The following is a 72,089-nucleotide window of genomic DNA, read 5'->3' on the forward strand; positions in this document are numbered from 1 at the left end:
AGGGTGAAAATAAAATCGTGCCCCTTTCTGGAAAAAAAAAAAAAGCTTCATATTCTGCTGTTTCAACTTCTTTAAAAAATTTCAAGTCTTCCAGCTTCTCTTAATGTGAATCTCCCAGGTTTCTGAACCCAAATGTCCCTAATGAAATAAATAAATAAATAAAGCTAACTAATTCATTGTTTAGCCCAGTCTCAAAACTCAAGAGTATTTTGTATGCAAAGAAAACACATCCACCATATGATGAACTTCTTCCTGTCTTCTACTGGTTTCTAGTTTGGGGAGAAACTAGAAACCTTTACCTAAATTGAGAGCGGTTAGGCTTTGAAACAATGCCCACAAGCTAAAAACGCAAACAAAAAAGAATTGGATGTTATGGGAAATGAAATCTGTAATAGAAAGTAGAATTGGCAGCCTAGAGCACAGGTGGGAAAGTTCCACTGGGATTAATTCATTTCTACCCATTCAGTGGAGTAGAGAATAGAAAGACAAAACAAAGTAAAAAGAAAACAAGAACAAAAAGAATGTCACAAAAAATCTACTATGACTGGCAAGAAATTCTTTGAAGAACCAAGCAACTTGTAGTTTCTATCTGGTGATCTATTATTACCATTCTAAGTTCTACTTCTTAGGTCTTCTATGTCTTTTGTTACCCACATTTGTTAAGCAAATACTTACTTATGTTTTTAATTGAGAACTGTACTGATATCTGAGAGTACCAAACAAGTGAGATAAATTCCCTATTCTTAAGAAGCTTGTCATTCTGAGAATTTTCTGTGTTTGTATATAATTTTCAAAATCACTTTTATTATTTCACAATGTTATTATTATGTTATTATTTTTATTTTTAAAATTATTTTGTTTATTTTTTCTTTATAGTCAAAGTGCGATACAGAGGGGTTACAGATACGTATGAAAGGTAGTGAGTACATTTATTTTTTTTCTTTGTTTTATAAAAAGTTCAGTTGTATTTTATGTTCTTATGGCGATTTTTTTAAAATACTTGCATATTTCTTGTCAAAGCGATGTACAGAGGGGTTGCAGTTTCATACATGAGGCAGTGGGTATATTTCTTGTACAATTTGTTACCTCTTCCCTCATTTCTACCCTCCTCCTCTTTCCCCTCTCCCTCCATGAGTTATTTTAATAGTACAATGTGGATTTCAATCAAATTTCTTTTCTTTATTATTTTAAGTACTTGTACAAATGAGTTGCCATTTAACAAAGCAGTTTATGAATATGATATATATAATGTCATTGTGGAAGTTAACATGTATTGTCACATATTTTATGCTATTTGATGTATTTTAAATTTCTTACATTGTGTAACTAGTTTCATGTGTAATACCTTTTTCCTCATGTGCATTATTTTTCTGGGAAAATAATCTAAAAAATAAAATGTCAGTTTAAAGTCCCTATTTAAAACAAGCAAGCTTTTGTTCCATATGTAGTGATGAGAACAGGGTTTAACATGTGCTATGTGAAAAGAGACTAAAGCAATAGGAAGAGTGTAAGATGCCTCAGTTGTAATTGAAAATATGAGGTAAAGTCTGAGCAACCACTTCCCACTATGGAGGCAAGAGTGTGTATGGTCAGAATCACCAGAGATGCACAGAAAAATATGTGACTTAAAAAATGCAGAGTCAATTTACATGGATTAGCATCCAATCATGGAGTGTGCTGAAATAAAGAGGTTCCGGGAGATACTGAGGAAAAATTTAGATTCAAGTAGTAGTTTCATTATCTTTTGGGCCATAGGATTTTAGGTATATTTCATGTACTTAATTATTCATTCAAAACATTTTTCATTGCAAATATGGTACATGTCAGCACTGACTCTAATGACATAGAAGAGAGAAGAACATTAGTGAAATTATATAATACGTAATATGATATAATACTGTTTATAGTGCCTTAAAGATTCTCCTGACAAAAGAGATTCTGGTCTCCTGACCAGAAAACGGTTCTAGTGGTTCTGCAGTTTGTAAATTGAATCCCTCAACAGTGTGGCTGTTGTCCACATCTTCATCTCTCCATGTGGTTAATGGCAGTGGCTATATGACCCAACATAACATTGTCATATAATTATCTCAGAAGATCTCTGGCCTCATGACCCACTGTCATCTGAACGTAGCTTCAGGGTGATAGTGTTAGCAGCTGGGTCCTTGTTCTGCCATACGAATTGTCCTTACTGCATTATTTAATTTTTACATCTGTTTCTTAGCTTTTCCACTTGTCCAGTTAATATACATTGCATATTACACTTTTTAAGACTAACTCAGCTTATAATTAGTTGGCCCATCAAAAGTTAAACAGAGGATGCCACTTTGATCTAAGCACTGAACTTTTTCTGAACATTGAATACTTACTTGTAAGAGATGCAAACAGAAATTACTTTTATTCACAAAATTAAATGTTCTCTAGGATCTAGTATTTTTCTGGAGTAACTAAAATCCAGACCTCAATAGTATGTGTGTAGATGTATATCCAATCAGCCTATGAGTACTTACATAAACTAAAGGAGGAGTTAATTTTCATAGGGAATGTGGGAGACAGTTAGCACTTAAATTGGATATTAAATTAAAAAGTGGAAATGCACCAGTCAAAAGGAAAAAAAAGTGAAAAAAGATATATGCTTGGAATTTGATGAGCAAGTGATTCACTGAGAAATTCGCCATCATGAAAACACACTAGATCTTTACAAAGTGGCAAAAGCCTCACATGTATTTACTTAAGAAAATCCTTGTGATGTTCATGTGAAGTAGACATTAAAATACCCAAGAGAAAGAAAAGTTAAATAGTTTATGTTGTTAGAGCTAAGAAAGATGAAAACTAAATTTGACCCAGATTTTGAACCAACTGTGCAAGGCTGCTAACCTCCTTGGATCATACATATTCCAGACTCAGGATGCAGGGTGAGATGCCTGAAGTATAAGGTGGGGATTAGAGAAGCAAAGATGGTAGGAAGAGAATGAACCTAGGCCATAAACGTCTTAATGATGTTTTAAGAACTATAAGAACTGAGGAACATAGAAACAGATGTGGAAGTTGGATGGGTATAAGCAAAAATGCAGTGAATACAAGATGGGTGATCACTGAGAAACTCTGTCATTGCCAAGTATGGATGGTCTCCAAAGAGAAATAATACATTTAATGGACTACCTCAAGGCAGATCACAACTCTAATAAAGAGAAACACTAGTCTACTTTGGTTTGTTGCTCTTGAACCATAGTGTCTATTTGCTCTTTGTTTTATGAAAAATATTAAGTATTATGTGAATTCTCCCAAGCATTAGCTATTGGCCAATCAAAAACAAATAAATATAACAATAGACCAAACAAATATTCCACTTGTGCCTAGATTGATATTGAGGCTCGTAAGCTTTAAATGTAGTTGAACTTTATGTATACTTGCTTTTTGTCAACCTGGCAAATTATATACTCATATTAGTGTTTCAGGAAAATAAACTAAGTAGTAGTAGAGGGAAAATAAGGAGAAAGGCCTGGATTGGAGGCAGTAGGAAAAACAGGGGTTTGGGTGTATAATTGATCATTAAATCTGACTGGTGGAAAGAAAGAAATAATCAAGGACAATTCAGGTCTGCCTGACTTTGGTTTGATTACAAGGAAGATAAGTATTGATAGAGATGGGAAATATAGAAGGAAGAGGCTCTTTCTACAGAGAAAGAGTTCAATTTGAGACATGTTTAAGTATATGTTAGGAAGCATTCAAATGTCTCCATCTCTTCATGGTCTTTCAACCACCAAGAATCATTTATTCACTTATTTTTCACTAGATACACTGATAATAATCCCTACTTTGAAAACACTAACATTTCAAGAATGGCTAAAAACTATTCTTCTAAGACTTAAGCACAAAATCAATTATCAACACACACTCATAGCAATAGAATTGCAAACAGGAATGTGTTTAGAGAACCTGCCTATTGTTACTTTCCTTTAAATGTAATCTCCTGTGTCTTTTGTAGAGATGGAGACTTGTCTTCACATTCATTGGCAACAAACCTACCAAAAGGAAATAGTACATGATAAAGATAGTTATGTTTGAAAAAAATCAGCTTTGTTACTTGTTTATAAGCATGCAATTATATTTTTTGAAATTTCTACTTATTTAACAAACTTATTGGGCTTTTAGCCAGTCACTATTTGTGACCATCAAGTTTTGTTCAGTTAATACATGTGAAAGAATTTTGTAGTCAAATATAACATAGATATGTGAACATAAACTAGAGGCTAAAATTAAGTAATTTCAGTTCTTCAGAGTACCATAGATTTTGATTGACTAATTATCAGTGATAATATTATTAGGAAGGCCTACTTCCTCTGTTTTTTTTTAAATATAACAACAAATTCTAAAGAAAAATTAGAATCATATGAACTGAAAAATATCTTGAGCTTGAACTAAGTAATTACGAATGAATACCTAAGGTGAATGTAATATATATGCATACATACATATATATGCATTTAAAGACACATCTACCCATTCATACTACAATATATCTCTCTCTATGTATGTATATATATATATACATATACATATATATATATAAATTCATTCCATAGGAGAATCAGTGTACTATTTGATGGAGATAAATTCTAGCTATGTGCAGAATCTTTACAATCTGAATAGATATATAAATAATTTCAGGATAAAATAGAAAGCTGCCAATAAAGAAGAAAGAATAATAAATGTCACCAGAGGACCCCACTAGTTATAGAGTTGATAAGCGACTAATTAAGCTGTTGCTACAAAAGTTTCATCTGCTCTGTTGTTTTGTACTCTGCTGAGATATTCCTTGTTCACTGAGCCAAGCCAAATCATTAAGATTTCTCTGAATCTCCACACTTTTGCATGATAGCACAGTGGTAGCTCCTGACCAATTAATCTAGAAGATGTCATAAAGTTAATTTTGAGCAATATTAAACAGGAACCTAAAAACTAATATTCCTATCCTCACGCATAACAGTATGAAGAAAATATTTCCTGCCCCCGCCCAGGTATTTCATTATAAGGAGCTGTTTGTGGCTCATAAACTTTGTTCTTTAAACCTGCTCCTTAACATGGGAGTCCTAACAGACTTGTAGAAGCTAATTGGGAGGCTTTTCCTTCTACATTTTAAAATTCACTATATATGGCTGCCATTAAATTAACTTCCAACCAGAAGAACTACCTGGTCTACATTTATAGTCGCATCATTTATAAAACTCAGTATTCAGGATGCTTCTCCAGGGATTCATGTTTTAGGTGACTTCAAAATTTTACAAAAACTAGATAATGCCCAATGGCAAAAGACTAGGATCCTTCAATGCTATCTGGCCCTTTGGTTGTGTGCAGTACATTTATAATTTTGAATACAAAGAGTAACATATTCTGGAGTTGGCATTGTCCTAATAAAATGACAAGATGGGTTGTTTACATTCTCATGGAGAATGAAAGATATGAGATGGGTGGTATCTTAGATGGAAAGATTACTTCCAAATATTCTTTTTTTCAAAATAGGATATTTATAAGTGAAGACACAGGTCACAGAGTTGATTCTATCAAGGCCACCCTCTTCATGAATAAACAATTTCTATTTCAATGTCATGGATTCTGACTTGAAGCCTAGTGATGTCACTCTTACTCTTATTACTACTTCAGTATATATTACATTACTTCAACAAATATAAAAATGTTACCTCTTTGATCTCTATAGAAACATAGTGGGCCAGGACTCCCCAGTGAGATTAGTGAAAACGAATTTCTAAATTAACCATTCTCTTTTTTATTTATTTTTATTGTCAAACTGATGTACAGAGAGGTTACAGTTTCATACGTTAGGCCTTGGGTACATTTCTTATACTGTTTATTACCTCCTCCCTCATTCCCCCTCCGTCCTCCCCCTTTTCTTTTCCCCCCATGAGTTGTTCAGTTCATTTACACCAAACGGTTTTGCAAGTATTGCTTTTGGAGACGTTTGTCTTTTTTTACCCTGTGTCTCTCAATTTTGGTATTCCTTTCCAGTTTCCTAGTTCTAATACCAGTGTACACGTTTTCTAATGTACTCAGATAAGATACAGAGATAGTGCAGGTACAACCACAGGAAGGGGATACAAGAGGGTCATCAATAATAGAAGCTACGGTTTCACATCACATGTTGAAAGTAATTACAACAGTGATGTAACAGTCGTTTCCATAACCTGGAGTTCATTTCACTTAGCATCATCTTATGTGTTCATAAGGGTATAGCTATTGGGCTCTTGTGATCCTCTGCTGTGACTAGTCTAAACCTGTACTAATTATTCCCTATGAGGGAGACCATGGAGTCCATGTTTCTTTGGGTCTAGCTCACTTCACTTAGTATAATTTTTTCCAAGTCCTTCCATTTCCTTATGAATGGAACAATGCCATTCTTTCTGATAGAGGCATAAAATTCCATTGTGTATATGTATGACATTTTCCTGATCCACAGCTACTGTGGTTACTATTCTTATTTATTTTAAGCAAGGGACTGACTGTGGCAGAGGAAAATGAATAACTTAGTTGCCATGATGGAAAGCTTAGATCTGAACTTTGTAGGCAGATGTCCAGAACTTATTTTTGAGATAGGATTTGGGAATGGTCTCACAGAGTAAGAAAACATAGTCAACAGACTTCCCCACAAAGAGGCAAAGGAGAGGGGAAATACAATTGAGTGCAGAAACCAGAAATGGCCTTCATTCCAAGGTGGCCAAGGTAATGGATGTGGGAACAGCATGCAGAGAGAGGGTGCTTCACCCCTCTTTTTTAGATTTGTGGATTTCCAGCTAGGATTTATATGGAATTTTGTCCTGGGAAACCAGTGATTAAAGGAGGAAATGATAAGTAACCATGAACTGGGTATTGGAAGAGTTTGCAAAAGAGAAAGTAAAGTGTTGGTTTTATACATCTCACAGGACAAAACACAGAAGGCCATCCTATGACATCTTTCTGGAGTTTGAAGTGCTTTTTCTTTTGATTCTTCTGGTCTCTCCTCTGACAAACCATAATAGACAGGAGCAGTTGAATAGAAAAGAAAAGGGGTCAAAGCTACTCAAGGAGGAAAGCTTTCATTTAGGAAGAAAATGAATACATTCTTAAATTCCTAGAGTTGGACATCGTAAGGTTTTAAACTAATACTTAGGGTTTTACATGACCACAGAATTATTCATTCCCCAAAATGCAAAAGACAGTTACTGCACATCTCAATATTTTTATGTGACTGTAGTAAACATATATACTGAGATGAACTTCAGAGGGAAGAGAGATATAGATCTGCATTGTTATAGCAGTCACAGTAAATAATAGCTGTAAGTATAATCCAACAAATAAAGAAGGCAATATATGAGTAATGAGATTGAAATTCTCATTATTGGGCGGCCAGTAGCTGTTTTTGTAACTCAGAGAGATATTAACTTCATATGAATCACTTTTTTGTCCTTTGTAAGTTTAAATTGAGATGACTTAAGCCACACAGAAAAACCTGGAAGCTTTCTGGAAAGAAAGCTTTATACATGACCAAGGACTACATGTTGGTAAAAGAACAAGCGTGTTTTGAAATGAAAATGAGACTCATCTTTTGTATATGATTTTCCTTTGCACTGTTTTGACACATATATTTCCTTAGCAATGTGAATCAAGACATCAAATACATTCAGTAATGGTCAGGTATAAAATTGTTTTATGTTTATACAATAGTATCCAGAAATACCAGTTAAAAGAAATGATTAAATAGCACATATTCACGTATCTTTCTTAGATTTTGATGATAAAAAGATGAAGTAATAAGACTTTTATAGGTAAGAATCTCCCTGTGAATGTGATAAATTAAGTAATCCATATTTACTGTGTCTATCAAATAAATAAATAATGAAATGAAATGAGTGATTTTTTCACAGAAAGCTTCTCCGAACTTGTCAACAAAAGCCTGGGAAGAGACCTAAACTGCAAAGCATATGAAAGGGCAAGGGATTGAGAGATTAATTCTTACTTCATATCCTTCTGAATACTTTGAATATTGTAATAAGAATTTCCCAAGACGTGATATAAATTACTGATAAAGAGAAAAGTGGTATGTGTGAACTAAATTTGGTGGTCCGCCCATATCCACCTGTGAATACCTTATATGTTAGAAGCTAGAAACAGATAGATTGCATTATAAAGAGGAATATCTTGGGGTTGATGGTATTTGGCTTAATTTTACTTTATTGTTTTATTGGGGCTCCTTTGCTAGTGCAGAGTGTTCTACTATGGTTGCCTTCTCTGATCACTCCTCTAGCAAATACCCCATTGTCTCTGGGCAGCAATCAGAGCAGGAACAGCTGCATTCATTTGATGTTGACTTTGTCCATTTCCCTCCTTCCCCAACGTGACTTATCTTCCGTGAGTTGCGTGAGCCCAGTAGATCTTTAATTTCATTCCTTGCCCCACACCTTAGGTTATCTAAAGAGACACTATTGATGAAGAGGTTTATTCTAGAGGGATTAAGATTAGGTTAGGAGAAGATGGTGGAATATTCAACCTATCTCCTTTTATTTATGTGACCTGAAGGAAACTACAACTCCAACTGAACCACTTTTTCTGTTTTCCTTTCGTTCACCTTGAAATGAATGGCTAGTCACACCTGAGCCAGAAAATTCTGCCAGATAAAACAGAAGGACTGTTATTTAGCTAGTTCCCTGTCAGTATTTGCAAGCTCTCAATAAATATTAGTCAACACTCAATAGTATAAGATGCTGGTGTGGTTATTGTACCTAATCTTTAGGATAAAGAGGGAAACATCTATGATAATTCTTTTTTTTCTTTGAGCCACTACTAGGGCTTGAATTCAGGTCATCTCACTTTCACTTTGTTTTTTTGCTCATTATAGAGTTCCTGCTAAAGCCACACCTCCAGTCTGGCTTTTTATTGTGTGTGTGGTTAACTGGAGATAGAGTATCCCAGATTTTTCTGCCTGGGCTGGCTTCAAACCACAACCCTCCAGTCTTAGTCTCCTTTTACACATAGGATTGCAAGCATGAACTACTGATGCCTGGCGATAATTCTTATAAGTCCATTTTTCCAATCTCAGAACGGGCCAATGTGGAAACTGGTTTAGGGGGTCACTTGAAGAATTAGAAAGAAAAACAGTACCTTCTAGTAATGTGAAGGTAATAATAGAGAGAGAGAAAAATAATCAAAGTTTAGTGTTATAAGAAGGAAAAATACAGTACTAGTCACTGGGAACAGAAAGGTAAAAGAAAGAGAAAAGTTCTATGGGCAGGAGAATCCACATAGTGACATAAATTTGAGGGAAGTTACAAAGAAATAAAATAAAGGGAAATTTAAAAAAAAAGAAAAGAAAGAAGGAAAATAAGCACCCAAAGGGTGAGGATAAATGAATGAAACAGTACAAGTAATGTATCCAATGCCTAATGTATGAGACTGTTACCTCTCTGTACATCAGTTTGATAACAAAAATTTGAAAAAAAAAAGTAACTAGGTAGAAATATTGCGCTTCCACCAATGTGCTTGATCATAGATAGAAAAATATATAATCAATGTTATAGCCTTTGGAACTTAAACTAAATAGACTAGTTGGATTTTTCCATCTAGAACCCTAGAATAGTCTTGCCAAGGGTGAGTGTGCCCATTATCTGGACAGGACGCGCAGAGTTATAGACATCTGGGAAATCAAGGAATTCCAAGTGAGATGACCATGTATGTACATGATGGGGAGGAAATCAAAGATTTGATTGTATGGGATATATGGCCTCTACTTTCTTGCCCCTGCCATTGGCACCAAGAAGTATCCACGGATTGATTACTGAAGGACATGTCTTCTTTCTTTAAAGAAGAGAAATGTTCATCACAAGATGATTATGTTTTTATCTGTAAGAAAAACAGAAGTTTGCCTTTTCACAATATTAATACTTTTCTTAGAAGCTGAGTGAATCCGGCCATGTACTTGGAAGATAAGCTGTTCCTGCAGAACACAGCACACAGGAAATACCAAAGTGAGAGGGGGAAAAAAGCTTCTTCATCAGGACACCAGAATTCAAATAAATAATAATGAAAATCATAGGAGATGTGCTCTGAGAAGGGTTAAAGCACTGAGGAGAGGTAATCAAGACATCTACAGTGTCAGATGGAGAAAATATAGATAACGAAGCTATACCACAAGTCAGGGAGCGAAATGAGGACCATTTGTGTTGGTAGAATGAAAAAATATAAAAAGAAAATCAAGGCAAAAATACATATTTAAACAATGATTTACTGTGGTTAAAAAAGTAGAGACAGTGGTAGATTTTGAGAACAAAGTAGATGGCAAAAACAGGTATGAAGAAAATATCTGGGCATTAATCCATTTAAACAGAAAGACTAGAGTAATATATGGCTTAAAGGATGTTTGGGAAGGAATGAAAAGTACCACTGAGGTGATGATGGGTTTTGTATGGTGGCAGCAGTACTCCAACAATGCACAGGATGCTACCCTTGCCCTCCTTCTTTCTACAGTGGCCTGGTGTTCTGGTATCAGGACAAAAGAGAGCAGTCACCTGGCCAACACCAGCTAGGTCAATAAAGCATTTCACGGACAGCATGTATGAGATAAGTTGCTAACATATGACTGTGTTATTATCAAGTCTAGAGCTATCACTGTGGGAAGATGGAAAATAAAATCGGCAGGTGGTTGAGATGGAACTATTTGTTATGATCTTATATGTCAAACCTCTGGAATTTTTCCAAAGGGAAATAAAAAAAAGTATATGATATGAAATAAAATAAATACAAAAGTGTAAAGGAAAACAAAGAGAAGCAAAGAGAGGACACAGAGAAGAGGAGGGAAAGCTGAGAAAGGAAGAAAGTGAGAGGAAATTACTTGGGAGAGGGGAAGAGCTGGGAGAATGGAGAGAAGCTGGAAAGGAAGGGAGAGGGGGAGGGCAGGGAAAGGGAGAAGTGGGGAGGGAGAGAAGGGGAAGAAGGAAGAAGAATGGAGGAGAGGGGAGAGGAAAGGGGAAAAGAATGAAAAAGAGAAAGGCACAGCTCTATATTTTACAGCTGTGATTATTTTGGAAATAATGAAAGAAATGAGAACACTTAAAATACAAGTACACAACAAAATATATAGAAAAGTGTAATTCAGTAAGAAGGAAAGGAACACAGCCTATCCCTGCTATTACTCGAATTTCACAACTGCATTACAAAATCTATCATCATTTGCATTTGACAAATTAGAAAATCAAGAAATAGGGAGTAAGTAACTTGTCCAAGGTCACACCGTAAGTGAATAGAGCAGAAATTCAATTCCCTGTCTGACTTACTTCTAAGCTTTTATCGTACACATCATTGCTTTTCAAAACAAAGACATAAAAGTAAGAAATAAAAGGAAATACAATTATATTAAAGCTGTTTGGTTGAAGGATGGGTGTATTGTCTGTAGAGCAAAAGGCCGCATTTTTTATAAGAGGAAAAGAAAGACCTGGTGTTATGTTTTCCAGTCACTCGACAGTTATTAAAGGAATGTTCTAGAATATATATGCAGAGGTGTGTTTGACCACCTGAACACTTGGAAGACAGGCAGTGAGTTCAACATTCCTGACAACAGCATGGAACTTCAATGTGAGCCAGCAAATATTCCTATCCAAATAATACGTAATTAAAGTGGATTAAGTGTTACTTGACTTCTTTCTGGTGCTATTCAAATATATATCATTGCCACTCTCCATAATTACACAAGTAGTTATCATCACAGTGCACCGTTAGGCAGCTTTAGGTAAGACTGGCTGGCTTGTCTTCACTCTCAGACCACTCTGGGGAATTGAAAACTGGAATGTTTCTGTTCTTTGAGGAATTCTGCAAGGTTTATATTGGAACACAAGAGCTTTTTTCATTTTTCTGGTGACACAATGCTCATTCTTTGCAAGGCACACTTTTGCAAGTTCCCAAGGAGTCATTGATAGGATAAAAATGGGTTAAAGAAATATGTGCACAGAACATTTTAAAATGTGTCTTTATTTTTTAATAATTTTAGCAAATATGTAATACACAGTGCCACTTTTTTCATATCTATTTTGTAAAACAATTAGTCATACAATTGATTTCATACATGAAATATTACATAAAATATATGCATAAATTATATCATGCATTATAGGTAATCTTTCTTTATTCACTTTCTTTTTTGACAAACAAGAAATGTACTCACTGCCTTACATATGAATCTGTAACCCCTCTGTACCACACTTTGACAATAAAGAAAAAAATGATGGGTTTTCTTAAGTTTAACAACATACATTCGAAAGAGATACCTACACTAATTCACTATTAGATATTCAGCTAATCATACTGAGTAAGGGTCACTTTTTGTGGTATATGTGTATATGTGTGTGGGGTGTGTGTGTGAGAGAAAGAGAGGGAGAGACAGAGAGAGGGAAAGAGAGAACACCTTGGGGAATTAAATAGTGGTTTCTTGGTTTCCTTGCTCATAGATGGTGATCTACCACTTAAGCTAGGCCTCATGTGATTAATTGGAGAGATAAGTCTCTTGAATTTTTCAGCCTTGTCTAGCTTAGAACCTCAATCCTCAGATCTCAAATTATCATTTTGAATTGTCTGTGTTTAATAAATTAAACTTTAATGGAAACTTAGTCAATAGTTTCTACCTACCACAAACGAACTTTGGAGGCAAATGTATAATGTAAATAATCATATGTAAAAAAATCTCTAAATATTTATTTCTATTAATAATAACAATAGTATTACAGAGATTACTATATGCATTTTTAGTATATCACTTAACCAGCTTGAATAATTATGGGGTGTAAAAGCTGTAATTGTCCTACTTTTTACAAATGGAGAGCCTGAGGCAATGATAAAATTGTTTAGATAGTATCCATGTAGATTCACAATGAGTTAAAATTAGAGAAAAATGTTTTGTTCATATTGAAATAAATCTGGCACAATTGATGTTTCTTTAAATTTTTAATTTAAAATTTACTAGTGATGAATTACTGATGAACTTGAAATCATTTCATTGTGCATCTGGAGGAAATTAGGAAATATTTCTCTTTTTCTATCGAGATAAAAATCATCTGGGGAGCTCATTGTTCAGAGTTATCTTTCTCTAAAAACACCTGCCTAGATGACATTAAAATCTGCTGAGGCAAACTCTCAGGGCTGGAGCCACAGAGTATGTGTTGTGAAAAAAAAAAACTCTTTTAGGCCAAATTTGTAACCACAGCTATGACTTTTAGATTTGGATGGCAAATTAGAAAAAAATAATAATAAATTTCTGACCCTTCCATTGTTCATTTAACTTACTTTTCTAATCACTTTTTCATGAAAATTATTTATTTGACTCATGTATTCTTTTCTTTCTTCCTTCTTGTTTTTTTTTTTTCTTTTTGCCAGTCCTAGGGCTTGGGACTTGGGACCTGAGCCCTGTCCCTGACTTCTTTTTGCTCAAGGCTAGCACTCTACCACTTGAGCTACAGCACTACTTCTGGATTTTTTTCTATATATGTTTTACTGAGTAATTGAACCCAGGGCTTCATATATGTGAGACAAGCACACTGCTACTAGGCCATATTCCCAGCCCCAGCCCATATATTCTTAATATTCATCTCAGAATAGCAAGTATTCAATTTTCTCTGCTTGGCTTCCACTTTTCCCCTCCTATATCAATACCATTGATGAACAAATCCTCAGGAAATTCCATTGCCATCCTGAGCTAATGGTTTCTGTGTTTGGGTTGAATTTATATTCCTACATCTGATATCTAGAGGCTATGTCCACAACTATGGAATTGACTATTCCCCTATGGGAGATTTTAGTTTTTCCTTACAAGGTTGGGTAACCATTTTTTCTACTCAGAACCAATTTGTGTCTATATAAACACACACACACACACACACACACACACACACACACATAATTATATATCATATAACAGTTACATATTATATAACGTTAATGTAAATACATTAATATATGCAATGTATAATATACAACATAGAACACAATGTATTATATTAATGTCAAATGTAATAATACAATTATATATAACATGTTACATATATATCACATCACTCATGAATCATAAAATTATCAAGAGTGGCAGACATGCATGCCATAGGCAGACAATCGGAGAAGGCACATGTTGTGGTGAGACATTCCCCACCCCTGTAAGAATAAAGTGATGGAGGGATGGGTAGACTATCTCTCATCCTTCATGGAGCCAACATTCCACTGAGGAATGCAATGAAGTAATAAATAAACACTATTAAAAATGAGAGACTGATACATGCCATATAATTAAAAAAAGAGTTCAACAGGGCACACATATGGAGAGACAGAATGGAGTAGGAAAAACTAGAGTGGGTACAAAAGGCTTGTGGGAGAAGGTGTCTTTGTAGGTGAAACTTGAATGAAGCTACCTCAGAAATCCAGAGAACAGTATTTTAGACAGTGGGAACAGAAAGCACATAGCTCCTTAGGAATGGACATAGCTTGTGTGCGGCAGTTGGGAAGGTCTCTGTGGATAGACAGCTGTAAGTGGAGAGGGGAGTGAATGTGAGGATCAGGAAACAGGTATTTAATAATGGCTGGAACTGTAGCCCAGGGTTCTTGGATTTCATTCTGAGTGTGATAGAGCAGCTATTGAAGAGTTGTGAGCAAGGGCAGGACTCCTCTCATTTACATTTACATTCTCACTCAAGCTGGCTCTTAGAGAATGGATCAGAGCCAGGGGTTCCTGTCAGTAAAGTTTTGCAGACCAGCCAAGAAGACAGGGGCTTGTTGGCTGTCAACAGAAGAGATGTTTGGACATGGAGGGATGCTGCTTGTACATGCTTTTCTGTGAAGATAGAAGCCATTCAAGTGGGTCACAGTCTGGGTAAGAATGAGGTAGATAAACAGGAGTTATGGGTTCTGCCCAGGCTTTTGATCGGTGTCTTGCATGTTGGATGCATAGGCTGGGATGGGGAAGGTGGGTTTCAGGATGAGTCAGAGGGCCCACTTTGGACATGCTGAGTTTAAGGTACCACATAGGCCTTGAAAAAGAAACACCACCAAGATGTCTCTCTGTCTCTCTCTCTGTCTCTCTTTTTCTCTGTCTCTCTTTTTCTCCCTCTCTATCTCTCTTTCATTTCCTTTCTTCTCCCACCCTCCTTTCTCTTCTCCCTCCCTCCCTCCTTCTCTTCCTTTCCAACTTTCTCTCCCTCTCCCTTTCCCTCTTTCTTCCCTCTCCCTTCCTCTCCCTTCCCTTCTCTCTTCCTGCCTCCATCACCCTGCCCCCACTCTGTATGTGTACTCAGAGAGAAATCAGAGAAGATATGAAAACCAGGAAGGCACAAGTGTCCCGGGAATGCAAGTTTAGGATTCTAGATGAGCTCACCTAGGGGAATGTACACATAGAGAAGAGAGGGATGGTTGTGGCTTGGTGCCCAGTAGAAAACTTGTTCTGGCCTGCTTTTCAGTGATAAAAGGTGTGGTGTTTTACCAACCTTCCTGGAAGAGACAGACAGTTCTGACCTGACAGGAGAATCCTGATTTATAAAAACATATATATTACATATTTATAAGCAAATTAGAATATCAATGTTATCTGACATTGTCATCCAACCTCTGAAAAAAGGAAATGCTTTTCCTTTGTCTCAACATAAACTCAGGTGTGAATATATGAATAGCTTACATTGTAAGATTCATTTTTCTACCGTGAACTTCAGTTAATCCAGAAAGGATGACAGCTTCGCTTATAAAAACTGGTGGTATAATTGGGAAGAAAAACTGCCCTTTTGAGTAAGTGCTTTATAAAGGCAATTAAAGCAGAAAGATGTGTTTATGGGCTTTCACTCTTCAAAATGCCTATAGATCAAATTTATTAAAAATGTAATTTGGAAGAGAAGCTGGCAATAGAGCAATAAAAATAAAAATGAAACTAATTCATCTTAGAAGTATATGGTGCTTTTAGCTCTAGCCAGCCTGAAGACTTTGTTACACTCATACAAGTAGAAATTAAAAATTGCTTTTCAATGTGAAAGCATTTGTAACTAGAATGTTTATATGGCCAAATGATTGGTTTATGCTAATAGTTTAGAACACAAAGTGGATATAGTTTCTATACTTCTGAAACGTTATAGGAATAATGTTTGGGGGCAATCTAAAAAACATCACTACAGCACAGATAGAAAGTCTCCTATGACAAAAAAGAGATATGTTGCTGAAACTTAAATATATGCAGTGGTTAAAAGAAGCAATACATTTTATGTACTTAAATCAACAAAAATGATCAACTATTTCCTGTTTCACAGGCAATTTCTTGTTATTTCACTGGTTGTTGTTACAAGGAAATGTGGGAATATTCCTTAGTTTAAGCACTAGAAAATCTAGATAACATGATAATTCAAAAAAATGTTTCTTTGTATTTCTCATAAAGATATATCTAGAGGACGTAATCCTTCATTAAGAAAAACAATGTGATATTTGGTTTTATTTAGTGCACCAGTGGGTAATCTGTGGTCATATGATTTCTGATGAGATTATCAATCTCACAGTGGACTGGACTTCACTTTGGCCAATTCTTTTCCTGGTAAGGGAATGGCAGATTGTGGACAATGATTATTTTCCCTGAACTCAAAGACAAGACTTTCTAAGGTGGCAAGCTAGGCTTGGAAACATACAGCTTAGCATCTTAGGTAGAAAAAAAATGTAGATCAGGATAAATGTGGTTCAAAGCCAGCCCTAGTAAAAACACAGTTCCACCCCCTTTCAACAAAGAGATGTGCATGGTGGTGCAAGTCCGTAATCCTCCTTGTGGCAGACATAAATAGAAAGATTATAGCCCCAGGTCAACTCAGGAGCAGTATCAGGCATCCTGCCTGGAAAATAACCAAAGCCAACATGGCCTGGATTCAGGGTCTGAAGTTCAAGGCCAGGACTTTTTGTGCGTAAAGAGTACAAGCAGTGAATGGGGTATGAGGGTGGCAGGGGATCATGACTTTAAGGACCATCGTGACCTCTGATGGTGGTTCTGCTCACAGAAAGTTCTTCCACCTAGCTTTGTCTTTGCCTGCTCAGGACTGGTGCTGTTCAGAAATGTACATCCTCTCATTTCCTTTCTTGCCTCCACCCAACATTCCTAAAAGATGATACTTCACTGTCAGAGCTCAAGAGCCGGATTGTCATCTCCAGTTTATTGAGTGTGGAAAATTATTATTAATCACACATGAAGACTACGTTGATTTCAAAGAGTCTTTACAAGCTTTCTATAATAAGCTTACCTCTAGTCCTAGCCCTGAATAAAGAGATGGAGAGTTTTTATTTTTAATTGAGCAGAAATTCAATGTGTAAATATTTTTAAAATGTGTAACATTATTGTATTTATAATTTTTAACTGATGGCTCCATGCATTCATGGAGTAGGTCTTCCTGATACTGCACTAGGTCATCTAGTAAGAAGAATGTTTTAAAATCTGAGTACATTCTGTTCCTTGTAGTTGGAAAATATCACCAATCAAAAACTGAAAGATAGGGCTGGGGATATAGCCTAGTGGCAAGAGTGCCTGCCTCTGATACACGAGGCCCTAGATTCGATTCCCCAGCACCACATATACGGAAAACGGCCAGAAGCGGCGCTGTGGCTCAAGTGGCGGAGTGCTAGCCTTGAGCTGGAAGAAGCCAGGGACAGTGCTCAGGCCCTGAGTCCAAGGCCCAGGACTGGCCAAAAAAAAAAAAAAAAACTGAAAGATACCATCTACTTTTTAAAGAATTTATCAGAGGGCTGGGAAGGTGGCTCAGTAGTAGAGTGCTTCCCTAGCATACATGACCCTGGGTTAGATTCCTCAGCATCACATAAACAGAAAAGTTCTGCAGTGGTGTTGTGGCTCAAGTGGTAGAGTGGTAGCATGGTAGCCTTGAGCAAAAGAAGTTTGGAGACAGCTCCCAGGCTCTGAGTTCAAGCCTCAGGACTGGCAAAAAAATTAATTTAATTTAATTTAAAAATGTTTTAAGGAATTCATTAGTATATGTAATTAATGGTGGCAACTTTGGAAAAAATAGCAATGTTTTTGTTTGATGGCAAGGTAATGTTGGTCCAAACTATTTTTCAATTCATTTTTATTCTGCACGTAACTATGCACAGAGAGAGAAACATATACTTGTAGTTGTCCTAGTTAAATCACGGGATTATGGCCTTTCAACAAGCAATGGTGGCCTTCCCTACATAAATATTTGCTATTCGGACATAAGAATTAGAGGAATGACATCAAGGAAAGGACATTTTAAAAGCAACAAATATGCTCAAGTCACCAGTCAGCTACATATTTTTAGCTATAAAAATAAATAAAATCAGAAGGTTTTTATGGCGATCCCTGGGCAAAGAAGAAGAACTGATTTGTTTTGTGAATATATTTCATCAATGTCGATATCTAACGTGACAGTTACCTACTGCACAAACTGTATCCCTTTAGAAATGTAGTAAATCTAAAGCATTTTATGAGATTGTGTAAGCCAGAAACATGGTAGCTGGAAAGAAAAATAAGTTAAGGAGGATTCACTAGAATTTTAGAGTCTTTCTATGGTATGAACTACATCTAAGCAAAGATGTGCTAGTAATGTGTTCGTATGCCAATTTGGTCCATTCTTCTGCATGTTATTTTCTGTATATTAAGGCAGTAATGTTGATTGATATTACTTTTATTCTTGATGAACTAGAAACATCTCCAAACAGTTGTCATCTATTTCTGTTGACCTCTGTCTCTGTCTCTCTCTTTCTCTCACACACAAGAGAGAAAAGAGAGAGAAAAATGGGGGGGTTGCAAAATGGTTCAAGGAAGGGAACAAAAGGACAGAGAGAATGAAGAAAAGACAAAGGAGAGGATCAGAGTTAGGAAACTTTTTTCCATAAAGAACCAAGTGGCTCGCACCTGTAACCCTAGGTATTCATGAGGCTGAGGTCTGAGGATCTCAGTTCTAAGCCCACTCAGGCAAAAATGTCCCCAAAAGACTTTTATCTGCAAATAACCACCAAGAAAATGAAAGTGGCTCTGTGGCTCAAAGTGGTAGAGTGCTCTCCTTGACTAAAACAAGGAGCTCAGAGACAGTGCCCAGGCCCTGAGTTCATACACCACAATCGACAAAAGAAAAAATAGAACCAGTTAATAATTAACATTTCTCTGCTTGTGGTCTCAGTCACAACTGTTCAGCTATTGTTTTGCATTGAACATGAAAGTCATAAGCAACATGTGAATGAGTCAGCACTAATGTGTTCCAATAAAATATTATGGATACAAAAAATTGAATTCCATATGATTTTTATGTTTTATTATATAGGATTCTTTATCCCATCTGAAAACATATTCAAAAAAACTATGCCTGAGTTGTATGCAGTGTAGCTTCATAACTGATCTAAACCATGAGCACTGGTTTGTAATCCTTTGTACATAGATAAAAACATATTACACACCTGTGTGTAATATAATACATATGTATGTGTAATCTAACAGGCATTTTTCTTCTCAAAGAATCCCATGGTACATTCATTGTCTATCATCTTATTCTCATTTGCATTGTCTCTAGGGTAATTATGATCTCTATACAAGAAAATGAAAGTTAGTTTAGAAGAAAAGGACTTTTATAAGAAAATGTAATTTATTGCACAAATTGGAACCCAGCCAAGGTAGAGAAAAACTCACACCTACTTTACAAGAAAGACAAAGCAAGAATATGTCTCAGCTAAATGTTTCATTATAGGATAAGCAAAGATGTATAATTAGTCAAAATAAGGCCCCAGTATTTTCACAGTATTGCAAACACAGCAAAATATTAATTCCACATTATATTTTCTATGCAAACAAATTGGATTTATCTTCAAAAGAAGTGTTGCTTTCTTCACAAAAAAGCTTCCTTTTATAATGAATAAGAATTCTGCTAAAAATGAAGTTTTTCACATATGAAAAACCTTGGAAGTATAAATAGAAGGAAAATGCAACAGTTTCCCTTGAATGCATGATTTTACATATGAAACTTTTTAAATCAATGCAAAAAGTCTCTGAGTACCCAAGTAGATCAGCTTATGTAAAAGACTGAATAGATGAATGACCAGATGTTTCCTCTAAAGATTTTACTTGGCATCTTGTTCACTGTGGCAGTGTAGACAAGCAGAGTGTTTCTCCTTTCAATTCAGTAACAATTCCCAATTAGAAAGCTGGATTTGTCAAGTTGCTATTTGAGAAGAATGCTATCACTTTTGCCTCTTCTCCAAGCTTGATGTTCATATAATTACAAGTCTTCATTGTTTTGGCTAAAAAAAAAAAGAAAAGATTCAGGTATTAATTTTAAAAACCTAGCAGAATATTTATCAATACCAAATCCAGTTAGTAATGGGAGATTTTATATCTATATATATGTGTGTGTGTGTGTGTGTGTGTGTGTGTGTATATACTAGATCCCACATACATATATATGTTATATATATGCATACACAACTCCAACTCCTTTCTGGAACTTATTTATCAGCCAATAACATGTGTATAGAAGAAATTTCTGGTCTTGCACTGAAATTAGAAGTTTTAGGTCTCATCACAAAAGAAAAGCAAGATAATACAAGACACACACACACACACACACACACGAGCTCTTTTATTTTTTCTTTTATTCTTCCTTCCAACAAACAAACAGTAATATTGCATTTGATGACAGAATCACAACTCTATAACAAATCTATAAAAGAAAAGAATGTAAAATTGTTCCTAACACCTTCAGTAAAGCATTGTTCATAACTTGTGCTTTAAAAATGAACAACGCATATTTAAAATACCCATTAAAAGTGTTATCTGCCTCTTTGATGTCACAGAGTAAGTATGAAGCCATATTCACAAGAGAGATGAAAATAGAAATCAGTGAAGACAAGCCTTGCTTTGTCCTAAGCATCTTGAATACCTTAATACTTGTCTTCCTTAATAATCTCTCTGATCAATTAAGTATTATTCATTTGCAAAACAAAACATTCTGGTTTAGCTTATAAAGATGCTGAGATAATAATATAAATATGAATTAGATGAAAGAACAAAGCCAAGGGAAACTGAAAATTCTGCTGATTTATTTCTGAAATAACTGCTGATGATTGTAAGCATCTAGCATGCATTTTGTCAGATACAAGTTAGATATCATCAGAAACTCCAGGGAGAAACTCCTACTTGTGATGCTGACTCAAGCCCTCCACCCCCCAGTCCATATTGCTCTAACAGGCTTCTTATATGATTCATTGGGTTGTTTAGGCTGAGGCATTGCACCAATTTTGGTACCTCCACACTGACTAGTTTGTCCTCCAAAATAGACTTTGTATAGAATCCTGCCAGAAAATTTCACCATAGCATAACAGACATGCAAAGAGCATGTAGGGGTACAAGTACCAATTAGAAAATAAATCCTATAAATTAAGCAGGACCTAATATACTTACTGCTCAGCACTTCTAAAAGGAAACTCAGAAGCAATCTCATGTTGACCAAGAGAATATATTCATGGTCTCTGTTGACTATATTAGTAGTAATAAAAAGTCATAGTAGGGCTGGGGATATGGCCTAGTGGCAAGAGTGCTTGTCTCGTATACATGAGGCCCTGGGTTCAATTCCCCAGCACCACATATGCAGAAAATGGCCAGAAGTGGCGCTGTGGCTCAAGTGGCAGAGTGCTAGCCTTGAGCAAAAAGAAGCCAGGGACAGTGCTCAGGCCCTGAGTCCAAGCCCCAGGACTGGCCAAAAAAAAAAAAAAAAAGAAAAGAAAGAAAAGCCAAGAACTGTTTCATAATATTAAAGATATATTTCCTTTAAAAAAAAAAGTCATAGTAATTACTCATCCTACAAATCTATACTGAGCACCTGTATCACCATCAATTACATGATTCTATGGTAATTGAGTTATAAATTATGAACCTCTAAGATTTTTGTACATTGTATGCTGCCTGTTCATAGTGGGTATGGATCATGATTAAAGTACTTGACAGTTTTTGATCATGTCTTGACAATAGCTCTCTCAAATCATCCACTAATTGATTAAGAGACAATGAACATAGCTTTGTGTTTGGTGTTGGTCAAAAACTTATTGGAATGTGCGTTGTGCTTTCTCTGCAGAGGGCAGTCCATCATTATCTCAATTGATATTAATTAACTATTAATGAATAATTAATATCAGTAGTCACTGGCATTCAAGTCATTCTGGCTGACTAACTTGGATGAGCAGAAGCAGACAAAGCTGTGAAGACCTGGTCTTGTCCATGCCTGCAGTGACTGTCTATCTCTGCCCAAAGCCAAATTCTACCCACGAAGATCCCATTCTACTTGTAGAAGTGCTGGAAGGAAAGTCTGGAGCTGTGGTCAGCCACCAATTTATAAAGGGTTGGTGGAAAGTCCCCCTGCTGCCTCACCCCTCAGTTGGGGTGACTCAGAGACCATAAGATGTACTGGCTCTGAGAAAAAGTATTAGGATTATGTTGCAATCACTCACTGGAAACTTGCTTCCAAGTCACGTTTTGTTAGATTCTCCTGACTTTTATCTTCGACTCCCAAAGATCATATTCCAAATAAACCAATGACATGCTCAAATCCTTGTCTCTAAGATTGCTTTACTCATTGGGTAAAACCAAACCAAAAGCAAAGTTCTCTTAAAATATCTTGAGTTATTTTTTTTTAATGTTCAGAAAGTAAAGGATGATTGAAATGAAGTGCTGGGGAGTTTCTACTTGTTTAGCTCACCTGCCTCAAATATGTGAGTAATTAAAGTAACTAGCATGAGTTCTGATAAAGCACTTATAAATCTGTTCATATCTTATCATCTCATTATTGTGGGGCTATCTAACATCTTAGGGTTGCTTCAAGGGCAAAGCCTTCACACGTGTGTATGTGGCTTAAGCATTCTAACTTCCGAAGGTCCAGTGAAACAAGAGTAGTGTGGACTCGTGACACTGACCATTCACAATGCGCACTCACTTGTGACTAGATAGATTGAATGTTTCTGGGAATACCTGACCACTAGCATTAGGGCATACACTTTTGTAAACTACAACAATCTGAAAATAATAGTAGAAAGAAAGATGTCATCAGGAGAAAAGAAGGATCAATTCTTGCAATCCACATTAAAAGGCCCTGTCCTCTGACAGGAAGGAAGTAGGTTTGAATGCAGATGTGGACAAGCTGAGAGGGCATTCTGACCAAAAAAGGAGCCTGAATGAAAGAATGAGATGACCAAGTGCATCCAAGAGCCAGACTCATTGCTGGAGCTCAAGTGAGTGTGCCACAGAGATGACTGGCAAGAAGCAAAAGGAAAGAGTTAGGAAGAAACCAAATATGAAGACCTACATAGCTGAGACTTTTATCCTTCAAGCAATATGGAGCCAATAGAATTATAAAGGAAGGATACCCAAAGGAGTCACAACAAGACAGATGTTGCTTACAAGGAGATTTTTCAAGAGCAGTGAAAAACTACAACATAAAATCTGTGGTAATGATATGTTGGGCCATGCGATGGGTAGCATGTTTAAAGGATGTGGAGAAGAAAGCAGCCCAGTCATTTTAATGCTCTCTGCTTCATGCATGTAAGATGCAACCACCTTTATTTCTGTGTCTGTGTTAAAGCAAAGGAAGAAGGTGAGAGATGAGCCAGATGTGAAGAGAAAGAATAAATCATGTTCTTATCAGATATCCTGGAGCCTAACATGCCTTTGTCTAATTGGGTCTCTCTCTACATTACCACCCATGGCTCATGTCTCAGAACCATCTTACCTGCATTCCTAACCCAGGCAAGTATTTATGGAAAGAACAAACAAATAAACACACACACAAAAACAACTTTGATCTTCAGATAAACATCAATCTATAAGATGCATGTGGATGCTTTGAAGGCCCAATCTTATTAGAGAAATAAAGCTGCTAATACCACTTCTACTGGATGCTGTTATCTTTAGAAACTGTGTAAAAGAGAGAATACAACTATGTATATATGTATGTGTATATGTATGCATGTATAATATAGTATAAGTAATACATATTAAATACTGCAATAAATTGGCCTGTATAACTTCTATTGCCCAGTAATATTAAACTTGGGACCTGAAAAGAAATCCTTACATTTCCAAGTTCTGAACCTGTCACTAATGTTTTCATATAAGATGGCAGAATGTGCACTAGGAGTTCAATCTGATTTTGCATTTGAAACGCTGTTCATATGAGCTGCCAGAAAGTCCAGTGATCATCTATGACACACAATCAGATTCAGAATCAAACCTTCTTTCCTTTTCAAACAGCAAAACGAAATGTCTTCCCTGCCCTGAACATTGCATATGTCCAGGAAGACCTGACTAAAATAAAGTCATCACACGTGTATGGATCTCACCAGAAAAAAAAACATACAAAATGAATTTTAGCCTATGGCATTCCTTCAGGATAAATGTCTCAAGGAATACAAGTAGTTTTCAGTGGCTGTAAAAGGGAATGTGGAAAAGATATTTACACCCAGCTTCTATTTCCTCTTATCCTTCATCATCTCTCCTACTGCCAGTATAATTGTCAACCTGTCTCTTGAGTTTCATACCTTCCCCAAATGTGTTTTCCCCTCTGCCTTATCTCTTCAAAGACATCAGTCACACAGAAGATTTGTAATGAACTTGCTCTCTGCCAAGGCAAAAAAGAGAAAGAGAAAAAAAAAGTGACATCATTTTCAAAAAGGAGGAGATCAGCACTTTAATCTCAGTGAGATAGAAAGTAGAACAAAGGAAATGTCTGGCAGAGCTAAAAGGGGAGAATACTGGTTGGAATGAACTTTCTCTTTCCTTCTCCATGCCATATTCATTGTGCTTTAGAAATTGGAAATCCATTTGTTTCCCATTCTCCTCATCTCCTACTGGCCAAGCAAGGTCTTGTCTGGAAAAATCACTGAAAAGGGAGCATAGCATTATTTCTCTGTCTCCCTCTCTTTCTCTCTCCTTCTCTGTCTCTCTCTGTGTCTCTTTGTGTCTCTCTGTCTCTCTCTGTCTCTCTCTCTCTCTCCCTTTCTCTTGTGAGTGTTTTGAGACAGGTAGAACATAATGTTTCAAGGTTTAAAACAGGTATTCCAAATTTCCACTTGTATGCAACACTTTTGCATTGTTACTGTGAACTTGCTGGCATTATGAATCTGGTCAGATTGGTGTATTTAAATGATTGCCACATTAAATACAAAATTAGAAAGAGAAATGGTGATTGTGGATGAAAAAGCAATATTGTTTTTCTAAATTATGGTGGTTCCCATTAGAATAGATTGTAGACATGTGAAGTAAAGGTAATTTAGAAATAACCCAGAAAGCTTAGAGGCTGAGATACTAAAACAGCTGCTTACAATAATGTGGCCTAAGTAATCTGAAATATATATATATATATATATATATATTCACAATCCTCCTAGATAATCAATTCAAAAAGAAATGTGAGTTTCTCTCCAGTTACTTTAGAGCCATGTGCAGAAGATTATCAAACATGTACTATTTGTCAGAGAAATGTGATGAATTACCCTAGATAAAACCAGAGTAAACACTGTCTTTGTGAAGTGAACTGGTAGAGAATCAGATATGTGGAATGGGCATGAACTTCATAATCCATGAGCTCAAGCATGCCAAGAATGTAAGTTGGTTTACTTATTTTCTATTTCTTAATATCCATCTGGAATCTTAACTAATTTATTACTGTTACTATCAATAAACAATTCTAGATTGTTTTTCCTTTGTTTCTGCAACCATGTGTTGAAGTTTGTCTGTTTTGATGTGTTATAATAAAATAGCCAAGGTAGGTAATTCATCATAAATAGAAATGTCTTTGGGTCATGGATCTAAGGTTAGGAAGTCCAGATACATCTGGTAAGGGCCTTCTTGCTTTAACATGGCCTGGGCCAAAAATATCATGGAGACAGAGACAGAGACAGAGACAGACAGACAGGCAGACAGACAGAGAAACAGAGACAATGACAGAGACAGAGAGAGCTAATGAAGAAAGATGGTTGTACTCACTTGAAAAGCAAACAAACTCTTACAACAATAGTCCATTCAGGAGGGTCTAATCATTTCTGAAAGTCCCACCTCTCAACAATACCACATTGAGGATTCAATTTCCAACTCATCACTGCTGGCAAACACATTCAAAGCCGGGTGGTCCAAATGCTATGGATTTTTCAGTTTCCTAGCTTCAGACTTAGTGTCATTTATCTAACCTAGAGTCTACTCAATTTATGCAATTTATCTGTTTCATCTAATGTTATCCCAGCCAGGCATCTGATTCACTATGGTTCCACTGGGTGTCACTTCTAAACTTGAGACCTTAGCATCACGACTAGGAGGTAGCTACAGATCCCCTGGGCTAATTTCTGAGCTCCAGTTGCATTCCTTAGTTGATTGTATTACAAGGATCATCTAAAATTCTGTCTTCTCCCACTCTGTGGTGAGTGGAAAGTTAGGAGCATCATAGAACTCATCACCTTCCCTAAATTCAACAGCCACAAATTAGTCCTGCCACTTCATGCCAGCATGGCAGGAAATGGTGGAAGTTGATTCCAACAGGCTTTCACATCTCACACTCCACTCAGGAAAGGCAGGCACTTGTCTATGCATTATCTCCTTTGCTAGGTCCTAATCAGAAATGTTATATAGGAGTGGGTCTACCAGGGCATAGAGCTCTTTGCTAGATATTCCAAGTCACTACTCTATTCTCCTTGATGACTCTCCTCTTCTCTTCACAATTGTTTTTTGTCTCCTCTCTGAATGGAAGAACAAAGTTGGCTTCCAGTTTGTTACATTAAACCCATGTCATTGTGCTGTGGTTTGGTGTTGTTTCAAACCTTCAATATTTCAAGCAAAAACGAAGTATTCTTCCTCAAGAATTGTCATTACAATAAGTTTTCTTTGAGATGGATATATATTATTTTTCACATACATCTGACAAATACATACATATGTATGTACATACAAACATATGTATGTACTTGCATGTGTTTGCATACACACATAAAAGAAATGTACAGTTACCGATATGTATAAGTATGTATGTGCATATGCTAAATTAAAGAGGGGGAAGAAGTTTCTGGAAACCTCAAGGACCAATATGTGAAAGTATAATTTCAACTTCCAATAATTTTACTTCCACCAAAAATACAATAATGTGATTCTTGGTTGGTTGTCCTTTCTTCTGCAAGGAAAGAAAGAACTTGATATTTGTCTTAAGTCCAATTTTCTGGAACATTACTCCTATGTTCATATTCATATGTATGTACATATTATACATATATATTAGAATTAGAATTGTCTGTCTTCCAGTATTCAGTAGATGAAACCACACAAATGAATAAATATATGGCTGAACAGCATTCTATATATAGATTCCATTGTAGGAAAGAATTTGTGGATTCTACTGTAACTTCCCATCATGAACTTTCACTTGTAGCTACGAAAGTTAAACAGGAGTTTGTAGTAGTCACTTGAGTTAGCAGATCCTGGGCAATCAGGTCAAGTGCACACCGATGAGAGCAGACATAGACACAGCTGTTGTTGAATAGAGGAGTGAGAATAGAGAAAGACATAAAGCAGGAGGCAGTAAGTACTGAGAAGCACAAAAATTATGAGTGAAAAATAATAGTGAGAAATTGAGGTGAGAACATCAAATGTACTACTGTGTATCCTGCCTTTCTGAATATCCTTCCTTTCTTAGTTTTTTCATAACTTCTCTCAATAATTCATATCCAACAGATGATCCCTTCATTAATTTATTGTCCTGCTGTTTGTACAAGCACTCAAAATTAGAACACCTATATGTGATATTTTTAATTGTCTGTGTTCACTGATGGGTCCCTCACCCTCTATAGAACTGTAGGAATTTCAGTCTATATTTGTTGGAGAAGAAAAAGGAGGTGGGACAGAAGAGTAGATGATGAAGGGAAAAGTGGAACACAAGAAGGAGAGTAAGGAAATGATGTGTGTTCTTACTCAAGAGACCTGGCTGTACCTCTTGCTCCTCTATAACATTCTTCATTGAGTTGCCAAATATTCTCTTTACTTGAACTGAGTTACTTAGAATGTGTTTCTCATCCCTTAGCCACATGATCTCTCAAAACAGCAGGTATAATAAGTGGGCTTGACATCTGTCTTTAATCCACTTCTCCAGAACAGGAAATTCTACATGCATAAAATTATATATGAGCATATATATACATATATATACACATATATGTTATACACACGTATACATGTGGGTGTTTGTGTGTGTGTATATATATATATACATATATATATATTCCTTCAGAACTCAATAGATAAATACATGACTGAGTAAAAATAAGGCTAAACAGTAGCCTAAGGATTGAAATAAATAATTGTTTCAGGTAATTAGAAGAGAAACCTTTCTCCATCTCTTCTTGGTCTTTTGGCTAAGATCAAGTGTAAAAGAGCAACCTTTCTCCTTGTAATTCCTTTTGAAATTTACATAAAGGCTGACCATATGGTGACTATGAGCTTGTTATAAGAACATGACCAAGAATGTTCATTCAAGTCAAAGGGAAATGGTTTGAAAAACGACAGAAAGGTAAAGGACGCAATGCACCTGTAACAGGGACAAGGGTAGAGTATCTAGAGACAGAAGAGCAACTGGCCTTTCATTACTGAAGGCTATAGCTTGGAGAGCAATAGACAATCAATAATAATTCTCAAATGTCAATGCCCATGCTAAAGGCACTTTGTAAAAGTAGAGATTCTTATGCCAAAGTCCTCCACATTCAAATTTTGGAGGTGTAGGTCTTGGACCAGAAATTTGGACTATTTGTCAATAGATTATATAATACCAAGGCAGAGGACTGTGGAAATCTTGATGCACATTGAGAATTTAAAAAGCTCGACAGCCTTTTCTAGCTTGTATTTTTACGTTTCACAACTTCTATACCTTTAATGTATATAAAGTTGTTAACCACCACTCTTGATTTTCATTTGTTTCTGAATCCCATCATCCCCCAGAAATTCAGATAGGATGTAAGAGCAAATGAGCTGAGCATCAGTAGCTCATATCTGCAATTTTAGCTACTTAGGACGCTACAGCATAGGCAAGAGTGGTTCCAGGCTAATCCAGACAGAAATCTACTAGACTCCATCTCCTCAATGGCCAGCAAAATGTTAGTCTGGAAGCATTATTCAGTGACTGAGCATCAGCTGAGCTGACAATGAGGTCTTGCGCTCAAACTCAAGTACCAAAAAGATAAAGAAGAAGCATAAAGTGACTGCCACAGGTCATATACAACTGTGATGTGATCCCAGCACTCAGTAGGCTGAAGCAGGGAAATTATGACTTTGAGATGAGCCTGTGCTACATTATGAAATAATTTCTCAGAAAAAAGAAGCATGAAAGCAAAGAAGAGGATAAGATGAAAAAAATGAGGAGTTTGTGGAATTATGTTTTGTTTAGTTTTTGTTGTTGTTGTTTTTTTTTTTGGCCAGTCTTGGGGCTTGGACTCAGGGCCTGAGCACTGTCCCTGGCTTCTTTTTGCTCAAGGCTAGCACTCTGCCACTTGAGCCACAGCACCACTTCTGGCCATTTTCTGTATATGTGGTGCTGGGGAATTGAACCCAGGGCCTCATGTATATGAAGCAAGCACTCTTGCCACTAGGCCATATCCCCAGCCCATGTTTTGTGTTGACTTATAATGTATACAATGTTTTGCTCTTAGATTTGCATGGGCAAGGACTTAAATGAATTGAATTGCTTTTGGAGACTTGGAACGTTAATCTAGAGGACAATATTGTGTGTTTGCCTTCGCTTCTCTCACCAGTATGGTACATTCTCTTAGAACATGCTTTCAATTCTCCAATCTTGCCAGAAATTGTCGACTCTTAGAAGGACTGCAGGGCGTCCATGAAGACTGAGTAGTGTAATTATAAATGTAATGTACACTCAAGCCTTAATGACCACTTTACTTAAATCCCAATATGACAGATCACAACTTTAGATCTGGAATCTCATTAAGATCAAAGTAAACCTTTATAATTCCTTTTAAAAAGTTCTCTGAATCTGTTGATATCTGAATCTAGGAATAACCTGTAAGTTTATGTAGGTCCCAGATTAGCCAGTGTCTTAGATTCCTATGATTGGGCACACACAAATCCCATACCTTCTCAACCCTCTTATTTCTGCTCCACTTTCATCGAACAAGATATGCTTAGGGCTGGTAGCATGGGTCTTATGGTACTGCACCTGCATAGCAACTTCCAGGCTCTCACATCAAATCCTAGTAGCATAAACGTGCCTAATGGAGAGAAAGGAGTTAAGTCTGGCTTCAGAAGCTATTGTGTGTCTCTGAGGAAGCTGTTTGTAGCTCCAGTCTACCTGATGAAAGCTTAGTAGATTAAGTTTCTGGATAGAGTTATATAGCGTGAGATCAAATAAAGAAGTACCTCCCACTCACAGAGTTAAGAAATATATAGGCTTCTGCAAAATGTACAAAGGAAGATTCATAGACTCAGGAGTAGTTTGGTGTTCCCAAAACACAGAGTATTTCATGTAGAGACTTGAGAAGGTGGAAGACTTGGTTAAAGCCAACCCATTAATTTACTTTAAAATAATAATAAAAAACAGAATCCTGAGTGAATTCATCTTTAAATTTGTTTTATTACTCAAGATTTATAGAAAGGAGTTTGACCTAATACACATCCCTTTTTAGGTCTGACTCCTTTTTCCCCTCTCCTCTGTTTTAAACTTTCAATGATAGGTGGTCTTGGAAAGTGCTGAATTAAGACTTAGCACTCACGTCCTCTATATTTGGCTAGTTCTATAGCTCTCACAATCTCACACAGTAGCATTTTGTATTGGTCTGAAAGACTAAAGACTGGAAGAGGAGCAAAGCATAAATACACACTCAAAAACATGGATTCACACCTGTATAGAGACCTCAAGACAGACAGATAGAAACACACACACACACATACACACACACGTACACACATGGTTCTAGTATAGATCAACCTAATGTACTTTTAGAAAGTGTTGCTTTTTAACTCAACAAATGCCTTCTATATAAGTGCTGACTTTTTTCTAAGAGGACACAAAACCAAAATAGAATATATTTCATATTAAAGGGTATCTTATTTATCCAATAATATTTATGCAGCAACTAGCAATTGTCAGGCACTGTTCTAAGGTTTTGGGATGGGAAGGCAAATCTCTATGCTCTCATAGAGAGTATATTTTAAAAGGTCATATCATTTGAGACACAAAAAAGCTATTATCCATGTTCTTTTGAGAGAAAGTTGCCTAATCTCAGATATTTTCATCCAAGTTTGTGCTATTTCTAATAGAACATGCTACTTTGATTATGAAAATTTAATCAATAAACAAAGCATGAAGCAAATGTATGAATGTTAGAAAATGCTTAGTAAGGTTAGAAATAGATAAATGGTTTAGGGGAGCTATGCCTTTAGTTAACTAGTGAGTGCCAACATCCCAGGAATATTCAAGAAAGCAGCCAGGTAATAGTAATTAATTATACCATCTATAGAAAATATAAAATGTGGGTTTGGATGTACTGCCAAGTAGCTGTGATTAATTTTGTTTGGCTCTACTCTATATTAAAGTGGGATATAAGAAGGGATTTCTGTCTCCTATTAAAATTGTTCATTGGTTAATGTCCACTTAATACAAATATATTTTTAACCAAAGTAATTGGGATTATGCCTTTCATTTCCTTTAATAAACCTTCATGTTTTCCAAGAGATTTGGTTTTAAATGTTTTTCAAATATTCATCACATTAGATTTGCATCTCAAACTGACTAAGCAGCAATTTCTAATTGACTTTTCAACAAAACACAAAATTATTCCACTCCCATTTTACAGTTGGATCAGCTTGAGAGATATAGTTGGGATTTTCTAATGCATTCTGTGAATAAATGATTCAGGTACAAATATAGGCAATAAGTATTGCATATATGTATATATATTGACACATATAGATATATATTGCATACACACATATGTCCTTGCACATACTCAGTGCAATAGATACAATAGTTTTGTTTTGTTTCATTTTGATTTTTTGTCAGTCATGGGGCTTGAAGTCTGGGCCTGAATGCTGTCTCTGAGCAGTTCAGCTCAAGACTAGTGCTCTACCACTTGAGCCACAGCCTCACTTCCAGCTCTGTAGTGGTTAATTGGAGATAAGAGTCTAATAGACTTTCCTGCCTGGTCTGGCTTTGAACCACAATCCTCCAGATCTCAGCCTCCTGAGTAGCTAGTATTACAGGTATGTGCTACCCGCACCTGGCAATGTGATAGGCTTAAACTGGTATTTGATTAAATTTATTCTGCTAAGACTGACTCCTCCCAATATGGATAAATTTTGGCTCTCTTTCTCTTCCCTAACATTTTCCAAAATTGTCTATGCTTTGATTTTTATGCCTGATTCATTGCTGTGCCTACACACGCCACACTAGTATTAAGTTCTTTACTTGGTAACAAACAAAGACTTACAACCGGAATGTATTTAAGAAGAATGTTTGTGGCTGTTATAGATTAAAGATGGGTGGGGAAAGGGAGAATTCCAAAGAATTTGCAAATGAAAGTAGGAAACTAAACAGAAGAGACTCCAACCCACTAATACATCATGTGCAAACTTCATGCTCACTTACATGTAATATATTAAAATTTAAATGAAATGTGTTGTAGTTATATTGACTATATATGCATGTGTGACACATCTGGAGACATATGTGTGTGTATAGACATATAGACATATAGAGAGATTTACTTTACTTTAAAGTTCAATTTTATCATATATTAATACAGCTAAGTGTGACACTTAGTTATTCCCATTGTCTCACTCTGACTCTGTCATTCACCATCTACAACATTCCTTTGAAAATGCCCTTAAAATAGGTTTATATAGTGAATAATTTTATAAGCATTCCTTATGTGTTTCTGATCATCAGCCACATTGTATTAATTCTAAATAGAATCCTTTCATACCACCCCTTACAAACTGGAATATGTTTAAAATGGGTTTATTTTTAGGATAGTTTTTCACTGACTTTTTTACCCCACTTGTTTTAATTTCTCCTGTCACTAGGCTATCATAATTCCCTTTCTTTATTAAAAAACATGGTAAATAAGAGAATATGAGGATTGCTATAAGGCTTATTGATATCAGCTAAGGTCTAGTCAACATATAGTCTTCCTTCCTGTTCTACTTAGTATGTGTTATTCTATACCTACTGTACCTAAGCCCTACTAGCCCATCAGTATTTTAAGCATTTCTAAATCATATAGAATGAAAAGTAATAATAAAGAATGTAGTAGTGAATAGATATGCAGTATCAAGTCTAACATCACTGAAATAAATGAGCAGAGTGATTCGGAGACTTGTCTAGCGTTCTATTTGCTCATCTTTACAATATGTGTACATATGCACAAATTTGAATACATTTTCCATTGGTACTTTCTATGCTATAGGCATTTCAGAAATGACTAGAATAAAGACCTACTGAGTATATAAAGAAATCTACATGCAAATATAACCAGAGTCTTAAATTGATGACATTTCAAATGGAAAATATAAGAAAGGATTTTCCTGAGTTAGTAATGGGTTTTTTCACTGCTCTGTGTAAGGATGTCACTTAGCTAATCCAGACATGTCTAGGTGTGAATAAGCCTGAGTGTTGAAGCTGTCTCCAGTTCAGCTATACCTGTCTGAAAGGTAGAGTCCGACAGCTGAGTCATTCTCTTAATAATTGCCAACTGGTGATGACTTTCCAAAGAAACCAAACAATCTCCCTGCTGGGTCATCCTGTTTTCTATAATTTCCAAAGACGGTCACAGGGATATGCTATATTTTCCATCTGCTGCATCATCCATGTTCATGCCACAGCTAGAAAGGTGTGAGTTGTTTCTTGGAAAAGGTAGCTAGAAGGTGGAAGCAAGAACAAAGACCTAATTATTGAGCAAAAAGTGTTGAAAGGTTCCGGAAACTAACAAGCTCTCCAACAACAACATACAAAGCTCACAGGTATATCTGACCTTGTTGTCATTTAAACCTAACTCCAAGAACACGGAGAACTTCACTGTGATGGACCAAACCACACACATGGCCAGAAGCACATAAGCATTTGCTCTCATTTTCCCACACACAGCTCCTCCCCTCTGGCCTACTCATCTTTTCTTGGAGACAAATGTAGGTTCATTTTCTACAGGGTTCAGCCAAGAAAATTAGCTGCCAGAAATATGCTGGCTGATGGTCTTTCTAGCAGTGCTCGTCTGCTACTTGAGTTTGTCAGATCTGGAAAAGAAATAAAGATCCAAGGGCTCATATTTAAAGAACCAGGTTACAAAAACTATTCAAAACCACCAACCAACATTCTGTTCAAGCACTGTCCTTGTATTAATAAAATTGCTCTGTAGTGATACTTTTTATATTACAAACTACTATCTCCATCTCAGAATGCTTTATCTTTGTAATGTTGGCCAAAATACATCATTTCAATAGAGCTCTTCATCAGTATTATAAAAATATAGCTGCTCAAGGACTTCTTCTAATAGAGAATAATGCATAATTTATTTAATAATTTACTGTAGCAATGTGAATGAATGGTATCATTAGACCATAATAGCACTTAAAATAAAAATAGCAAAATAAAAAAATAGTTTCATTTAGGGTTTTATACAAACTCATGCAGATTTGAAAAATTGTTTTGCATACTGGCAGATAAAAAGAAAAGTAGGAGTTTTCTATATAACATTAAAATGTTAACAATGATTCCATACTTACTTTCAAGCTTTCAAAAAAATGGCTTACAGGGTTTTTCTGTTTCGTTGGTTTTTTATTTATTTCATTTTGCTTTGTTTTGTCTGGTCCTGGGGCCTGAAGTCAGAGCCTGGGTACTGTTCCTGAACATTTTTGCTCAAGGCTAATATTACACCACATGAGCTCTGGCTTTGTTTGTTTGTTTGTTTGTTGGTGCTTAATTGGAGTTTCACATGCTTTCTGCATAGCTAAGCTTTGAGCCATGATCCTTAAATCTCAGCCTCTTGAGTAGCTAGTATTACAAACATGAGCCAACAGTACCCAGCTTACAGTTCATTTTATGTGAGCAGTTATATTCTATGAGATCACAAACTAGCATATATCTAAGTAGAGACTCTGAAGTGTGGTTATATCTCTGCTTGGGAGTTAGGTTTCCGTTGGCAAGTGAGTTAATATATGCAATGTGAAGATAAACACGACCACTTTCTAATTTGAGTTACTGGAGTCTCATTTAATTTTTGAAGTAAGGAAGCCAGATCTGGCCAGCGCCATCTTGGCCATAGGACCTGGCATCTTGTCTTCATGGGTGTGCCTGAATTCCTAGAGGAAGGAAAGCCCCATCCCCAGGTGATGGGTGTTCTGAATCCCTGGAGAAAGAGGTGGGAACTTGACCTGTAGGTTATGAACCTGTCAGTTCAGTGCTTGAGATTGGGAGCTTTCTGTGACCCTGCCCTCTGCTCAGGTGCCAGTGTGCCATGCCACATGTCTCCATTTTCCTGTCCTGTGTCCTGGCTCCTGGCTCTTCTCCGGTCACCATGGAGTCCCACTTCAGCTCTCCATTGGAGCTGAATTGATTTGTTGGTATTGGTTTTGTTCTTACCTTCCTCTCTGGCCTGTTTCCTGGCAGTGTTAAGGGTATTTGCTGATTGTAGGCCTTTGTTACAACTGGCTGCCTGCAGACTGCTAATGCTCTCCAAGATTTGATTCTTCAAAATGTGGCTTCAGTTTCTGATTTAAAAAAAAAAATTATACTTGGTGTAATTATGGGTGTAATTGAGTTGGAGTGAAAGTCTAACATATTTTTCTTATATTTCTAACACCTTAGAAATTTCAAAGTTACCTAAATGAAGGGTTGATATGTCCTTCTAGAACCATTCTATTAAGGTGAAGACATTACAACATTATTGACCTGCCTTAAGGTACACCCCAACAAAAGTTCCACTGTCCCTAGTCCCTTTAGCTTTGGAATCCATTCCTTCTCATATAAACGTTACTAAACCTTCCCCCCAATACTAAATCAAATCAAATCATATCCATAGAAAAGACCCTGAAAGTTTCTTCTAATACAGTGCTGGATGATGAACTATTATTGAATGGAAGCCTATAAGGAAATCAGTGGAACAAGCAGGATGAGAATTTGACCTAAGATTCATATGAGGTAATTCAGTGTTATATTTTTAGGAGGCTTGAATGAGCTGAATTGAGCCTCTCTAATATTTACATATTAAAGCCCTAGCCTCATTGTGACTATATCAGGAAATAAGACCTTAATATAGGTAATAAACATTTAAAAAAATAGCTCTCTTATCCAGTAGGAATGGTATCCTTGTAAAATGGGTAACATAAAGCAAAGGTCCTGTGAAGACATAGCCACAATGGGGCTGCCAGCTAGCCAGGGAGACAGGGCCCAACCTTGTGGTACATGGATCTTGGATTTCTAGACTGCAGAAACATGAGGCACTGGGTTTCTGTGCCTGCAGCCACTAATCTATTTACATCAGAGCAGCCTAAGAAGACATGAATATGTTCTATCACAAAGATGATCTAGCATATTAAAAGAAGAGGTGGGTCCTTTTCTAAATGTTTGCTCATTTGTGAAATATGCTTGCCGGAAGCTAATAATACCAATAGCAGCAATTACTGACATTATCCCTTGTTGAGCAGGTGTTACATATATTAATTTCTTAAAGTTCTTACCTCTGTTTTACACATTAAAAAAGCGGGGGGTGGGGGGAGAAGCTAAAGCCCGTCTAAGAGACTTGTTCAAAATGTCCTCTAAGTTATAACTACTAATGTGAGCTATAAAATATCTTATTCAAATTCTCTTATTTGCTTGGCAAAAATGAAAGTGAACCTCTCTACATTTGTGTGTTGAAATGTTTTTTTAAATATATGTAAAAATTTCAACTTTCCACAATATAATGATGGTTGGGGGTGTGTGTCCTAATTTATTTTATAACATATTAGAGCCCCTCCCCCTCCAAAAAGTGATAAAAAAGCATTCCTGGGAATGAGTCATAATGTCTCATTTCCACTCACTATGTTTCTCTAAACTTAAAATAGCTTGTTTGTATTGGAAAATAATTATAGGATTATATAGTTAAAGGATTATTTTTTGGTAAATCTTTAATAAAGAAGATAATCACTTTTTCATTTATTTGCTGATCATTTTGTAGATCTCTACATTAAAGTTAAGTGCCAAATTTTTCTTTCGAATCCATGAAGGGCTTAGAGATCAACATAATTTCCAGGAAGTAGGAAAGCTACTATAATCTTATTTTTAATTTGTCAGCAAGTAAAAATCTAACTAATTTTTTTGTTTTTGTTTTGTTTTTTTCTCTGACAACTCTTGCTTGGAAGCTTGCCTTGCTTTGATTAATATTTAAACACTAGGGCTTTCAAAGCAAATTTACAAGCTGAAATTACTAAAGCTACAATAAATACAGAAACATGTTATTGCTTTATCTTCTACATGGGCTGCAAAGCACAGCCATTAGGATTAAGCAACTGATGCAAGAGGCATTTTGTTTCCAGTTTTCTTTCTTCATTGTCCATTAGAAATTCACAACATGAAAGCCACAGTAGTGTAGTATTGTGGACCAGTTGTGGAGCTAAACTCTGGAATTAAATGTTAGATCTGTCCGTACAAGCTTTGTGATATTGGCTAACATCAGTGCCTCAATCTCTTTCCATCTGTGAAATGGGGTGGTAACATAAACTCCAAAACCATACTTTACATACCATTTATGAGTTACAACAAACATGATTCAACAAAACATTGCCTGGTAAGTGCTCTTTCTGTGCTACCTAGTACTACTCGCTACTAAAATAGCATTTAAATAAAGTCATAATTTAATGTTAGTCATCTACTCACTCAACAAATATTCATTCCTTCAACAAATATGTATTAAAAGCATTCCATGGTGAGGAATCAAGAGCAAAGAGTTCAATAATTCATGGGACATCTTATCCTGGAGTTGGCATTGTCCAGGAGTGAATGAACACCAAAATTGTGATAAGACTTTATTGAGCGATCTATTAGAACATAGAATGAGGAAGTTGAAATGAGTTCAGGGAGACTTTCTGGAAGGGGTGTTGCTTAGACCTGAGATTTGCAAAGTTGGTCATTTAGAAGGAAAAGAAGAGATCACTGTGAGCAGAGAAAATGGCATGGCTAAGAAAAAGATCTGAGAAGTTTGGGAAATTAAAAATAATTGTGAACGATTTAACTTACACAGGGTGCCCTTTACCTTTTCATAATTCCTAGTTATGTGTACTAGTCTAGAGACTCATTTATCTTGGATCAGTACCTGAATTCTAACTGTAGATTGGATGGAGAAGAAAGGCAGCTGATAATACTTTTCCCCACTTGTCCATATCAAGTAAACACTTCATCAAATAACATGATCAAAACCATCTTTGTTCATATATTAACCAAGCATTACCTGCAGTGCACGAATATTGAGGCATACCAATTTCATAGGCAGCTCAAAAATTGCTAGGCAAATATTATTTCAGATAATATTACAAGGTATTTGGAATTAAAGCTGATTATATTAAATTGTTCCATTTCACATCTAAAGAATGCATATTGTCTTACTTAGAGAGATGGAAAATCAGTAACGAAATTTAACTGCAACTTCAAATAATGGCAACTATGTATGCCCTACTGTTTTGATGTATAAAGCATTCTTAAGCTTGTGGCACACAGTGACTGAATACTGGGAGAAAAATATGAGATGAGAGAAAAATTTAATCATGCCAGGTTTCTTGCAGGTCAGCAAGAATATCTCTTCAGGTGGGCCTAAAATCAACAATATTAAAATGAATAATTTACCCAGCTCTCACTATTCAGAATTCTACAGAGTATCTTTATGCCTAAGGAAAAGTAACTTGCGTCTTTGTAAACTCTACTCAAGGCTTGTAATGCCCATTGATCTGACGACAAACAGAGCATAAATTTGTTCTTTAGTAAGAAAGGAAACTAAGGTGCAGATTAAAAATGACTGAGAAGAAATTTGAACATGATTACCAAATCCATACAAACTAGAACCATTCATTGGCTTGTACGTAGCTACTTCATTGAGAAGAATGAACTAAATGAAATGCTCTTTCAAAATATTGAATCATGAGAAACAATTTGTAAGATGTTTGCTAGGCATTTTTTTTCTCACACAAAAAGATGAATTTCTCACTGGCCAGGCCTGAGGATTTACCTCATACTCCATCAATTTGTTTTTCCTCCCTTAAAGAAAAAGTTTATAGAGTTAAATCACATTTGCACCTTCTGCTGACAATTCGTATCACAAAATAGTTTGTACCTAAGGCACCAACTTCCATCCTTCAGGGGGAAATCAAATGCAATCATCACTCTACTGAGGACCAAGAATAGCAGCAAATGAGAGCTATCAGATGAGTTACATAGTCAATTGTGTTTTATCAGAAGCCAATGGTGGATAAAGGTTTGTCTCCTTCTGTAAATTGAGATACAAGGCCACACAGAGTGTGACATATCATTAAATGCCAAAATTTCAGTCAAGTACTAGTCTGAAGGACTCCGTTGTCTTTAGTGGAATCCAAGATATACATATGCATATATGTATACATATATAGAGATATAAATTCTGCCTTGGTATGTTAATACTTAATAAGGGGCAGGGGTCTAACTAGATTTTCTACAGCCTTAGTCCCAGAGAAAAGCAAAGAGGAGGAACAGTTTGGATCCAAACTGTGATGCACCATGAGAACGTTGTTGTGTTTTGTTTTGCTTTGTTCATTGGTTCAAGGATTTGTAGTTTATTGCCCTCCACGACACAACCCCGCCTCTCCTGAAAAATGTGGACCATAAAGCCTACGCTGCTCCCACAATGGAACCTTTAAACTAGGAGAGTCATTATGACGCAAGGTACCAAGGGATATAGAATAAGTCCTCATGAGGGAGCTGAGAAGAGTATTGGATATTTTTCTTTGATGTTTGTTTTTAATGAAAACTTGAACTACAGAAGAGCAATTTAGAATTCCTGGTAGAACACGCACACACACACACACACTCCCCAAATGTAGAAACGAAATGTACTTGATATTTTGAAGGACTGTAAGGAAACTTCCCTGAGAGCTCACATGTGAAGAAATAATTGCAGTTTCAAAAGGACGCCCCTATGGTACAGAAAGAGTGAAATGGGAACTTTGTCAAAATAGCTTGTGCCAACATAAAAGGGGCCACTTGCAGATAAGTGTGCATTTCTATGACTATCACATTACCTCTGAGCATACCATACAATGCCAGTATCCTCATAACCCTTAGAATGAGGAGATACCGATACAATTCTTTTCTAATGCTTTGCATGTGTTTCTTAAATAGCACTTCTTAATTAAAAAAAAAACTGAAATATATGTCTGTCTGAGGAGCCCTCATTGGGCTATAAACTCTCTGATGGAATATTTGGAAGGGATAATGCTAGCTCTTAAAACAAGTTCATTCCAACATGTGTCCAGCCCTAGATTTCACAGGATAATTTGGGAAAACCCTCAGTGTTTTGGTTGGACTTTATGTATCCATTCAGGGACTTAAATGTCTGTGCATTAACTTCTGGGAACTAACAAAGGGCCAGGTCCCTGGAATGATCATCAATGGTAAGGCATTGTGTCAAAGGCGCATAATCGGATACTCTTTCTGCCAGAGAACAGCATTTGCACTTGACAGATAGGTTTCCTTAATGAGAAAAAAGTTTATAAAGTGGTTGATTTTTCTCAATTTGGCTATTTTGTGGTCTGGGACTTCTGTCAGGAGAAGATCGTCTGTTGTAGGTTAATAAGTTGAGATAGCATGTTGTAAAATACAGAAATTGATTGCGAACATGGACTTGTAGTGAACAAAACACCATTGTCCCTTGCAAGTAGATTAACTATATAATTTATGTAACAAACCAGAAAAAATGATAGGAGATTCCTTTAAGGAATCCTGGAAGGTGACAGGTGATTGCTAAGCAGGACTCCAGATATGCTTCTTTGAGTAATATGTGTACCTTTTGACTACACAACCTAAGAACTGAGGTAGGCCAGGGCTACATGGACAAAGAGGCTGTTCTAGAACCTTGTACTCATGTATGGAGGCAGTTCCAATAATAACAGCAGTTTGTAAAGGCAAAAACAATGGTAATTTTAGCAGGAAACCTTAATTGTTTTTCCAGTAGTACACAGTTGTAGAGTCCAATACCCAAACTGATAGTATGTTTCTTACAAGGAGCCTTCACCCTGAGTTATCCATGTATTGTTTTTTCACCTTTTAACTTTTAACTGGACATGTGATCACCCCTCTCTGAGAGTTCTGAGCTATTTAAAACCCTTTAATGCATTTCCTTTTTGCTTAATGCTGCCAGAGCTCAATTTTACTGGCTACCAAGTAGATCTACAAGCATTCTAAGGAAATAAAATTAATTTTGCAGATTATGGTCACAGAACTGGAAGGAGGCCTGGGACTATCCAGAACCAGCACCTCAAAGTCTAAAGAACTTTGTACTTAGCACACCACTCAGTGTATTTATAGTAACTAATAAACATTAGTGTAATTTGCTGTTTTCATGTTATTGATGATTTGAAAAAAAAATCTGCTTTTTGTAGGGCCACCATTTAAACTGATGGTTCATTAAAATGTGCTTTTGCAGTATGCAATATAATCATTCAAATAATAGGGGCATGTTGTAACTATGAATTAAAAGCCAAGCAAAACATAAAAATATGAGAAATCCTTTTATAGTCTTTGTCTTTGGGGGAAAATGTTTTTGTCTTAAAAATATGTGCTAAAATTAAACAATGTGCTAGAAAGGGAATTCAGTAGTATAAATGAGTAAGAATCTTTTGTTTGGTTTTTTGGTTTGTGATGAGGTTTCATGATTGCTAATAGTTAACAAAAAATGGAATTCACATCACTCAAAAGAAACACTACCAGAATGGGGTTTTCTTCACCCTCTGTTCCTGAAAAACACACCTTTGGATATTTTGTTGTTGTTTGGTTGGTTAGTTGGTCGGTTGGTTAGTTGGTTTTGCTCACCCTGGGTTTGAACTCTGGGCCTGGACACTGTCCCTAAACTCCTTTTGCTCAAGGGTAGCACTATACCACTTGAACTACAGGAACACTTCCAGCTTTTTCAGTGATTGGAGATAAGAGTCGCACAGACTTTCCTGCCCAGTCTGGTGTCAAACTGTGATCCTCAGATCTTAGCCACATGAGTAGCTAGGATTACAGGCATGATCCATTTGCATTTGTCACACTCCATTGTTTTGATACATTTAGATAATTTATTATGGGCAAAGTCAATCCCTATCTTCTGTGATCTGCTATTATTCCAGAGGGATAGTTTTAATATGTCATTTATTATTGCCTACAATGCTCTTTGTTTCCTTGTCCTCTTTTTCTTAGTAAGCAGCACATGTACTGGCCACATTACAAACTCTGGTAGCCCAGGGAAGCCTGGGCAGAGAAATTCATGTTCTGGTACCTCTCCTCTTGCTTCACCTGGTTTGGCTTTACAGAATCCATTAACAGGAACGCTTTTCTCACTTTTAAAACCAAAAGGCAACTCTAAGTCTAGAACAGCTGCCCCAGCTGTATTTCCCATCTTGGCTCTTGACTCCAGGAAGTATTTGAATTCACAAAGCTGCCAAGACGTATATACACAAACTTGGGATTTGAGTTGCTTATAGAATAGCATCCATGAAAGTCTACTTGAACTTTTGGAATCCTTTAGTATCAGCAAAAACAGAGAACATATAACCATTAAGCAAATTAACCTGAAACATGTTAGGAGACCATGAAGTGGTAGTTACACATCTGGAAAAAGAGTAGAGTAAGGGACGGGGTGTTGGGGGGTGGAGGGGGTGAGCCTAAGTAAAGGAAAATACTGATCGAGCAAATCAAGGGAAAGGAAGCTTGGAAAATGTCCAGTGAGCATGGATGCCACATCATTAGCAGACATTGCTTTGTTTGCAGAAACCGACACAAGAGCCCTATCCTCGAGAACAAACCCACTGTGCTCCTGTATACATCCCTCCCACACTCAACAACACATTCACTGCACAGGAAATCCTCCCCTTGTGTTACACATGGTGCAGCCAAGCCAAAGTACCTGTGCCTTGGCACTTGGCTCATGTGCATATTCTAGAATCCAGAACTTTGACTGGGATCAGTCAGCTGGCTCCGAATCAGGATGTCTGCTGTTCATGTAGTGAGGTTTAACAACTCAAATGAGGCTGATGGAATGAAGCAGAGGGAAGTCAGTGTGTGAATTTTCCAGTCAGGATGTCTGGAGTTAATTTCACACACCTTCTTCTGTCTTTTTAATTCCTCATACATGTCTAAGCCTCAGTTTTCTTGTCTGTATATTGAGGATGTTAGTGTGCTATCTCACGTGCGGTTATGCATATTAAAGAAGTAAATGCAGATTAAAGTGCTTAGTACAACATTTGTGACAGGTATTAAATATTTGCTTTCCTGATTTTCTTCTCTGTGCACCAAGAAGTTTGAATCGCTTCCTGCTTATTTTGGTGCCCTGTGATTTGTATCTATGTTTATCTGATTTGTGGAAGGGGAATAACGAAATGTTGAGACAAATGACAAAGTTTGAACTAATGCAACTCACAACACACAATGTTTGAAATAAACTTTTAAAACTTGGGGAGGGGAGGAGGGGGGAAAGTGGAAGAAAATGAGGGGGATAACAATGTCCAACAAGAAATATACTCATTACCTTACTTATGTAGTTGTAACCCCTCTGTACATCACTCATACTGTAAAATAAAATTGGAAAAATGAGAAGGAAAGAAGTCTCTACCTCTGTCCCTTTGGTTATTTGAAACTCGACATAAGTTTTGTGCATAACCATTCTTTCTACTCAAATGGCGCTGACCCAGGAAAAACTTTTTTGTCTCTACCTTACGTTCTTTGTGGGATTAAATACAACTGGGTTTGAAAAAATACTGATGAGTAATGGAAATGTTCTAAAGATGGATTGTGATAGGGTTGCGTAGTCTGCAAATTTGCAAAAATTGCTGAATTGTACACTTAGATATGTGAATTTTATGGTACGTAAATTATATCTCAATATAAATGTAGAAAAAGACAATGATTGTTCTTGAAAGTTCTCAATATATACCATTTAGGAAGCATGAAACCATAAAGAGCCACTAAGGAAATGGAATGAGAGCAAGTGCTACATTATCCCATTTTTCCTGGAGATTCTTTGATATTCCCTTTCTCATTTTCCTTCCTTCCTTTACCCCTAGCATTTTCTCTTCACCTTACACTTCTCCCTCCCTTACTCTTTCTGCTCCTTTTCCTCTTCCTCATTTTTTTCTCCTGTTCCACTTATTCTATTCTTTCTCATCTTCCTTCTCTTCATCCTCCTCGTCCTTCCATTTATCCTCTTCCTTATTCTTTTCACTCAAGTCTTTGCTAACACCATTTCTTGGCTAATATCTAAGGTTTAAACAAATTAGACAGTAATTGCAAGGCCTATACTTTGATATTTTCTGGAAGTAAGTACCAAGACAGTACTCAAAGAAAGCATTATTAGGAATAGATTTGAGAATGAGAAATCTCCCACTGAGTAGAAGTGTTAAGTAACAAACTGTATGGGGTCAAAAGAGGCTTTGATTATAAGACAAAGCTCTTCTACAATCCTCTCAGTGCTATGATGTTAATAAAATTGCCTCAGTAAGGAAGTCAACTTCTTACCAAGAGAAGCAAAGTTAAATTTACAAAAGGTATTTATTTATAACAGCAACATTTACTGTAACATAAATGGAAATGATTCTAGAGGAGGAGAAGGAAAAGGAGAAGGAGGAAGATCAAGAGAAGGAAATATAAAACATGTTCCCTAACAAATGACAGATTCAGATCAATAATAAGCTTCTGTTTTCAATTATGTGAGTTTTACTACAAATACCAATCATAAGGAAATATTCAGTAAATCCTCTACATTTTGGCAACTTCTTGATATGTTCAAAAGAGACCTACTTCCTTCTAACAAAACTTGTACTCACAGAGTGAGTAGCAAAAATGATACCTACTGTAGGGAACTATAAGAATTGAATTATGACATGAACAGCAGTATATTGATGTGTGTGTGCTCACCCCGAAATCTTTGATGGCTGTCATGTTGATTAAGGAAATATTAAAAGATGGAGATTTGGGACTGAGCCCTTGAAATTCAAATTTGTAATCCTGGCTTTGTGGGAAGCAGAGATTGGGAAGAGCACAGTTGAATCCAGCCAAGGCAAAATATTTGTGAAACTCCAATGCATCTGTCATCCCAGATACAAGCAAGTATAAATAGGAAGATAGCAATATAAACAAACTTGGCAGAAAGTAAGACCCTATTTTAATGATGACCCCAGCAAAGAATACCAAGGCACCTGTGCACCTTTTCAATAGAGCTAGCATAAACTCTATTTAAAAAATAGACTTTCAACTTATATGAGCTTGTATTACACATTTCCTTTCTAGCAACATCAAGAAATAGGCTAGCGGGCAATCTCTGAGGTTGGTGTTGTGAAAGCATGGAATGGAAAGCTGATCTTGGGTGTTTGTGACTCCTGGGAAACAAGAGCCTTAGTGTCCAGGCTCCATCAGAAGTGCCTATTGAAAGTGGGCAAAGCCATTCAGTTATTGCTTTCGCTGAGCACCGATAAAGCAGGGCTGTCTCACCTAGACAAAGAATGACCTCTTCGGCCCTGCCGAATTGCAGAAGTGAAGGTAACAAGATGCAACCGTCCTCCCGGCTAACAGTTACCTGAAATATTGACTGCCACCTGGGATACACAATAGGTGGCAACTGCATTTGAGATGTCTTTCTCTTTGAGTGACGAGAGTAGAGCTATAAATCCAATCCCAAGAGGCATTCTGCTTTCTTTTCTCTTTATGAAATATAGCTCATCTACAGAACTGACCCTGGATTATATAAAATCAATTAGTGATAAATCTGTGGCTGTTTTTCTTTCTCTCATTGAAAGCAAGAGTGATGTTTTTTTAATTAATTTTTTGTTTTGGCTTACATTTGCCCCTCTGCTCAGCTGTTTCCTCTTGTATTTACTTCACAAAATTATTAGGTATTAAAAGTTTATTAATGTTACAAACGCCTTGAGGTACAGGAATTTCAAACCACACTATGAGCCCAAATATTTCCAAAATTCATTGACATAAAATGACTGAATAGCACAGTGTCTGGATCATGGAATCTTTATTTCATTTGATTCTTAAAATAGTTTAAAGATGGTATTCCGTAAGAGGCTTATTCAATAAGACAATTCTCATTAAAATAACTACAGGAAATTAAAGTCATAAACTGAAGAATTATATAAATATTCAGCCACTAGAGATGACACAAGCAACATTACCATCATCTGAGTTTTGAATTTGAACTTCCTGGCAGCTGAGAGAAAAACAAATTATAACTTTCCCTAAAATGTTATTGTAAAAGTGATGTACAGAGTGGTTACAGTTACATAAATTCTTACAGAGTACATTTCTTTTTGAACTGTGTCAGCTCTTCCCTCATTTTCTCTCAATTTTTCTCCCTCAGTAATAATTTTTATCTCTCAGAAATTAATATATCATTTATTTAAAAGAAATATTATCCCCTGCCATATTCTACAACAGAAGTACAATATAAATTATATAATCCCAAAATGTATACAAGTTAATGTCTGTTCAAAAATATTCATTTAAAAACTGCTGGCTACTGCTCTGAAATACAGACAGACAAATTTCAACCTATTGCTTAAATGTAGACATATGAGTTCATGAATAAGATAGATGTAACATGTAATGAAACATTAGCAAAATGAATTTGTCTCTAATGCTAATCTTATAGAAAATACAAAATGAGGCTAATTTGATTGTCTCTGGTATGAATTATTGACAATGATCAGTGCTATTACATGGAGCTGAGAGATTGAATCAGAGGCTAAAGTCCAGCTTTTTTTTTTCAGAATTTATCTTTAAGTAGCTGTACCAAGGGGTTTATTTCAAAATGTCAGTTTATGAGTACAATGCATCTTGATCATATTTATCATTTTCTATTGTTTAGCTTTACACTAGTGCATTAGGATATAACACAGAGTAAGAAGAAGAATCTATTTATAACTGATATTGTGTCTAACATACAAGTGAAGAATATATATTTCTGTGCCATTATCTTAGAAGGGCTAACTCACAGTCCAACACAATAAATACCAGGAAACAGGTCCTTGAAAGTGGGAGATTAAGAAGAAGGAGGGTAGGGCTGGGGATATAGCCTAGTGGCAAGAGTGCCTGCCTCGGATACACGAGGCCCTAGGTTCGATTCCCCAGCACCACATATGCAGAAAACGGCCAGAAGCAGCGCTGTGGCTCAAGTGGCAGAGTGCTAGCCTTGAGCGGGAAGAAGCCAGGGACAGTGCTCAGGCCCTGAGTCCAAGGCCCAGGACTGGCCAAAAAAAAAGAAGAAGGAGGGTAAACAAACGAAGAGAAGAAGAGGATACAATGAAGTAATAAAGTTCAATACATATCTTAGAAAATTAAGAAAATCGAAGGAAGGGGTAGATTTGGGAGGGATGGAGATATTGATGAAAGGGGTAGCACTGACGAAAAAATGTTGTGTTCACAAATTACTTTATCAAAAGGCAACTTTTGGTACAACTACTTAAAGATAACAAAAGGTAAAAATAAAAAATGAAGAATTATTCATAAATTTCAAGTAGTATCACTAAAATCAGAGATTTTTGTCTGTGTTTTTCTACTACTGAATCCTTGGTGCTTGACAAAGGATATGTCCCAACTTAACACTGAAAACACATTTGTTTAATTGAATTTAACTCCATTTTGTTTTCAAACCTAACTATGGTATCTCTTTTTATCAGCAATACCACAGAAGGGAAAAACCATCTTTGTCTTAAAGCTCAGCTGTTTCCAGTTGTAAACACAGTTACATTTTTCATGTGTCTGCTAATAAGGTAATGATAAAAATGTACCCCCATAAAACTGATTCATCTGATCAGAATTCTAATTTTTTTTTTTTTTTTTGCCAGTCCTGGGTCTTGGACTCAGGGCCTGAGCACTGTCCTTGGCTTCTTTGTTGCTCAAGGCCAGCACTCTGCCACTTGAGCCACAGCGCCACTTCTGGCCATTTTTTCTATATATGTGGGTGCTAGGGAATCAAACCCAGGGCTTCATGAATACGAGGCAAGCACTCTTGCCACTATGCCATCCTCCCAGCCCAGAATTCTAAATTTTTTTACCTCTTAAAATGAGTTATTGGTGGGAGAGAAATGAGGGAGGGGGTAACAAATGGGACAAGAAATGTACTCAATACCTAACATATGTTAGGTACATCACCTTGACAATAAAAGTTTTAAAAAGTTGGGGGCTGGGGATATGGCCTAGTGGCAAGAGTGCTTGCTTCTTATACATAGAAGCCCTGGGTTCAATTCCCCAGCACCACATATATAGAAAACGGCCAGAAGTGGCACTGTGACTCAAGTAGCAGAGTGCTAGCCTTGAGCAAAAAGAAGCCAGGGACAGTGCTCAGGCCCTGAGTCCAAGCCCCAGGACTGGTAAAAAAAAAAAAAAAAAAAAAAAAAAAATTAAAAAGTGTTATCAGCAGATCATACAATTTTAGCCACAATGTGATTGACATTAAGGTATTTCAGAACATTGTCAAATGTTCACAGGCCATCCATCATTCACAATAAAACCCACTATTTTCTGAGCATCCTTATTGCCAGTCTCATATGATATTCCACGTTTCACCATTAGAGTCATTAAGCTTTTTATCTCCTGAGAACAAACATTTGATCTGAAGGACTGATTGCCAGGGTTCATATATTGCCAGGTATTTGGGGGTTATACAATCATCTATTACACAGACAAACCTTGAGGTCTATTACACAGACACATTACTGCAGGCATCAGAATAGACTATGGAAATTTCTTCACAGACAAAAGAAAGTGGAAAAGAGGTAAAGATGTGAGACAGTATCAAAAGTTTAAAGACTTAGGTACAACATAACAAGGGGAACAGCAGAAAGCATAACTTATTCACATGCTTTCATAGGACCTATTTGGACCCCTAAAACTGGAAAATAATAAACATGTAGATGCAACAATATATTAATACTTTGTAAACCCATGACTCACAGAATTTGCTGGTGTGCTCACTACCAATGACAAACACAGAATCGTCAGTGCAACATTGCCTCTTTCCATTTACATTTAAGTACATTTATTGGCTATCCACTTTGAAGATATTCAAACACACACACACACACACACACACACACACACACACGCATGCACACACAGTGAAAAAAGAAAAGAGAAAACATGACGTTCGAAGTAAAATATCCCTAAAAGTCACAGTGTTGGTTCTAAGTAGGCATCCAGAGAAAAGCATCAGCATTTTTCCTGGTGGTTAAAAATAAATCAGAGACAGTGGTTGTGTGAGAAGGAAAAGTTATTTTTCACTATATATATATATATACATACATATATACATACATGTGTGTATGCATGTATGCATATATGTGTGTATGTATAAATATGTATGTATGTGTATATATATATATATATTCCATCCTGACAAGCTGAGTACCTGTTGAAATCTGGTGGGCATATTACCATTTAAATGCAAAGAATAAATGCATGCATATCTTTTAGAAGTCTGTGCTCATTCTGCTCCACACAGTAATTTTTTTCCTCCTCAGTTCCCATTGTTGAGTTGATCATTCCTGCTCTCTTGTTAGACTATTTTAAAAACAAAACTTGTCTAAGCCTACTGTATTTAAACAGCTGCAAATCAAACAGCAGCAGCAGCAGCAGCAGCAGCAGCAGCAGCAGCAGCAGCAAGAATCTTGTCTCCTGAGCAGGAAGTCTCCTGAAGATCAAAGTCCACAAATGTTATCACATTTCATATTAAATCTATACATCAGCCAAATTATAAAATTAAAAAAAATAATGTTGGAAGTTATCTATCATGAGATGTTTTCAAATTCTTCCTAAGATAATCACTCAGATAAGTACATGAGCTCACTGCACTGTTCCTGCTGTGACTGTCTTATTTGAGAATATTCTATTATTGGCAGTGTCGCCCCCCTCAGCATGTAGGCACTCACACATATAGCAATATTTCAAAGATTAAAATCCTGTAAAGCCTTCCTGGGTCATGCTTACCATCTTATTATTTTTATGGATTCAAAAATAAATTCTAAAATTAAACTTGCTTCTGTGTTTGGGTTTTGAGATGTTATGTACATCTTAATAGATGCACATCAGTTCAGAGAAAGGCGACCCAGGAGCCTCCTAGCATTAAGTATGTGTCTTGAGTTATTCACAGAAGGGGAGTACGGATTCCACAGCTAGAACAATTGTCAATCATAGCAAGTGGATTGATAGTTCATGAAAATGAGTTTATGTTGGCCAGGCACTGTGGAGCTTTGAAAACTTATACTGGCTGTTCCCAATCTTGGAAGTGAAGAGGGTGAGAAGTAGGACACGAAATATAAAAGGAACGAAGGAGAACCCTCTTGCTATGGACTTTTGCAAATCTCATACAGGCGTTGTAAGCAGAGGGAAGCACAGGACAGAAGGCTGAGAATGATATATTTGATAACTTCTTACACCTTTTCTATATTGAAGAACTGATTGAACACAAAAATCATTCAAGCCACCTCCTACTTAGGCCCTCACTGGCACCAACTTCTGATGGAGAAACAAACTGAGTTTAATAAACATTTCATACTGAAGATCAATATCTAGAAATTGGTTGGGACTTAGAACACACTATTGAAAACAAAACTTTTAACCACTTTTAGTTTCTGTAATCCTTAGGAAAGACTTTCCACTTATCTAGGTAATTAAAGAAATTTTCCAAATAGTAATCACGGTGACTGAGCCATTTTGTTGTATTTGTAATAAAAATATGTGTTAATATTTGTAATAAATTACTTGTAGAATTTGCATGAGTACAAATATTTGTATAATATTGTAATATTTATAATAAAAATGTATCTATAGTCAGATACTGATGGCTCACACCTATATTCATAGCTACTCAGGAGGCTAGATCTGAGAACTATGATTCAAAGATAGACTTTGCAGGAACTTCTGTAAGACTCTTACCTATAAGTAACCAACAGAACACTAGAAGTGGAGCTGTGGCATAAGTGGTAGAACACTAACTTCAAGCAAAAGAAGCTCAAGGACAGTACTTAGGCTCTGAGTTCAAGCCCCACAGGACCATATATCTATATATATGTGTATATATATGCACACACATACATACATGTATGCATATGTATGCACACTGTACATATATAGGGTTTAGAATCTCATATATATGTATGTATATGCATGTGTGTGAAAAATTAAACATCAATCAAAGTATATTAGCCTTTATGTGAAATAAGGACATTGACATACACACAAAGTTCTTTAGAAATATAACCTCTTTTTCTAAGTAGATTTTGATATTTCATTGATGTACACAACTAACATATTTCTTCCTGCCTCTTTTCTGGTTGCCATGACCTTAAGAATAGCAGAATCTAATAAGTGTGCTGTAGATTTTAATTTCCTATGTCTCAGAAGTAAGTGAATTTTATGTCCAGAGATGAAATATGATTAAAGCATTAGCTTGGTTTAGTGAGTCAGAACGTGTGGAGGCCTAGGAAGGATATATGCATGTATATTTGTGTAGGTGTGCTTTTGGAATATTTATAAAGACAAATGGTGACTCAAGTCTTGCATTTATCTGTGAAAGTTTGAGTGTTAACTACAATGTCCATGAAAAGAAGGCAAAATCGGTAAGCTAAAACTCAGACTTGAAATAAGGCTTCAAGTGAGGCTTGAAGCTAAGGATATGAACTCTGAGATCAATTATTTGCAGGTGCATGTAAGTGGATGTTCTCGGCTTTTCTATGTTGTATGTCTTCCATGCAGTATTTGAGCCTTGATCAGCAATGGTGCAATCTGCTTTCCTTCCTTCTTTCATCCTTGCTCCTTTTTGTTACTCAGTCCTGTTACTTTTTGTTACTCAGTCCACTGTTATCAAGCCTATCAAGATACATAACCTGTGAAAGTCATCCCAGAAGAGGCATTTCTCTACCTAGATAAATTTTTCTCAAACTTTCCTGTTAACAGGTATCTTTGGGTGATCTTATTGGACTGTACAGAAAATGAACATTTCTAAAAGTTTCCCAATCCAAAGGTCTCTGGGACCCATTCTTAGACACAAGCTCTATTTTGACCTTTTGAACCTTCCATGGTTGTATTTGAAAGTTCTAGTGTATGAATTACACTGGAACCTCAGAAAACCCAAGGGAAAATGGTAATGGATTTATCCATCAACAAAAATATCGTAATTTTTTTACTATCAAGGGAACTCAGTGTCCATCATCCTGAGAAGTGGTGAAGAAATAATTAGATAAAGGCATTAAAGGATCATGAGCCAAAACAAAGTCTTCAGATTATTAAATTATCATGAAGACCTTGACCTTAATTTGAGACTTAACAATGTTTTAATTATGAGAAACCTTTTGTTTTCCAGGTGTGTTGACCACTTCTATATGTACCACATTCTGAAGGTACAGATTATAGGACAATAATATGCCATTAACATCTTGCCTGATGACACTTCCCAGGTGCTGCTGGGTTCAATTATCTTGGTGCTAAACTACCCTCTAATTGGGTGTGAAACACTTATCAGAGTTAATTGGACTGCACACCACTATATGGGCTTGAAATAATTAAGAGTGTTTTTATTTCTCAACTGGCCTAGAAAAAAATGTATATGTATTTCAAGTTTCATTCCTTAGGGAATTTTCAAACTCATGAGATCAGCTGTATATGAATTTATGTAAATTCCTAACCCTAAAAACTGATTTGAGACCACAAACCTCTTATCATAACCTACATACTTTGATCTACAAAAATATAGCTGTTTTATGAGGAGCATATGCCCTTTCATTCTTGAAAAACCAAAAATATTATGCAAATGTCTGTTTTTTAAATTATATTGTATTCATCATTTGAATTTACAAGTCATCTGAAGTTACTTTTGGGGGGAGCTGAACTTCACAAGAAATATTTGATTATCAAGTCCAAATGCATTACAGAATAATGATTATATCATGTATGAGCAGTAATGAGATAGTTGGAAAATAAAAAAAACTTGCATTCAACACAAATTTTACAAAGCAGAATAAAACATGGAAGCATAAGGAGAACTAGGAAATTTATCTTTATAGACAAATGGGAACATGATCCTTGATGTTATTTGTGTGTGGATTGTTAATAAAACTGAATACATAGAAGTTGCAGAATGGAATCATGTTAACTGAAGGATTGGGGGAGGAAGGGAATAGGGAGTTTCTGTTCAAAAGATACAATGTTTCTGCAAGAAAAGCATAAATAAATTTTGAGACCATTACATAGAAGATAATGGTCAATAAAATGTATATATCTCAGAGTAACTATGAGAATGAATTTCCAATGTTTCACCATAAAAAAGTGATGAATAAAGTGATGTATATATGAATTAGCTTAATTTAACCATTTGATATTTACATGTGTATTAAAATATCAGATTGGTTCCAGATATGGGGGCTTATTTCTGTAATCACAAGTACTTAAAAAGGCAAAATCAGGAGCACCACAGTTTCCCGGAAAGGGCAGTGGGGAATTAGTGGAAGTGGCACTGTGGCTCAGTGGTAAAGAACTAGCCTTGAGCTAAAGAGCTCAGGGACAGTGCCCAGACCCAGAGTTCAAGCCCCACAATCGACAAAAAAAAAAAAAAATGATGTTACTGAAATCTCATCTCATTAAGCAATCTGGGTGTTGTGGCATCTGAGAATTCCAGCTAAGTGAGAGGCCAGCTAAGTAAGAGAGTCACAGCTCAAATAAACAACAAATGCTGACAATGATGAGGCCAATGAGGCCAAAGGGAACTCTAATACACTGTTGATGGGAATTTAAGCTTGTTTAACCCCTCTGGAAATCAGTATGAGGTTCCTCAAAAAAAAAAAAAAAAACTAATCAGTTTCCCTAGGATCCAGTAATCTCATTTCTGGGCATTCATCCAATAGAGCACAAACAAGATTAGAGTAAAGCCATCACCACAAGTATATCCATTGCAGCACTACTCACTGTAGCCAATACATGGCATCAGCCCAGTTTCCCTCAATGGATGAAGGGATCAAGAAAAGGTGGTATATATATATTCATCAGTTAGAATGATAGTGTACCACTTGTAAGGCAATGGAAAGACTTGGAAAGAAAACCTATTAAGTGAAGTAAGTCAGACCTAGAGAGATAAGGGTTGCATGGATTCCTTCATTACAAGTAGATAGACTATGATACCTATAAATCCAAAAGTAGACAAGTTGAGCAGTATGCAAGTGGTTAAAAATGAATGAAATGAAGTATAATAGACTCTATGGAAAACTCAAATTGTATAATCTTTTAGAAAGAATAGGTCAAAAAACAAGAGCAGCACCAGAAAATGGGTACATTCAAGACTGGGTTAGTAGACAAATGACAGGGGAAGGGTGTAAGCAGAATGTACTCAGGAATTCACTGAATATACCATAAAATTATGAAAAGTAAAGGAAGGGTTGGGTTAAAGGGGGTGAGAATGTTGAAGGGGATGTTACTTTTCAAGATACATTATATTCATGAACTGCTTTGTTACATGGAACTTCTTTTGTACAAATAGATAAAGAAAATTTTTAAAAAATTAGAAGGAACACAATACATGGCCAGCTTGGGATAAAAGTATCAACCTTGTCCAAAACATAACAGAAGCGAAAAAGGGTGAGTCTGGCTCTGGCTCAGTTTAGAATGCCTATCAATGGTGAGGCCTTGAATTCAAACTTCTATAATACCAAAAGTGGCACTGTATCCTAAAAATGTATATGATTATGATTTGCCAATTAAGCATAAGGTTGCTTTTTAATACCAAAAATAAATAAAAGGCATGATGTTTATGGAATGCTTTTTGAGCCCTGTAATCTGTAATAAATACCTGTATATGTATATTATATTCTTCAAAGTATAAATTCAGTACTTAGAAAATTTGAAGAGGTGTTTGTTGTTTTGCTTTTGGTTTTTGGGTTTGTTTTCCTCCTTTATCCCTGCTTTCTATTTCTGTATCTTTTGTCATATATGTAAGGTTTTTACGCAGGAGGGAGCACAGAAACAGTGGGACAAAGGGTGAACAAATTCAGCACTGATATTCACTAAACACTATGCTGAAAATGAATTGTACAACTTATGGTGGGGAAGCAGGAGGGGAAATATACTGGAAGAATATGAAAGATGACACTATTCAAAATGAAATGTACTCATTACTTGACTTACGTAACTGTAATCCCTCTATATATCATCTTTAAAATAAAATAACTAAATATTTTAAATAGAAAATGAGAAGTTAACAAGGGCTAATATTCTTCTGAAAGAGTGTAGATTCAAGTAGGGGATAAACTAGAATATTAGCAGCTTGTTTCCCAAGGCCTCCATTCCTTATCCTGAATCTGTGGTTGTGTTGACTTTCTCATTGTTGGATTATGTTTTGGCCTTAGTGGAAATGACTCATGATGTCTTCAAGGACTTTCCTCATGTAACTGGCTGACTCCTCCATGCTATCATCCCTTCTCCTAACACACCTTACCTCCCCAGGCTTCATCCATCATCAGCCGCTCTCCTCACTGCACCTACTGGTAATGAACCCAGGCAATTTTAGAGCCATAGTTCGTATTGCTTTGAGCCAACACTCTGCTATTACTCATCCTTAGCATGGCAAGACATAGCAAATAGTAAATCATGATAACTCAGCTCAGAATCTGTTGTTACACTCTGCAGCTGCTAGAAAATGAAGATCATAATGTATCTCATCTTTTGGGGCCAGTGAAATCACTTCAAGGGGTCAGAACTTTTTCATAAAGATTTCTGTAACTGTTCACATTTTCCAGGAATGAAATGAATAAAGTTTTGACTACTACTTAAAAAAAAATGTCTACCAGCATGAGTATTTGATTTCCAGGTGTTTTCCTACATTATTTCAATGACCAGTTTATTTGACAGAGGCAAAATTAAAAATTTGAAGATAACAAATGTTCATTATTTAAAATAAGATAAAATATTGGATACTTATCATTACTAAAATATCTGGAATATTCTCATTAGGAACTGAGACTATTCCAAAAAGAATGTCCTATTGACTTAATGCCTATACAGCATCAGCAAGAGTTAATATTCCTAAATTCATCTAGTTTCATGTAGAAAATAAAGTATGTAGGAGATTTCCTGTTTCTTGCTGTTCTTGAAAATCTAAGGAGATCTTATTTCACTTGGATCCTTTATAAGATAAGTAGAGTTAAAAGGGGACCTTACCATGATATCTTCTTCAACTTAAAGGTATAAGAGCCTGGCATTGGTGGCTGGCACCTGTAATTCTAGCTACAGAAGAGGCTGAGATCTGAGAACTGCAGTTCAGTTCAAAGCCAGCCCAGGCATAAAATTCCCCGTGAGACTCTTAGTTCCAATGAACTATGCAAAAAACAACAACAAAAAAAAAAAACTAAATAAAAGCCGGAAGTGATACTGTGTGACAACTGGTAGAGCATTTGCCTTGAGCACAAAGAGGCTCAAGTACAGCACCTATGCCCTGAGTTCAAGCCCTATGAATGGCAAAAAAAAGAAAGGAAGGAAGGAAGGAAGGAAGAAAGAAAGAAAGAAAGAAAGAAAGAAAGAAAGAAAGAAAGAAAGAAAGAAAGAAAGAAAGTTAGAAAGAAAGAAAGAAAGAAAGAAAGAAAGAAAGAAAGAAAGAAAGAAAGAAAGAAGAAAGAAAGAAAGAAAGAAAGAAAGAAAGAAAGAAAGAAAGAAAGAAAGAAAGAAAGAAAGAAAGAAAGAAAGAGGGAAGGAGGGAGGGAGGGAAGGAAGGAAGGAAGGAAGGAAGGAAGGAAGGAAGGAAGGAAGGAAGGAAGGAAGGAGAGGGAAGGAAGGAGAGAGGAAAGGAAGGGAGGGAGGAAAGGGAGGGAGGGAGGAAGAAACGAGAGACAGTGAAAGGTATACAAGTGAACTTGTATGATGAAAACACTAGTTCTACTACTTAAATTAATTTTAACCATCTTAATCTACCAAGAATAGGGGACAAAGTCACACGATCATTATTATAATTACGTATGTACATGAGTGTACGTGTGTGTGCCCAGGAGTGTGTGCTTGCATATTGGGTCTTGAACTGAGAGCCTCATCTTTCCCTTTTTACTCCAAGATGGCAATCCTCAACAATTCCCTCTACATCGTTTTACATTTTAATTGGAGATGAGAGTCTCATGGGCTTTCTGCTTGGGCTGGCTTCAAACTGTGATCCTCAGCTTCTTGAATAACTATGATTATAGGCTTGGCCTACTAGCACTGGGCCTTCAGTCACTTTCCCATAGCAAAATGTGTTGCATTTTATTCATTTTGTACTGTACCCAAAACTTTTGGACATTTCTAAGATCTGGCGAAATCATATAACATACTGTATTCTTTTTTTTTTTTTTTTTTTTTTTTTTTTTTTTGGCCAGTCCTGGGCCTTGGACTCAGGGCCTGAGCACTGTCCCTGGCTTCTTCCCGCTCAAGGCTAGCACTCCGCCACTTGAGCCACAGCGCCGCTTCTGGCCGTTTTCTGTATATGTGGTGCTGGGGAATCGAACCTAGGGCCTCGTGTATCCGAGGCAGGCACTCTTGCCACTAGGCTATATCCCCAGCCCCATACTGTATTCTTAACAAAGTCAATATAAGTAGTTAATAACTTACAGCTTCTCTTTATGCTAATGCTACTATATGTCTTTCAAATTTCAGTGCCTTCAACAAGCACTTATTTAGCATCTTCTGTATTCCAGGTATTAGTGACACAAGACTATGGAAAGATTTATTTTGTGTCATGGTTTCAGATGTTTCAGACGATGGTTGCATCTCTCTCCATCACTGTACACCTGAAACAACTGAACAATATGGTGCTCATTCTACTAATCATGATTCTTTCATTGAATGGTATTTGAGTGAAAACTGAAAAGTTCTTTTATTCAATGATGAGTAACATTTCCTTTTCAGCCAGAAGACAACCTATATAAAACCCTGTGGCAGAAGGAAATATGTCACATTAAGAAGATAGAGTAGCTAGAATACAGAAAATGAGGGAGCTGTGCCTTAATGTGCTGATCTCATATTGCTCAACCCTCTGTTCCATCTGGCCTTTTCCTAACCAACTCCAGCCCACCCCTAGAAACCACAGTTACTTCTAAAAAGACAGGTACCAAGTCTTCTATGAGATGGAGGCTTATAGCCAGTCACTACATTATGGTACAGCCCGTTTGGACTGTAACAGGAATCCTGTTGTTCTTCGATCCTAACTCAGTCTCTCTACCTCAGGATCCACAAATGTGCTGTGACACATACTTTGAATGGCGCTGACTGCATAGGACTTTATTAAAGGACCTTATTTTTCTAGAATGATAACGCTAAATGAAGTTCGGAGGAACAAAACAGATCTACATTATTCCAAATTCAGTGCTAAAGCAGATTTCATGGTTGTTGGCCTCTGATGTCTTCCACAAGGCTAATAATAGCTTAAAAATGAAGACACACATCTATCTAGAAAACTTTCATAAGGCCTAATTTAAAATAGCAGGCAAATTAGCACAGCTGTTATTTAAATTGTCTTCCATTTTTACAGTGGAAATGAATAATAAGATTCACAAAATATATTACTTTATATTTTGGCAGAAATCTATGTGTTATAATCCTTTTAAGTATGCAATTACACAACATTGGCTTGAGGGGTGTGTGCTTCACATGGGTAGTAGAATAATATGACCTTTGTAAGTTTAAAATAAAAGATTTTGAGGTTTTTTTTTTTTAAAATAACAAGCATTGGTTTATTGGAGCTCTTTGTAGGCTCCAATTATACAATATGAACAAAAAATTTTAAATATATATTAAAGGAATAGCATAGTTCAGGGAGACAGAAATGTGCTACATCAAAGCAACAATGGATAATTGAGTGCATGACTGACTAGATAGCAATGGAAGTAGATTCACCATTCTAAGAGTTTAGTCTGGAGTAGACACTAATATTGATGATGTGCTTTGGCTGTTACTGACATAGCAGTGTAGGTCATTGCTTGTAACCCTCCAGGGCAGGGATATGGGGAGTGGGAGAGATTTTGCCTGTCTAATGCTAAGGGGATATAGAGAACTTCTATAACTTCCAGCCAACTTTCATTTGACTCTAAAGCTGCCCTAAAATGTAATTCAGCCTTTTCAAAAGTAAAATGACGGGCTGGGGATATGGCCTAGTGGCAAGAGTGCCTGCTTCATATACATGAGGCCCTGGGTTCGATTCCCCAGCACCACATATACAGAAAATGGCCAGAAGTGGCGCTGTGGCTCAAGTGGCAGAGTGCTAGCCTTGAGCAAAAAGAAGCCAGGGACAGTGCTCAGGCCCTGAGTCCAAGCCCCAGGACTGGCCAAAAAAAAAAAAAAAAAAAGTAAAATGACAACAACAACATGAACAACAATAATACCACTACTACTAACTATAATCTGGCCAAGTAATTTAAACTATTAGGATGATCACAATTACTTTGTCACAGTTTACGTTTGGGACTCAGGAATGCTTATCTGCCGCTCATTTCTATGTCAATGTTGCTACTGAACAGTAACTGTATTGTTCAGGAATGTTGGTACTGAGGTTGCTTTTCTTGTGCCTTCCATAGTGACCCTTGCATTCCGAGCTGTGTATGAGGCATTTCTGCACACCTTTCAATTTAATACCACCCAAGAAACTTATGAGATAAGTCCTATTTTTTCTTCCTACTTACAGGAGGGGAGGTGGGGGAAGTTGAAGTTGAGTTAGAGAAGTAGACTAAATGCTTCAATGTCACATAAATAGTTACTGCCAGGTGGGGGGACAGAGAGGGGTGGCATTGGGGGGAGTAACAATAGTTTCTGTGTGCATCTTCATAATTAACTCTTCCGCATGGCATTTTATTATGGGTGAATAAATGAGAATACTTGAAGAAGAAAACAAGTGCTTCTTTACCTAAATAGGCTTTGTTCTCCTGAAAAATGGAATGTGAGAACAGTGGATGTATAGAGGTTTGTGAATAAACATTGAAAAGCTACCTGAGTCACTAGGTCATGCAAGAAGTTCAAGTTGTGTGAAGAAAGAATTGAATATGTCTGTTCGTTTCTCTGCTGCCATCAAGGACCTAAGCAAATTCCTCTACCAGGTGAGTTTAAGCAGTATCTAATTTCAAGCCAAGGAATCAGAAGCAGAAAATCTCCAAGCACAGAGAATCATATAAAAAAGACACAGAGATGTGTGTGTGTGTGCGTACATAGCCAAAGCAGTTTTATCTATCAGCTCTCTGATTAATAGAATTATAATCCATTTCAGAGGGTCCTTACTAAAGTCTCCTTCACAGATATATCACTTTTCTGTGAGTTGATAAAAATGGTACAGGGCGAGGGGGAAGGTTTCACTAGTATCTTCTAAGAGTTTGCAATCCAAAGAGAAAAAAAGAAATATTAAATAATAAGATTGATACAAATTAAGCTTTCAAATGTTTTGAATATTTCAGTGGCATTAACAGGAAAATTGACAGGGAGCATGTTATAGGGGGAAAAAACATAGTAAAGTCTTCCCTACTTCCTAAACAGCAGGGTCACATTTCATATTTGATCAAAAGAAATCAGCTTACCTCAGGCACCGGTGGCCACCTGTAATTCTAGCTACTCACAAGGATGAAATCTGAGGCTCACAGTTCAAAGCCAGCCCAGGCAGGAATGTCTGTGAGACTCTTAGCTCCAAGAAACTACTCAGAAAAGGCTGGAAGTATCACTGTAGCTCAAAGTGGTAGAGCACTAGTCTTGAGTAGAGAGAGGGTCAAGGACAGAGCCCAGACCTTGAGTTCAAGCCCCAGGACTGCCAAAAAAAAAAAAAAAGAAGAAGAAGAAGAAGAAAGGAAGGAAGGGAAGGAATGAGGGAGGGAGGAAGGGAGGGAGGGAGGGAGGGAGGGAGGAAGGGAGGGAGGGAGGGAGGGAGGGAGGGAGGAAGGAAGGAAGGAAGGAAGGAAGGAAGGAAGGAAGGAAGGAAGGAAGGAAGGAAGGAAGGAAGGAAGGAAGGGAGGGAGGGAGGAAAAAAAGAAAAGAAAGGAAAAGAAAATTTTAAAAAACGCTTCTGTGATTTCTGCTCTTGTGAGGAGAGACTGCGAAGTATGAAGAAAAATAAATCAAATTTCTATTCTTTCTCCTTATGCCCATTTTCGCTCATCTTTTTTGTTTGTTCTGACATCCTCAAATGAATATTATTCAATCCCATCTAGGAGCAGCTTTCATTTATCAAAATCAGTTTGTTTAAGACACTGTTGTCTTATGTTTGCTACCCAGGTGTCTACTTTCTCAAGGTAACAAAAAGGCTCACAAGGATTCTTATCTCCAACTGATAAACACAAGCCAAACAGCGCCAGGCCTATCTAGGCTACCACAAGACCTGTCTGACTAATTGCCTTGATAGATCATTCTCCTGATGCCCAATGTTGTTATTGCACCCAGCATAGCTGAGATAGGACACGGTTAACCCCTGACCTTCCAGCTGCTCTGACCAAGCTGCCCAGGAACTAACCATTGCTCATCACCACTTCCTCACTGTGGCAGCCAGAAACAGATCCATTTCTAAGCAAATAGCAAAGGCTCTGACCTGGTCATGAGTCACACATCTGTCTACCACTTCCAAGATTCCCCTGTATGCATATATTTGTACAGCTTGTCAGAGTTTCTGACAAAGAAGATAGTGATTTTTGTGTTTCATAAGATTCAGGCTAACTGTGGAAACAGTAATTTCATAAATATAAAATGTCATAAATGACTCCTTATGTATCATACAAATCAACCATCTCATGTCACCCTCTTTTAAGCTAACTTTGCCAACCATGAAATTATAAAAAAAAATCAGAAGCTCCAGATAAATAAAGATATCCCACATCATTTATTATAGGTATATATCTAATTATTCTGTACCTTAAGGCATGATTTGTAATTACTACAGGCTAAATATGGTTGCTAAAAGCAGAAGTGAGAAACAAATATATTTTATCTGGGATAAGTCATCTTTCTCTTATTGAATGTTTCTCACATATTATTCTCAAGACTTGCACTGATCTGGTTTTAACAGATACTGCCAACACATGGTAATTCAACTGTGACAGTTCTGGTTCAGTATTTCTAGGAGAAAAACTTTTTTTTTTCCATATTACATAACACTACAGAAACATTAAACAGGGATAATACAGCAGAAAGTTGGTGGTTCTTATAACCATTTGTGTTAATAAAATTATGTTGTTTTTATGAAAAGGCAGAGTATAAACAGAGAAGTAGAAATATATCATCACTATGGAGTTCACTGGAATTCCTGCTCATTTTTGCTCAATATCTCAAACTTAAGTAGACATGAAATATTACAGTCTACAACACTTGAGGAAAAGATGCAGTTTCATTTCACATTTCAGTTTCCATAAAATCATTTAACCTAAAATCAAAGCCTGTGGCTTAATTACAAAACAGCTTTGATGTTTAACCCAGTCTTTAGACCTTTAATAATTCTCACCAGAAACGGAAGTATGTATGAGTTGTGAAATCAATTCCTGAAGGCTAATGCTGTTATCAATCATTAATACCCACCCCGCATATAATTTCTTGATATTTTCCTCTGCCTATTAGGAAAGCAAGATTGCATTGCTTGAAATATTGAATGGAATAAAGATAATATTGTAGATTTCTGAGAACAAAATCAAGACAAAAAACAATCAATGCTATTTGTGTATTTGCATGTGCTTTGAAGGAGTACATAATACAGAAAAAGTTCTTAAAGTCAGAAGTATAGACCTAAGTGCGGACCCTTAAGTCTATAGTGGAATAGCTTATATTCCAAACGGATCAAAAATATAAATTATGTATTAACACATCTGTTTTACAAAAAGATATAAAGAAATTTAGTTAAAGTTTTGGAAGTAATAACATATTTACTATGAAAGCAGAGTGGGGAGAATATCAAACAATAGAATTGAAACTAAAGAGAATTCTTTCATCAATAAAGAGGAATAATGATTTGTTTGTTTGGTTTTTTTGTTTTGTTTTGCTTTGTTTTTGGCCAGTCCTGGGGCTTGGACTCAGGGCCTGAGCACTGTCCCTGGCTTCTTTTTGCTCAAGGCTAGCACTCTGCCACTTGAGCCACAGCGCCACTTCTGGCCATTTTCTGTATATGTGGTGCTAGGGAATTGAACCCAGGGCCTCATGTATAGGAGGCAAGCACTCTTGCCACTAGGCCATATCCCCAGCCCAGGAATAATGGTTTTTATCTTATAAAATTACTTATAAGGATTAAATGAGATAATGCAAGTAAATTGCTTAGCCTAGCAGAAAAGGTAGAGAATAATTGTGATTTCAATACTATACAAATAATATTCATATAAGTTAACAATGAATGTGAAATGATTCTGAGATGTTTGGGAATGTTAGGGTTCTCATGCTCCAACAGATTAATATCCTTTCACAACTATGAATTCATGATAGCAAAAATTTCTTTGCCAAATTTCCCTTCCTTTATTTCTTATCTATATCTCCAGCAGTGGCAGATAGTCAAGTTAATGTCAACATAACAACTCATGTTAGGACAAACTCCAGAATGTTAGGTTCACAAGAAAAATCTTCTTTCTTATTTTTATGATTTATATAAGTAAAACCTAAAGTGTATCACATCTCCAAACATTTGGATCTGATCATTCAGAATATTAGGCAAATCATTTACTTGAGTTTTAATAAATCCAAAAAAACTTAGATAACTATGTATAAAACTTAACTGAAAAATATGGGGAAAACTGAACCTGGATTTTTTTATACAGCTGGTACCTAATACCTATCTGTCTACTGCAATATTTTTAAATGATGGTTTCCTTCAGCTAAGTGATTCTTGTTACCCTGATTATTTGTCTACAAATCTATTATGGGGAAAAGACAAATATACTTTAGGGGGGGAAAACACTTTTTTTTTCCTGTACTAAATAACCCTCGGTCACTATTTTGCTCAATGGCAATTGTACCCCTGAGTGAAAAGGTGTAACATACCATTATTGATATTGTCCTTTTAGACATACTTCTCATTTTTAAAAAGTAAGTAATTTGATTTTATTATGTATTAAAAACAACCTGTGAGATGAATGTTGTAAATCTGAAGGCAGAAAAGTAGTCACTTATATTCTACAATGGGGGGGTTTCACAATTTTTTTTTATTTAACAAAATATATTTCATCCTGCTTGCACCTTGATCTATAGGACCCTGCTGATTACCAGGCTGTAAATTGTATGAAGAGTCCTATTTTAAAAAATCATAAAAAGGCAGCAAGGGGGCCCTATATCATGAAGTCACTTGGTCCAAGGATTCAAGTAGGACTTTGATACCCAGTTTAAACTCAACTACATATTCTTATTAGTAATGAATAGGGCCACTTGTTTCAATTTCATAAGCCCGGTGCACCAACGCTGGTGACATTTCTATTACCCGTGACCTGGGTATTAATCCTTTGATTTAAATTTTTTCAAAAAGTCTCCATCTTTCACATGTTGACTTACTGCTCGAACAATGAGAAACAACTTTCCCAGCAATTTTGGCACATTGTACAGGGAAATAAGGGTGGCCATTCTTTGTTCACTTGAGGAGCTATTAAAAACTCTTTTGAAGCAGGAAATACTTTTTTTTCCTCCCTAGGTATTAGGGGATATCTTCAGGAAACTAAGTAGATTAATTACATGAGCCCTAGCTCAACTTTATTTAAAAGTCAAACATAAGCTTTTAACATTTATCCGCAAATACAAAATTCCTCTTTCATGAGAAATTTTGTTTGAATACTTTGCTACTGACTTAGAAACTGATGAAAACTTAGGGGTTTTCTTTCCATCTATTTTTTTTTTATGTTTTAACTTTGTGTTTTAATTTGCCTGCATTTTTAACACAAAGTAGCAAAATTTCAAAGCCTTATATTTTCTAAATGTGTAAACTGAATACATATAAACTTCTATTATTGAAATTCATAAACTGAAGATATGTATATACATATGTACATAACTTAGAAACTTTTTAATCTTTAATTTTAAATGGTCTTAATGACTTTATATAAAATAGAATTCCAAATAAAAAAAATACAGGTAAACAGGAGCGTCTCCTTTCTTTCTTTGAATGAGAATTATTCTACATCTTGGGACAGATTTCCATAACAGCCCACCTTTTCTGAAATTCTGCTGAGCTAAGTATGGCCCTACAATTCTAATGGAGAAATCATAGATTGTGGCCATTTTACCATAACTCATGACCATTTCACTTGCCTAAGACATAGGAAAATCCCATTGACAAAGCAGTACATATTGTATGATTGCTACTGTAAGCTCAGAGCCAAATACTGGGCAAGGAGTCAGGTTCCAAGGAGAAAGCCTGACCATAGAACTGGCCTTGCTTGAAAAGACTGAGTCCACTGCATATGTAAGAACATACCATAACGAGGTGCAGCAAATAGCTTTGAAAAGTGGGAAGTGAAAGGAATATAACAGAGGTAGTAAATGTGTCCCAAGGATACTCTATGAAGCTATGGAACTATAGCAGTGAAATGCCCTTTTACTATTGATGTGTGCTAATAAAAATGAGCATATTTTCCGGTTGAAAAGTAGACATGTAGTTGAATGCCCTGAAAGGGATTTGGAGGGGGACAGATTGGAGAAAAGATATAAATCCTGGGAGGTGATAGAAGAACAATCTGAAACAAGAGTACACAATGTGTTGCATGTTCTAGAAGCCTTGGAGTAGATGATACTGGCCAAAGATAAGTATTCAGGCTCTGGGTGTTTAGCATTCTGTGACCAGAACCTTCTCTACCTATTCTAGCTCTGTGTATTTTGTTTCCCCAGCCATCCCACATCGGCCCTAGGAACATTTGGAAAAAATAAAAGAGGGAAAAGTGATGCTAAGCATAAACTTATGTTTATGCATGTGGTTTCTTTATACCCTCATCTTGAACATAACTGTCAAGGACATACATTTCAGAGACTTTTGAAATGCAAGTTTGTATTTCATACATAGAAAATACCCCCTGGATGGTAACTTTACTGGAACTCAGTTTCCTTATTGGGAAAAGGGAATATCTCTAACAGTGTCATGAAGATTTACTTGCTTAATTCTTTCAAGAAATTGAGTTGAATGCCTGCAACCCAAAAAGCTCTCACTATGTGCCTGCTATTGCTACAGTAGTGTCCCAATAATTAGGACACTTAACTAGCCTAGGTGGACATTTGCAATATTCTGCCTTCAAATTTCTACACCCAGCAAGGAGTAAATACAGAGTAAGACCAAATCATTAGCTAGCAAAGGAATGATATATTGGGCTTGTATAACTTGCAAATGTGGTATTTTGATATTGAAATTCCATTTTTTATCCACCACTCTCTACCCTCACCTTTTCCCCTGTGTTATAATGACAAAGGAAATATACAATAAAACCTGAAACTTCCCATTTAGGCCTTTAGTGGGTGACTCTATTCTGATTAACACCTGTGAGAAAGTTTGAAAAATCTGAAATCACTTAAGATCACCCAGAGCAAGCAAATCCAAAGACAAGCCTAAAACCTTGTATCAGGTGAGGCTTGTCTACAAAGAACAAAGGTGCAACCATGTGGTGATCCTGGTAAATACTAGTGAGCCACACCCTCCTTTGTTCTACAGGGAATGAAAAACTTGACGTTTCACATGGCTAATGTACTTTGTAGAGGCCACACCAGGAATTCTGATAATCCAGCTGGAGTGGTTTAAATGCACTGATATGAGAAATATAACAATTGTGAAAAAATGTGTTTCAATCTCTTAAGAGTCTCAGCTTTTCCTGCAGCTTATCCTAGTGATTTTTCCAGTTCTGGAATTTTCTACCAGCACCACCCTAAGCTGAGAGACTGGAGAGGTAGAATGTCAAATAAAAGAAAATGTCCTCAGGAAACTCATCTCCATGGATACTTTAGAACAGATCTGGAATAATTATATCCTGCCAAATGTGTCATGATGAACAAGATGAATTTAAAACTTTGATCAATAGGTTACAGTCCTGAGAATGAGTTTCTATTAAGCTAAAGGAGTTACCTAGTGTCCTTAGAGCTCTTTAATTCCAGAAGATTCAGCTGTTATGTCCCTGAGAAAGCTGCTGGTGCTAGGCACAAGAAAATATCCACTGAGAAACAGGAACTGGGGAACTTCTGAAGCACCAAGCTCACTTCTGCTGCAAGATTGTTCCAAGCAGGTAATTTAGATAGTAAATCTGCTTTCTCCCAGAAAGGGCAGGAGAATAGGATAAAAATTTTCAGCTGCCCAGAATCAAACTTCTTTGTAACTGGAAAGAGTAACTGAGGTAGTTCTTTTCATTTTGTAAACCAAATGTTGGATGTGAGGGCAATCTGGCTGTGACATCTGTCACCCCATTGATGGCCAGGGTTGATTCGGCTGATCTGGCTGCTCCATGTGCGTCTCTCCCAAGCTTCTTGCTTGGTCAAAGAGCAAGACCATTGCCCATAGAGGAGGAGGACTGGTCTTCAGTCAAGGGTATAAGAGTAGCTGAGCTCCCCTGCTAGAACCGCCTCCAAACAAGCTCTCAAGTTCCAAATGTTTCACAATTTGCCACCCCCACCTCCTCGGTGGAGGGGGGAGTCCATGTTAGTAGGAAAGAAAAAGAAATTCTGGAAAGCAAATGTAGACTGAAAAAATAATAACTTACAGAAGGGATTTTTAAATGATACCTTTGGAATCAAATTGATTTTACTAGCTAATTAATGTAGCCACAAATGATACTGTGTATTTTCATTTGAATCACCAAAATTGACTATAGCTGATCCCTAAATGCTTGTTGCTGTTAAATTTTAGAGGTTAGGAATCTTTCTAGCTATGTTGTAAAAGAAGGGAGTGTATATTTCAATTGTCTAAACAGAAGTTAACAGTCTGGACTTAAAACAATGTTCATAAAAGCAACAGTATTTAAAGTACAATTGTATATCCCCTGACATTAGAAAATGTTGGTGTCTTTTTTCTAAAAATTACTATCTTTAAGTAGTTGTACGAAAGAGTTGCAATTTAACAAAGCAGTTTATGAATAAAATATATCTTCACCAATGTCACCCCTTTCAGCCCTATTCGCAAATTGGATAAATAAGTAGGAAATCAGCCATTATATTCTAAACTCTCAGGTGTTGTTTATTTGTTTGTTTATTTATTTATTAGATGCAAGTCAGAAGCTTTCCTGTGTTTCTGGAGTTATTGAGATTAACAACTCTTACAATATCATACTGCACAAAGAAATACACCTATTTTTTTAAGTCAGTATTTGGAGGTGAAAAACATAGCAAGGCTATTTAGGTATGCTGTCCATTATGGGAATTAGAGGTAACAACCATTTGCTTTTGAAGACAAACATCAAATCATGCTTTAACATTCTTAGCTACTACAGCTTTGAAAAACCAAGTTGTTTCTAACCACCACTGAATACAAGGATGATTTTTCTCCTTGGATTTCCTTTTGTCCACAATGACTCAATACATGCTTATAGATAGATGTTCATTCATGAGCACACTAAGAACTATTACTTTTCTCTCTCTTTTTCTCTCTCTCACTCACACAAAAAGGAGAAATGAGGGGGGCAGAGGGAAGGAGGAGGAGAGGAGGGAATGTGAGTGACAGACTGCAACCCAGAAGCCTTAAAGAGATACTTCTACAAAGAGCTGAAAATGCCTCCAGGCAGCTCATGCTCAGTCAATAGCTGCTTCCTCAGCCTAACACCCAGAGGTGTGAGAACTGCTTAAAAGGTTGTAGATTGGAAACTTGGTGTCTGTTAGCTCACAGGCTTAAACCCAGTTGTCTGTTAGAACTTTCACAATCCATACTAATGTGAAAATGACCAAAGTCTGGAAAAAGAGAAATCTGGTTATCGTGTGTATAAGCAAATACAGAGAAGGGATTCAATGATAGAAACTACCAGATTTAAAGCATTTTTATTTCTTTGCAGTGGACAAAATGTAAGAATGAAAAAATTGTCTGTGGATACTTATCTTGGGGGTGTAGCTTACTGCCTTTTTGGTACTAGTTAGTGGACTTTTCTAGCAGGGGTGTAGGTAAAATGGTGCAAACTGGATAGGTAGAATTTATTTTTATTTATTTATTTATTTATTTTGGCCAGTCCTGGGTCATGAACTCAGGGTCTGAGCACTGTCCCTGGCTTCTTTTTGCTCAAGGCTAGCACTCTGCCACTTGAGCCGCAGTGCCACTCCTGGCTGTTTTCTATATATGTGGTGCTGAGGAACTGAACCCAGGGTTTCACATATATGAGGCAAACACTCTTGCCACTAGGCCATATTCCTAGGCCCTGGATAGGTAGAATTTAGAGCTCTATGTTTTAAAGTCCCAAGAGATGCCATGAGAAATGAGATGATTAATGAGTGAGTCAGCTTCTTTTTTTTTTTTTTTTTGGCCAGTCCTGGGCCTTGGACTCAGGGCCTGAGCACTGTCCCTGGCTTCTTCCCGCTCAAGGCTAGCACTCTGCCACTTGAGCCACAGCGCCACTTCTGGCCGTTTTCTGTATATGTGGTGCTGGGGAATCGAACCTAGAGCCTCGTGTATCCGAGGCAGGCACTCTTGCCACTAGGCTATATCCCCAGCCCGTGAGTCAGCTTCTTGAAGCACTGCTATTCCTTTATCAGACCTAATGATAGAGAACAAAGTCAATTCAATATCCCAGAGGTATATGGGGTACTGTATTAAATTTTTTGTGCCCATAGGTATGTGAGGATGCTTCCTTCACAGTATCAAAAATAATGTACAGTTCCAGGGGAAAATATAAGATAATATGAAAAAAAGACCTCATAGTTAGCATAGTAGGAATTGTGTATGTAATGTCATAAAGGAATCTCTCTGCTATATTGAAAGTATATTAACTCTGTTCAGAGAAAAGGCAAGGCATCTTGTAGTTTATTTCCCTGGGAAGTTCAGAGACTGAGTGTGGTAGTTCCGACTCATGAGCTGCTTGGAAGGTGGAGGCTAGTACTCAGATCAAAGTGAAGCAATAACAGCACACCTTGCCATGCTTTATTACTAATATATCCTAATGTCTGTTAATTATCAAACAATGTGGTAAAATTGTGCGATATACTTTTTAGCTGTAACCCAAGTTACCTGTAGCCTAGTGAATAGTCTCCCAATACCCTCAAAAGAGTTAAGAGATAAACAACAGAATCAGGCAAAAGAAGATCAAAACAATTGCGGCCATAGATAACAATTAAGGGATATTGTCAGATATGTGGACACAATGGACATTCTAGTAGCTCTAAGTAAAACTACAAGTTTCCCAGCTCTGGCTTCTCCTTGTCAGATGTGGAACCTGAGAACCAGGCGAATGCCCAACATCCATGAGGTGGGCTAGTTTTTAAAGGAAGAGAAGAAACAGGGTTGCTCTAATTTTCTTATCCAAATTACTCAGTGCTCACCATAAAAAAATTACTCTGTGTTCACCAGAAGAAAATTTCTCATCCAAATTCAGCATTATAATCTCTCCTTCTTTTCCCATGGGGTGCAGAATATATGAAAGAGTGAGGCAAGAAGACAGGAATGTTTAGGAGGAAAGATTTCCTGATTAGACGTAAGAGAAATGAGTAATAACGGAATCCTCAAATATATAAGGTAGGACATTGCATAAGACATAAGATAAGATGTATAATCCTACAAACTAAGCAAGCTCATGGGAAGTTTCCATCCATGGTTTGTCCCCAGTTTTTAACTTGGCTCAGATTATTTGTAACTCTCATATCGACCCACAGAAATAACAGTTACTTCTAGAAAATGTCTCTCATACAAGATAAATGGTTTACTGTTTGGAAAGCTCTAGACCACAGGAAAATGGATGATTTACCCTGTGATTTAGCCCTTCCTCTGCACCAACATATTTTCCCCTGTGAGTTTCTGGGTACAATAATAACCTAAAGGGACTCATGCAAGGAAATCATCATTCCAGGGAATAATACAGAGTAGCAGGTTGGTGCTTTGGTATGAAGCCTCAGCATTCTCATCTGGACAATAAGGCCATCACAGATGAGCCTCGGGACTCCTCCCAACATCCCTGTCCTTTGAACACTGCAGATATCTTTTTTTTTCTGTTGTCTTATACTGCTTGTCACCACAGTGTTAATATTGACTCTCTCAAAATCAGCATCCAAGGACAGGTTATTTTCGGTTAAAATGTCACAGGTATAGTTTAGCATTAACAGACATCATGACTAGGCAAGTTAAAGTAATAATCTTTCTAAGCTCCTACTACTAGACTGAGCCAACACAATGGTCTACTGACTCCAGAGTGCTTTCTCATAGGAGTTATTTCTCTTTTGAGAACCAAATCACAGTTCTAGAACTTCTTATGACATATCCAATTAGTACTTTGTAACTATTTAAGCCAATTGCCCTATAAAGGCCATTGAAATTCACTTTAATGACATTAGATCTGGCAGCTCTAGCTGAGGACTACCTCTGACTTTGTGCAGAATTGTCTGTATTAACAGTTTCAGCATTATCTTATTTGTCCTGGCTTAAATGAAATTTATTTTCATACAGCAGATGGTGATCTCTTCAAAACACTGACCTGGTCTTATACATCTCTCAAATCTCCCACATGATGTATTCACTGAATGCTAATTGATTGGGTAAAGAATCTGTCCTCATCTGACACTGTGTTTGTGTCTAAAACTGCTTAATTAGTCATAGTTCTTTATCTAAGTGTCATGTTTTGATACATCTTAATGGGTAGAGAAGGAGTTGGAGGTGGAGGGAGAGGAATAAGAAATTGAAGCCAGACAATAATTAAAATGACTCAGCCCAAAGATATCCTGTTAGTT

Source organism: Perognathus longimembris, chromosome 14, assembly GCF_023159225.1.
Source record: "Perognathus longimembris pacificus isolate PPM17 chromosome 14, ASM2315922v1, whole genome shotgun sequence".
NCBI lineage: Eukaryota > Metazoa > Chordata > Mammalia > Rodentia > Heteromyidae > Perognathus > Perognathus longimembris.